This window comes from Vicia villosa, linkage group LG7, assembly GCF_029867415.1.
Source record: "Vicia villosa cultivar HV-30 ecotype Madison, WI linkage group LG7, Vvil1.0, whole genome shotgun sequence".
Taxonomy (NCBI): Eukaryota; Viridiplantae; Streptophyta; class Magnoliopsida; order Fabales; family Fabaceae; genus Vicia; species Vicia villosa.
This window is the reverse complement of record NC_081186.1, coordinates 101,701,214-101,773,302: the sequence shown is the minus strand read 5'-3', so window position 1 is coordinate 101,773,302 and position 72,089 is coordinate 101,701,214. Positions and strand designations below refer to the sequence as shown.

Sequence of the window (72,089 nt, the reverse complement as noted above, 5' to 3'; positions counted from 1 at the left end):
TACTATAAATAGAATGAGAAGAAATTGTGAGAATGCATAAGAGAGTGACACTTGGCAAATTTGCCAAAGAACTCATCTTGCTTTTTTATATTGTATGATAGACCAAAACAGTGATAACAGATAACAAAAGTGTAATAGCCGGAAGTAATGGAATAGATGCATATTGAAGATTGTGACTAACTTCTTACAATGAAAAATAGTACTAAGATGGAATGAAGACTAGCTCCTTACAAATTGGTAAATGAAGATACTAATATTCTCATAATAACAATGACTCTGACTGCTCAGCCACCAAACTGCTTCTTGAATGCCTCACACCATACGTCAGGTCTCCCTTTATTCTCTTCTGTGTGTGTTCACTGATTTCTTCAATCCCTTCCTCCACTCTCTTACTGCCCCCTGAGTAATTAGTTATTTTCCCTCCCAATTCCACCCCCACTTCATCATTCCTCCTTTCAATCCTTACCCCTTCCTCCCTATTTCCCTTTTTACCCCTCCACTCATACACATGCGTTAAAGGCGTATCACAAATTTTGTCCCAAGTTTCACCCGTTTGTTTCTGGCATTCTTCAACTACGAGGGGACATCCAATGATTTCTAGGGTCTGTAAGTTGGTTAGACTGGACATTCTATTGGGCAGTGATGCTAAATTGATGCAATCATGCATCTTCAGATGCTGAAGCGATGAGAGGTTGCAGATCCAATCAGGCAATACCTCTACCTCTTCACAATTATGAAAGCCAATTATTTGTAGAGAAGGAAGACACTCGGAGTTGTTCTCAAACCAAGTTTCTGTATCCCGGAATGTTTGAGATGAAAACCAATTAATATGAAGAAACTGGAGAGAAGTGAGATTTTTCATCCAATCACTCGGGATACTTTTCACATCCAGGCTCACTCCGTCAATATGCAAGGATTTGAGCATGGAAAGAGCAGGGAAGCCATTCAATGCTTCCTTGTTCAGTGTTGTTACCAATGTTTCCACACTACTATCATACAATTCCAATCCGATTTCAAGATTTGGAAAGGCAGGTATGCAAGTCAACTTCAAACATCCTATGATTGATAATTGAGACAAACGAGGAAAGGCAGGCAAGAAGAGATTTTGTGAAGAGTTAGTATTATTGAAATCATCTCCCATCTTCCTCCATCCCCTCAACTTGTAACAAAACTGCAAAGAGAGGCTCTTTAGAGATGGAAAGAACACGGAAGAAAAATCTTGTTCATAATATATGTACTCCAGTTCTTCAAGGAAACCTATATGAAGTGACTTAAGGAACGGGAGACGCTCCAATGGTGGGAGAAACTGGAGACTTCCACACAAAAAGAAAGATATTTCAACAATATTTGTCAGTGGAGAAAGCCACCTTGAAAAATTCATCCTCTTATGCTGCCAAATGCTCAGTTTTACAAATCCAAATGGTGTCTTATCTCTGGAGGCTTCCCAATCAGAGATGTGAAGGTGTCTCAAATTGATCAATTTTGATACAACCTTTGTAGAAAGCTCCACTTTTTCATTAGGTGTCAATGTTAGTGTTTGTAACAAAACAAGACTGCTCAAGGATTTGTAAAGACTTCCCAGTCCTCTACAATTTGACAAGTTAAGATATCTTAAATGTTTCATTTTTCCAATTGATCTAGAAGACTTGCTTAAAGAACAATTCGACAGCTTCAAGACACGCAACTGTTCGAATTTTGAAATGACTGACAATTCATCCTCATTCAATTCCTCCTCATCGGAAGACAGCAAAATCAAAGTTCGCAACCTGCTTCCATCAAATGAGTCTAACAAATGAACTGCATTGGCTTCCAGCGATACATGCATGGCTCTTCGTACACGGCTTTTTATTACACTGTCCAAGTGACAACAGTCACTGCCAGCTGCTTGCATTGCAAGATCATGCATTAAATCATGCATTTTGAAACTAACTATATCACCATCTTCACCCACTTTTGCATCTTGGAAAAATGACCTCATCAAGAAAATCTTCACAAATTCTTCACCAGTGTCTTCCATGAGTTCCTTTTCATTTGAGCATTGAAGATAACCCTGTGCCATCCAAAGTTGAATCAATAGATCCTTCTCGATTTCCCAATCCTTAGGAAATAAAGAGCAATAAGAAAAACATTGTCTTAACCGAGGTGATAAACTTTGGTAACTCATTTTCAAGATTGGTAGTATGATGCTTTCTCTGTGTTCGGCTAATTCCGAAAACACTCCTTGTAAGACATCCATGCATTCCGTTTCTTCACTTTTACACTGTAATAGGCCGCCCAGTGTTCTAACTGCTAGTGGAAGTCCCATGCACTTTTCTGCTATTTGTTTACCAATTGATTCAAGTTTTTGATCCACTCCATTGGTTTCATTCCTAAATATCATTTTCTTTAAAATACTCCAAGATACATCTAGAGTCAAACCACTCAAAAAATAGAGGTCGCTTGCTTCCAGTCTCTCTGCCAGACTGCTATCACGAGTTGTCATTAAAACCTTACTATCTTCAGCACCGCACATCAAATAAGTTCTCAATTGAGTCCAGTTTTCATGACTAGAATACCAAATGCCATCCAAGACTAACAAATACCTTTCACCAGCTAAATTTTCATGAAGTTTATGTTGTATGTATTCAATGGATAACTTATCATCAATTTTGCAATCGATTAATGACTCCAACATTTTCTTCACAATAGTCTTGACATCAAAGTTACGAGATACACATACCCACATTTTTTTTTCAAAATGATTTTGCACTTCCACATCATTATATACGAACTGAGCAAGAGCTGTCTTGCCTATACCTCCCATACCAACAATAGCAATGGATGATATATTTCCACGTGGTTGCCTCAAGAGATTTATAATTTCCTTTTTATCATCTTCTCTTCCAACGATATCTGATTCTAACAAAAACAAAATAGATTTGTTCCTTAAGCTGTCAGTTTGCTTAATCACCGCAGCTTTTGGGCTTAAATTCAACTTAGCTATTTCTGCCGCCACATCATCAAACATTTTTTTTATTTTTTCAAATTTAGGAACCATTGTTCGGCGAAGATAAGTATGGTTCAAAGATAATGAACGAAATACCCGTGACATCTTTTTCTTATCACCTGCATTCACTTTGTATCTCATACCTTCAATAACAAACTCATCTAGTAAGTCATCTGCAAGATGAAGCACATCTTCGAGCCTTCTTTGCACAACATAATATTGTTCCTGTTTCTCCTGTGCATCAAGGAGCTCAAATCTTAAGCATTCAACAGAGCTCTTAAGTTTTTCCAACTCATCCATAACACCATAAATCTGTCCATGTTCATGAGAGGCTGCAGCTGCAGAAGCCAACCTATTAAAACAAAAAAAGATTAGTACATTTTGACCCTTCTCTTCTTTTCTCTTTTTTATACGAATGATAAAAATATTTCTATATGCTATACATGATAGGTATCATATTTATTTAAAAAAAGAAAATTTAGTCACATGTTAAAGAGGCTTTCAGCAATAGCATATAGCAAGGCTTAATGACTTTTAGTTATAACCTATATTTGAGTTTTTTGTTTTTACATGCAATTTTTCATATTTGCAGAAAGGGTCTTAGTGAAATAGAACTTTAAATAAAACATACCAAAAAATAAAGGCCAGATGAGATGAATTTTATTATTAAAAATGAAATGTTTTGATTCAAACAACCATTTCTCCTAAATCAATTTTAAAATAATACAATCAAATGCAAAACAATTTTTCTACCTTTTGTTGCCGTAAACATCATTCCCCAAAACCTCTATCTCATCAGCTTTCTCTGATTGATTCAGAATTTCCTGGTATCTTTTACTTGTTTCATCCTTTTTATAATCACAACTCCACAAACCAAACATAGGAACAACATCATTCATCGAACCGTCTTTCTCATCAGCAGAAACTTCCATAGTAATTGACCGGTCATATAATAGATAGACAGCTGCCTTCTTAACAATCAACCCATGCCCAAAAGCTACAAATATCTCCACATTGTCGCCAGGTCCTAGATTTGATGCTACGTTCTTCCAATCTTCATCGTTAGAGGACATTATTGTATCTCGCTTGTATGTATGAACGGTGAATTTAGTGTAGTTAATTATAATAACACTGGCGAGACATTCAGCAGCCATGTTTTCAGATGTTGATGAATAAACAACACATAAAGTTATTCCCTTCATGCAGAAATCACTATCCTCAGGCACTTGAAAATGTACGGAAGATCCTTCACTTGTATAGGCTAACCAAGAAGGATAATTGTCCCCCGGAAGGAAATATTCACCAGAATCATTGGTTGTTAATCCCTGTATCAAGAGCATATGCTAACTTAATTAAGTGCTTATACTATTCAAATGGACTTTTTGTAAATGTCAATCCCAATTCCAAAAGGCTAATATGTTTAAGAATATAAATGAGTACTGCATAAAGAAAACTATAAACTAGGAAGCTAGTCGAAAGAACTAATATGCCCTCGGGGATATCCTTTTTCCCATTAAAAAAATAAATATCCTTCAACTTGTAATGAGTATTTTATAATATAAAATAATATCACATATTAGAATATATTTAATATCATAGAATATCTTTGATATTACTATGTAGGGCATATTAGTTAATATTCTAGGATCAGTTTGTAATCTTAGAAACTATTTATAATTTATTAAAACAGAGTCGCAAATCCTATCATCGCCACTTCATCAATTTAGTGTCAACGTATTCCAAATTTTGTCATGTCAAAAAAAGATATAGGTGGCACCTTTCAAAACACACCTAACAATCTTTCTTCTCTATTGAACTTATTGAGTAACTCTCACCCATACAATCATGTTCTCATTTTTCTTCCAATATTTCTCAGTTACAAAATTAATAGATCTTATCAAAATAAGCGGTTTGTTAATTGACAGATTAATTGTTTCCCCGTTGAGGTATCATTTTCTCAAAAACCTACATATTTTATTATATTTACAGCTTGGTATACTTCATAGATTTCTCATGTCTTTCCTGCTCAAAAATCATAGTTTAACAATAACAAATGTCATAGTATATCTTTGTACACAATTCCTCCTACAGATCTATGATCTTACTGCTCTATGTGAATGAAGTTTTATTTTATGAACAGTTGCAAACCAACAGGTAAATCAGAAACTTAGAGAATCCTACTATTTACTTATTTATTTTCTGCTATGTTTTCTCTTTAAGACATCAGAAGCTGTACAGTTGTCAGTAATGTAAAATACCTTGTTAGCTATGCTTTACTCCACATAATCAGTTCTAGCAAGTAAATCAATTCTTCCTAAACAGAAAATAGTAATGGTGTAGTAACATTCACTGTGGGTGGGTTCCTACTAATATTGAGAGTAAAGGAACAAGTGCACAGCAGACATTAACAGTTTCTGATCTAGTTACTGTGAGATAGTAGTTACATACAATAACACTAAAAAAAAGTTTTATAAGGGTGACAGCTAATCTAAATTATTGAGAATACAAAACTGCTTAGAAGTAAAGCATTGAGGTATATATGCTACATTATGTGGCGCTTTAGATTTAACATGTTATAATAGATAAAGGTTAGAAAAAGCCAAGAGGATAGGAAAGGAACCTGTGATATGCTCTTGCTAAGAGTATCGATAACCATGTGGAAACTTCCCATTCCAATCAAAAGTGATCTCAGGGAAAGATTTGAGATTTGTGGTGCATGTGATGTTTCCACTTCGGTAAATCTAACATCATATTGATCATCAAGAATTCTTCGTAACTCTTGAGTAAGTTGAATCTTTGAGCGGAATCGTACCCCTATTATTCTCAGTTGTAAAAGGTTGCTAACCGTTGGTGATAGAAAGCCCAAGTTATTTTTCTGTTCATTGATAGAAGCTAGATAATATGTAATGTTCCTAAATGGGGAAATATAGGGAAGAGACCTCATGGTTGGTGACATCCAAGACCAAATGAGAGAAGGAAGAACATCGCGTGAGAGTCCTTCATATCCACTTAGGGATATATAATCGATGTTCGATCTTGCTACTGAAAAGGGCACTTCTTTAACAGCTGTATTGTCTGCAATCAGCGTCACCAAGGATTCCATTTGCATTATGTCTTCTTCCAACTTGTCAAGCTTTGAACAACCCGAAAGGATGAGAGTTTCCAAAGATTTCAGTTGATACATCTTCTTTGGAAGATGGCTAAGGCTTGTACAGTCCTTCAAATTTATCAGAAGAATATTGTTGAGATCTCCAATGGATGGGTGTATTTTGGACAAAGATGGACAATCCTTCATTATGAGCTTTTCAAGATTTGGTATTTTTGAAAAGTCTGGGCCTCTTTTCAAGTATCTCGAATGACTAAGATTGAGAATTTTTAGATTCACTAGCACCTGATAGAAGATAAATGTTTAAAATAAAAATTAGAGAAAAATGGAAAATAAAATGGTGGCAACAATTATAATTAATTATAAACAACTTCTAGTTTCAAAATAAAATGTTAATACTACACCTGGGTTTTATTCCAAACTTTTTTAATATTGCTGTATTTTAAGTCGATAACAACTAGATTTCCTTGATAAAATTCATCAGGTATATAGTCCAAGGTAAATCCTCGCCAATGAAGCCATCTCAGTTTTTTAGAAAGGTTCCCATAATTTCCATTGAGGTCAACACCATCAAGTTGTAGAAGTCTGAGCTTCCTCATCTTCTTGAAAGAATTAGTATTGAAGCGAACTCTCACAGCACTTTCCAACTTCAAAACCAGTCCCTCTACAACTTTTGTTCCCTACATGTGAGGAAAACATTAAAATAAAAGGAACCCTTTTTTTTTTTGCTAGAAGCAAAGTGATGTATGAAACTATAGAATTGCAGCCTAAGCACACTTGTAAGGAACATAACAAGGCAAAACAGTTCAGAAACAAATAAAGAGTCATCTGATCTTGATAAAGGTGATTAAAGTTCTTACAGAATTTGTGGTCAAAATCTGATGTACATCCTCGTGAAACCACAATCGACTACGCTTCCCAGGCTCTATAGCTGACTGTTCGCGAACAATTTCTCTTCCCATGTCTCTTATCAAATCATGCATTCCAAGCTTGTTATTCTTCTCAATTTTTACAAGGCTCCGCTCTACAAGGACGGCTATCCCAATATCAGCCAGAAATCCGCAGCCATTTAGTATTTCCGTAACATAGGATATGTCCTTACCTATAAAGAAACAACATATATCTAGAAACATATCCTTTTCCATATCATGCATTAAACCATCATAACTTAGTCTCATTATCTTTTGCATATCACGATTAGGAATTCTGCTAAATCCAAAGAGCACATTTTTCCAATCTTCTTTTGACCGCCCATATAAGTTAGAACCAAGGACTTCAAGAGCCAATGGTAATCCTCCGCAATAAGCAACTACTTTCCTCGAGAGTTCACTGAATTGTTTCTTTGGAATAGGCTGTCTAAAAGCATGCCAGCTGAAAAGCTCAAGGGACTCATCTACCTCCATTTCCTTCATTGTGCAGACATAGTCCGCGTTAACGAGCTTAAGCAGGCCTGCATCTCTAGTAGTAACAATGAATACACTTCCTGGACCAAACAATCTAAAATTTGCACATAGCGCTTTTAGCTGTTCAAATGTGGTCACATCATCGAGTACAACGAGTACTTTAGTGTCCTGAAGATCATTGATCATCATTTCCCCTGATTCTACGCTATCTATCATCACTTTTTTTTTCTTGATATTTGAAAGTAATTGTTGTTGTAACTGAATAATCCCGTTATTTTGCTCACAAACTTCTCTAACATTTGCAATGAAACTTCTATTCATAAAACCCCAATGAATTTGATTATAGATGGATTTGGCTACGGTTGTTTTACCGGATCCACCCATTCCGCAGATCCCTATCAAGCAAACTTGGCCAGAATGATTTTCTATAATGTCAGTCACTTCTTCCACATAGGACTCCAGTCCAACTGGAAATGAGGCAATAAACAAAGATTCTCTTTGCAGCTTTCTCAAAACAGCCTCAACAATTTGCTGCACTAGTTCATCTTGATACCTTGGATTGTAATAATAACTATACAAGGTCAAAAATATGCTCCGGAAACAAACAAAAAAACCCTAAGAAACTAAAAAAATGCTGATTTACCTGTAATTAGGGACATGCCAACCAGACAAATTAGCAGCTTCGAAGAGTGCAGAGCTCCAATTTGACAACACATTTTCCATTTTTTCTTCTCCTTCCGAACGAAAGTGTACTTCTTTTGCAGTATCGCTCAAAACTTGTCCAAAATCACCCCTCTGGTGACGAACATCGGAAGGGTTAACATCATAAAATACAGGGACAACAAATTGGCCAAGAATTTTGCGGCATTCCATAATTTTTTCCAGCTCGTTAAGACACCAACTAGATTCTGCATAATTTTTGGAGAAGACAATGATAGATATACGAGCATCTTCTATTGCTCCCAGTAGTTCAGAATCCAGATCGGTTTCCTTGTGGAGGTGATAATCGATGTATGATTCGACCCCGGCTTTGGAGAGAGCAACATCGAGATCAGAAACGAAAGTTTTGCTAGTGTCTTCTCGTCTAAAATTGATGAACACGTCGTGCATGAATCGGGAATTGGAGGATAAAGAAGAAGGAGAAGGAGAGGAAGGAGGAGAAGAAAAAGAAGGAGAATCCATCAATTCGTTGGACTGAAGTCAACGCCTGAGAAGAAAATGTACAGTAAAGAGTAACAGGTTTTTTGGGATTACAACACTCTTGAATGAATTTATATATTATGGCATCTACTTTGGGTAAGTAGTTTAAGTTACTAAATGTCTTCATTCAAATAATATTCAAATAATGGATTAAGTTTTTTATTTTTTTTAAAAAAATATATATATACTCTCATCAATCAATGGATAGTCTTGATTGTTTTGGGTGGGTCAAACACTTAATAAAACCTGTCTTATATCAAATAATCTCGTATCGAAAATGTTAATCTTGTAGGTATGATGTTGTTTCATCGCATTGAAATTTGGAGACCTACACCATCATATTAGAAGAGTTATATATCTACGTGTCATCAATTTTCTAATTTTGCACTAGAATAATGGTGTCGTCTATGAGAATTGTCTTTTGATTCTCATGAAATCCTTTTTGTTGCTTGTTCAATCTAATCTCAATAAACTATTTCCTATAGTAATGGCATCTTCCAAGTCTGTTTAGATAGTTGCACATTGCAATGTCAGCGTTATGGCGGTAGCTCTCGCATTAGTCATCTCTCCCGCACAAGAGGTTTCGCATCCCCTCGCATGAGAAGCCGATCCAATCTCAGTAACTTCTCCAAATGTCTATTCTACTCAGGCTTTGTGTTCTCTACCTGTTGGATGAAGCACTTCCATAACTTGTCGTCTTTCCAACCTTTTTTAGCAATTGTTTCAAGGTAAATCCTCTAAGAAACCTCTACTACAAGCACAAGTTTCTAAACCGAAAATGTTATAGAGCATTCAACAACTTCATACCAACTTTGAAACGCAAAAAGATAATGAGTTGATCACTACCATTTACAGTTGGGTACAACAACATAATGCACATCTTATGGCTGAAAGATCCCTACGAATGGAAGAAAATCGACAAATAGCCGGATCCCAAGGTCACACACAATGAGAGGTAACACTGTGCAACAATCTTAAAGCCAGACCTCAGGTGGTTGTCAGCAACACCGCCTCAAAACATCGGGAAAATCCTAGATCACCAAAGTGTCACAATCCTCGAGCTCACCAATCTCCCTTTCATGATTTCGAAGGCGAATAAGGCATCTATACGCCCTCAAGCTCATGCCCCCTCTGACCACATGAGGAACTCGTTCTCTAAACATATTCTTGATAGTAGGATCACCAAGTTACTTAAAAAATTGTTAATATTAGATATTTACTATGGGATTGAGGATCCGAACAATCATAGTAACATGTGAACATCATGTTCGACTATCACCACACTACAAGCACGATGAAATGTAAAATGTTTGTCTTGACCTTTAAGGGAGCGATTATGATGTAGTTTAAAACCATACTTGATGGCTCTATCAACTCTTGAAAGAAACTATGTGATATATTTATGACTCAATTCACAGCTCAAAAGTGGCAGACGAAGATAATAGTCGTCTTTAATAGGATCCAATAGAAGAAGAAAGATACCTTATGGGAATATATTGAAAAATTCAAAAAAAAAATGGCGATAGAGGTAGGTGGATTAAATGAGGGGCTAAAGTGCTTGATGTTTGAAAAGGGATTAAGGACGGGGTCGTTGAACGTTTGAAGAAACTCAATGAGAAGCAAGAAGACCAAGTATGAAAAAGACAATAATAAAGGATAGCATGTTTGATTCAGACGAGCAAGAGGACGACAAAGAAAGACTGGTACAAAGAAGAATAAGTTGTACCCCACTCCAGGTAATTTTTGTATTTCGCTCTATTTTAAGTTATTTACGATTTTTATTTCGGTATTTACTTAATAGGGCCTCATAAAAAAATTTAAACATAAAAAAAAATTATATTATATATGACTTTTATGAATTTTAATTATAATATTTTAGTTAGTATGTATCGCTCCTCTGATATTTTGAATAAGATCCGCCGGTGCACATAAGTTGTCATAATCACCAAACCACTAAGTTATATATTACTTTACAATTACTTAAATTATAAAGTCAAATACTTTAAAGATCAAACAGATACGATTTACTGATAGTGTAAAATATATTTATTTTAAAAATATATATTATATTGAATTTTTATAATTATATATTAATAATAAAATATTAATATTTATTTCTTAACAACTGTTTTTTATCAATATTTTCTTATTATTAAATGGGTGCACCCTGGTCAATGGTTCAACTTTTAAGAGCAACATTTTTTATATATAATTTATTAATGTAAACAAGTTTTTGATACTTATAAATAATCAACATTTTTATTAAAAAAATTATTTAAAATTTTAAATTGTGTCCTACTTTTTTAATAAAATATAACACATTTATTCACTCAAATGAATAAAAATACATCAATCAAGAATAATATAAATTCTTTTAAAAGTACAAAAAAAATAAAAACAAACAAACTCACAGCACTTATATTAACAGTATTAAATTACAAATTATTTGCATGTATAACAAAGTCTATAATAAATATGATAAAATTAGAATTGTGTCATATCTGGATTTTTTTTTTTAAATTATGTATATCGTGGCCAGCTAATTTCATACTAGTATTTTACCATAGGTTTGGTGGCACCACTAAAATACAAATGTTTTTTTCATCATTCATCAATTATTCCTCAATCTATCTTATTTATATGAATTATTTTATTTATTTTTCTCATCTCCGATCAACAACTATGGCTGGTGGTCTATAGTCTTTTTTTACTCATAAATAAAGAAAAACACTGTAATTTTTTTTTTGTCTTTTGTTATAACTTTTCCATGAACAATCACGTTAAATTATTTAATACAAAATAAAAAATTAACAATTTTAGTCTATTATAAGATTTATATTATTAGTATTGTTATTGATAGGGAGTAATAATAGAACTTATATTATTAGTATTGTTATTGGGCTTGTATATTTGGACTTTTAATTGAAAATTCATTATAGAAATTATATATGTAATATCCTTGACACAATTAAGGGTATGAATGAAATCAAAAGTTATTTTTATCATTGTTTCTTTTAAATAGTTTTATTTTCTATAGTTTTGTTAGAGTTTAGCTTTTGCATCTTAACAGCTACCTATATCTTTTGTAAATTAAAGTCATTATAATTATATAATTTTTTTTGTCAAGTAATCTTGGTAGAAGAATCTTATAATGGTATTTTGGTTAATTATTGCACGTTAAAGGCCAAGCTGGAAGAGTAGACCTTTTAAGTTTTATCTATGAATCATAGGGGAAGGGATTCTTTTGGGGAGTTATTTTCTCATGTTTTTTTTTCAAGTGTAAAATCTTTACTCTACCTTTTTCTTTTAATTCAAAATTTCTCATTTCTTTTGACTATTGAGAAAAACAACCTATTATTTAGCGATAAATATATAACAACCTATTATTTAACGATTAATATATAACAAGACATTCATCATTTTATAAATTAGTTTTATAGAATTGAATTAGTGTTCCAGATCAATGGTCATGTGACTATGTACATAAGAAAAAATATAAATTATAGAGGTTTTAAAAAGTTGGTTAAAAATAAAATCTTTTGCAAAATCAAAGTTTAAAAAATATTTTAAAAACAAATGAGTAAATGGACAATAGAAAATTAAAGAAAAGACAATAAAATAAAAAAAATAAGGAATAAAAAGATACATCGACGATTTGTACAAATTCGTTCTAAATTGACGTACTCATGTTCTCAAGAGTTATTTTTGAGAGTATCTAATAAATTTGAGAGCTTTTATAATAATATGTCCACAAACCGTTGTGGAGATTTTAGTGATTGGTCTTCACGGACCAAAAGAGAGTTTCTCTTCTTGGAGAAATTCACGAACCAAACGGAGACATCCTAAAACAAGTCTCCAACCCAAACAAGAGATTTTAACTGGCTTTTCTTGCAAACCAGACAACTTCTTACAAAAAAATTATTTACTAAAGAGATAATACACTTTTGGTAAATTATAATTAAGCATTCTGTTAGAACTTGGAACCACAAAGTCGGTGAAAATAATTGAGTAATTGAGTGTGGAGAGGGGGAGTGAAAGAGAGGTGGAACCTTCCTTCACTAACAACTTCTCACAATTAGTGAAACCTCGTCTCAATATGCTTGCCCCTCTCATGTGAAATCGAGTTTTTAGCAAGGTTTACAGCGGAAACATTATCAACAATGACCATTACAGCGTCACCCTATTCGCTGCAAGCTACTTCAACAAATTCATCAACCACACGGCTTGACACTCATACATCGAAGCGACAATGTACTCGACCTCACAAGAAAAGAATGCTATTACTGGTTCCTTCTTCAAACACCAAGAGGTTGGTGTTTCACCAAATATAAAGATGTATCCAGCCGTTGACTTTATATAGTATTTTATCTTCGCACCAATTGATTTGGTAAAATTGAGCAAATTACATTTTTTACCCTTGTCCATTGCAGGATAAAGAATCCGCAACCAATATATCCTTTGACGTAACTTAGAATCCTCTTGACTGCTGCCAAGTGAGACACCTTCAATCTCTCCATGGACCTTAAAATTTTAGAAAGACCACTCTTTGAAAAAATATTTTGAGGGACTAAAAATGAAAATTGAAATATTTAGGAGGACTAAAAATAAAATTCAAATAATTAAGAATACATAAATTAAAAGATAAAATGCAAAAATTAAATAATACAATATACTTAATTAAACAACAAAAAACAAATTCGAATTGAATTATGACAAACATACGATGGAGTGTCATTGAAAGAAAAACTATAAGGGAATGACAAAATTTAGAAATTTGTATGTTTATAATAAAAACACTTTTTTTTTGTGATTGGAAAATGTACGTTAAGTTTTTGATATTTACATATTAAATTTTTTTTGAAAAAAAAAACAATTTTATGCATTTTTTGAACCGGACGATTTTACAAAACCGGCTCCGGTTCTATGGTTTGAATGGTTTTGAACGGTTAAATCCAATTTTTTTTATTCTATTCCTATTTTGACCCACTAACAATTTTGAAAGGTTGACCCAAACGGATTCTTCTCCGATTCATGGTCCAACCAATCAAACCGACCGGTTCAGTCTGATTTTTAAAACATTGATTTAAACTTATAAAAGTTTAGGATAATATAAAATAAAGTGTGGAATGGAGTTTAAAAATATAGTTTTATATATAGGGTGATGTTAACTTGTGTCTAAGTAATGCTAACTATAAATGATTATCAATTATTTGAATAATAAATTGGCCATTTTCCACCATAGAAAAATTAGGCCAAATGTAACCATAAATAATAAATAATGCTTATACAAATCCATTCAACTTAGTATGGAGGTGTTGAATAATTTTTTCAATAGTTGAATGCTTGCAATGAGATGTTGAATTGAGTGTTGAAAGTGAGGTGGATTAATTGGTGTTGAAAACATTTAACATGTTGAATAAGGAGGGAGTGAGACCACATAAAATATTTTGCAAATTCTTATTGGTTTTTGTGAATATTTAGATTTTTAGTGTGTTGTGAATGGTGGTGGAGTTGGGTGTTGAATTTTATTAAACAAAACCAATGTAGTGAGTAAAAATTGAACATGTGTTGAATTATTAGGTGGAAGAAAGAGAAGATGATGTGGAATATAAAAAGTGAAAAAGAAGGGTGTTGAATTTATAAACCATTGTTCATAGTCTTATGAAAAGTAGTTAGTTGAAGATTGTTCTAAGTCACTGCAACAGAAAAAAATAAAACGAACCTGTTGCTCTTTGTTGACTTCAATTCTTGTGATCTATGGATTCTTCTTCATGGTCTTCCAATCCTCGATGGCTACGCGACATTTTCATCAATTTCAGACAACAAGACACTAGCAACACTTTCGTTTCTCATCTAATTCACGCCTTCACAAAAGCAGGATTCAGCACCAACATCGACGATCAGCTTCGCGTAAGAACCACCGAATTGGAGCCAGAATTACTGCAAGCAATCGAAAAATCTCGTTTATCTATCCTTGTTTTCTCAAAAAAACTACACTGAATCTAGTTGGTGTCTTAAGGAACTGCAAAAAATCATTGAATGCCGCAGAACTCTTGGTCAACGGGTTGTTTCTGTATTTTATGATGTTTATCCATCCGTTATTCGCATCCAGAATGGTAGTTTTGGAAAAAAACTGAAAGCTACTACAAAAAGAATATGTTTTGGTTCAAGAAGAAGAAAGAGAGAGATGGTGGCTAGTTGGAAGAGTGCACTCAAAGAAGCTGCTAATTTTCCTTGTTGGCATGTCCCCAATTACAGGTAGCTTTGTGTGTGTGCTAATCAATAAAGCACTGACACGATACCGACACTAACAAATGAATAAATTGAGCTTAATCACGCGTGTCAGTGTTGGATCCTACATGTGTCACACACCAAACATCATACATGTCTTTGTTCGGGAGTGTTAATGACAGTGATGTTAACTCTCAGTCTTAGGTTCCTTGAGAATTAGGTCTTGGTAATCTGGAAATTGTTTATCCATAATTTGAATTCGGGTTTTCCTGAACGATTTGTCGTTGAATGTAGCTTATTCACCATTTGATCCGAATCACTTGCTTACATGTAGCTAAATTTTTATTTTTCATTTTGTTGAATATTTTTTGACCTTGTAGTATATGATATGCTCACTGTGTGTTTTGTACATACAATTATTATCATTTAAAGGATGAAGATGAACTAATTCCACAAATTGTTGAGGAAGTTTTGGGAAAGCTAAACATCAAATTGTTGTCTATTACCGAATTTCCTGTTGGATTGAATACCTATGTGCAACAAGTGATTGAATTTATTAAAAACCAAACAAGGAAAGTTTGCTTGATAGGGATATGGGGAATGGGCGGATCGGGTAAAACAACAGTAGCCAAAGATATTTACAATCAAATTCATCGCAAATTTGTGGAACACAGTTTCATTGAAAATATTCTTAAAATGTCAAGGAAGCTGTGTTGGAATTCTTTTGTACCTGCGAAATGCATATGGCGGTGAATCGCTCTCTTGTAACGTTAATCCCCAAATCTCAAGAAGCGTCTACGATCAAGGACTTGTGCCCTATTGCTTGTTGTACAACAGTGTATAAAATTATTTCTAAGATCCTCACTGCTAGATTGGGTGAAATGATTAATTCTGTAGTTCATGAAAATCAATCTGCTTTTGTTTTGGGTCGAATTATCCATGACAACATCATGATGGCACAAGAGCTAACAAGGGGCTACAATAGAAAGCATATCTCTCCTTGTTGTATGATTCAAATGGACATTCAGAAAGCTTATGATACAGTGGAATGGTCAGCCCTCCGCCATATTATGATTGAATTGGGTTTTCCGCAAAGATATACCAATTGGATTATGGTGTGTGTGACAACAGTTTCTTATAGATTCCCCGTTAATGGTGTCCCGTCATAAATCCTCAAAGCAAACGTACTCTCAGACAAGGGGACCCTATCTCTCCCCTCTTGTTTGTCCTTATTATGGAATACCTTCATCGGGTACTTTAGAGTCTAAATCTCAATCCTAATTTTAATTTTCATCCAAAGTGTGAGAAATTGAAGATTATTAATATATGCTTTACTGATGATATTTTACTCTTTGCGAGAGGTGATAGACTGATAGTGAATCGATAAGGTTGGTCATGAACAAGGTTAGAGGCTTCTCAGCTTCTACGGGCTTGAAAATTAGCATCCCAAAAAGTAAAATCTATCTGGGGGTGTAGACACCATTACTACCAACCTCATTCAGCAGGAAACTGGTTTTGCTATCGCGTCGTTACCGTTCAAATATCTTGGAGTCTCATTGGCTAGTAGAAAACTGGCTGTCTCTCAATGTCAACCGTTAATTGAAAAAATGTTTGTTCGATTAAACCATTGGAGCACTAGACTTGTTTCTTATGCGGGCAGAATCCAACTTCTGAAAAGTGTTATATTCTTCATTGCTAATTACTGGATGCAAATTTTCCCTCTGCCTAAAAAAGTTATTTTTCACATTAATAGTATTTGCAGGAGTTTTCTTTGGACTGACAAAGAAAACATTAGCAAAAACACTCCAATGGCATGGGATCGGATTAGTGACCCTTTGTTGAAGCAGGCATAGCGGCAAGCAACAAAAGATTTGCAAATATTTATCCAGGATTTATCATGTCCACAGAGATGGTGGAATGTCATTCAACAGTTTATATAGTTTCGAGCTTGGGTTTGAATGTTCAAAAGTGTAAAAAGATATAGAAAGGAAAAAATAAACACATTCTTAGAAGAGAAATAACTTATCAGGCATGCAAATATACTCACTCATCACAAACTTTAACTTATCGATCAGTTGCACTCAACCTACGATACTCGTCATTACCATCACGTGCCTCTCACGTCAGTGTCCATATATGGAGAACCTACGAGACAACTCACAACCAAGGTTATCTCTAACGCAAAGCTGCGAGAACATTCGTATTCTCGCATCGGCGATCTCTTGCGCGCCACTCGAACACGAAAGCATTAAGCTTCAACACAGAAGTGATTGTCTGCTCTAAATCTTTCTCTATAGTTTAGAAACTAACAAAAATCTATCCCTAATCAGAATCTGTGAAGTTTACGTCTAAAGCAACACAAATCCCAAACATAATTCAAAAAGATTAAGGAATATAACAATAATGATTCGTAAAGAAAATTTTATACAATGCCATGAGCAACAAATATACATAAGATTCGAGTAAATATACAAACAAAACCCAACACAAAAGAAATACACAAAGAAGAGAAGAGATAAACCAAACATCTCGCGGGTTTTCAGTTCCGATTAATGAGAAATCCACCTCCGATCATCCAATTGCATGACCCAATATTGTTTTCTAAGCTAATCCTAATCTAAGAATGAAGGTGGTGGAGTTTGGGACAAAACCCCCCTAAAACCCCATAAACTAAAATGTCTCAAATGAAGAGAATATAAACAAAATTCTGCACATGCTCGCTCAGCGAGGTGCACTTATTACACAAAATATCTAGTATAGTAAAAGTAATCTCGCTTAGCGAGCTCTGAAAACTCTGCATCTTTGTTTTTAGTCCATGGAAGCGCGCTTGGAGTCCGCTTAGAGAGCTTCTGCAGAATTTCCATTTTATTGCTCCAAAACTGCAAAATCGAAGTCGTGCCTTTGACACTTTATTCCTCGAGGCTCCGATATGCATAAATACCTATAAAACAAAGGAAAAACTATCAAACGGTACACAAAACAAATGAAAACTTAAGTATACTAATATATACACAAAAGTTGGGGTTTTATTACAAAAATGATAAGAATAGAATCGATAAGTGCCACAATTATATACTCAAAATAACTGAAGGTGGAGAAAAACACAAGAAAGGGGGGATTGAATTGTGTTCTTTATCAATTTAAAATCCCTTTCTTTTCATTAACGTCTTTTTTTCTTTTGTTTTACTCATCTATTGGATTATCATTTGATGTTGCGGAAGCATGATGAATACATAACCAATAATATGTTCATTTTAACTTCTAAAGGATATCAGAACTTCTGACTTGCTCAGTACAGTTCTGCAGATTAAGGCTTGGAAGTTCTAAGTTAAAATAACATGAGCAGAAAGTAAAAGACACATTCATTTTTATCCTGGTTCACCTTCTAACTAAGGCTACCTCCAGTCCACCTTCTTCAAGTGATTTTCCTCTCAACAGAGGTCTTAATCCACTATAACCAAATCATGATTACACCTGCACGATCCTCCGTCGCAACTGACAACCTGCACAGCCAACTGTTGTGACTAAGCATCTGGACAATGACCCGTTCAGTGATCTTCACAAGATATATCGTCCATTGACTCAGGAACCCTGCACAAGCTACCCGCGAGTGACTAACCCCTAGTTGACTGAACCGTTCAGTGATCCCAGCAGGATATAACGTTCATCACACTAGTAACCTGCACAACAACCCGTTGTGACTAACTCCCTACACAGCTGCCTGCTGTGACTGACTACAGATGATGAACCGTTCAGTGATCTTAGCAAGATATAACGTTCATCTATCTTCCAGAGATTATAGGTGTGCTTCTTAATTAAGCAGATGGTCTCCTATTTTCAAATACATTTGTTTACGACACACTGACTTGAAGTCACTTTTGGTGCCTAAACATCCTATCAGAAGTTTCTAAGATATAACACACTGCGAGCAACAACTCTATATGTTTTAAATTGTATTACAAGTTGTAACAGAACTTGTAGTCTTCTTCTTTTATCTTCTGATTGAGATCTTCTCCTTCTTCTCATAAGCAGATTAAAAGACTTGGCTCTTATGTAGGATGCTTCTTGCCTGATCTCTTGAATCTTCTGAAAGCTGATTAAGGGACACACCCTTTTCTAAGAATGCTTCTTCAGAATGATTATTATCTTCTTCTTCGACAAGCTGATAAAGAGCAATAGCTCTTAATTGAATTGCTTCTTATGCTTCTTCTTCCATAAGTAAATTCAGAACAACAGTTATGTTTTATATGCTTCTTCATATTGGACTTCAGCTCCTTCTTTAACAATAATGATCTTAAAGCATATTACAGCTGATGACATATTGATTAACTTTAGTAAACATGAAACACTCTGCCAGCAACAACTCAGTGTCTTCAGTTTGCTTTGTCTTTCAATATGATCAATTTACCACTTGATCAAGTATTCTTGAATATCTCCTAGCTTTATTTGAGGATATTGCTTAATAGCAGGTTTTCTTCTTCTCTATCTTCTGAAATTCTTCTTGTAGGCATGTGATGTGTATTTCAACATTTGATTCCTCATACACTTCGTGTAAGCTGCCTCTTGTGTAACTTCTGATGCATGACTTCTTATTTCATCAATCAAGTGTTCATGCCCAGCTTCTTCATCTACAAATGCACCAATGCGTTATGCAGATTCTTTCTTCTTCTTTTGTACGGAATATTTCTTTGGTTGCACACTTTCTTCTTGTCTCCATGGATGATCCTCACTGGATATTTTCTTTTTCTCTTCGGATCCATTCAAGGGATGGATGATCACTCACTCTTCATTATGGATAAATTGATTTATTTTCTCTGAATAAGATGGATGGATTCCATATGCTATGGTCACTCCATACACTTCAAAATCGAAGATTTGTTCTATTTATAGCTTGGTGAGTGTTACCATTAAAATCTAGCCGTTGAGTTTTGTTTGGATGTTGCTTTGAAAGCTTCGTCTAGATTGAGCCTTTTGTGACAAGTGTTGTTCTTTGGCATAACCTTATCCATAACATGATGATTACAGTTGATGGCGTGCTTCTTTTGGTTAAGCTTGTCTTTCCAATGTACTGCATGTGGGTTGCTTCTTCTTTTCACCTTGGGAGTTATTCTTTTTAAATCGTTGCAACTGTTTTGCATGTGATAATGTTTCTAACGACTTTCCCTTAGATTCTAAGCTCTTTTTAATTTAATCTGTATGCTGAGCTGTAGATTCTTCATTTGCGTGACCTCTCAGAACCTGTGGCTTCAGAACTTCTGATCTTCATACTTGCGTGATCTTCTGATGTTTGCAAAGCTTCTTACAGTTGATCTTTCTTGTTTATTTTCTTACAGCTTCTGATGTACTTTTTGATTTAGACTGTTGTATGTAGACTTTGATATTGCTTATTCTTCTGAGTAGTCTTGTCTCTGATTGTTGCTTCTCTTGCTTCTGACCTGCGATGTTTGGCTTGTTTAACATTTTCTTAATCAGAACATCTGATAATGATATTTAGCTTTGACAGTCTTCTGGATATAGTTGTTGTACTCTTTTTCTAATGAATCATGTATAAGATTTATAACATAACGTCCGCACACTAAATGAAACCATTAGTAATAAAATTGTTACTTCACAAATATATGTTCGTTATCATCAAAACCAGATTCTGAACATAGATTCTCAATCTTGTTCTAACAATAACGACATTTTGCCACTTATCACCCTTTCTCTGCATGAGGTTTGAGCTTGATCTCTCTCTTGGAATGGTATAAAGCGACAATTGGGAAACTCCTTTGGAATTTGTGTGAAAAGAAATATAAGTTGTGGATTAACTGGATACACTCATACTATTTAAAAAATTTGGATCCCGCGAGCTTCTGTCCAGGTATGAGTTGCTCCTGGACTCTTAAGGCAATGTTCAAGCAGCGAGACATCCTTATGCAATCTGAGGAATGGAAGGGATTTCAAAACACAGGAAGGTATGTAACTAGAAAGGCTTATCACTTGTTTAGAGGGGATAAGCTCAAAGTGGAATGGAGAAAACTCTTTTATGGCAATCTTGCTAGACCGAGAGCTAAATTTATTCTTTGGTTGACTTGCCTAGATAGACTTCCCACCAAAGACCGACTGCATCGCTTTGGTGTCTTTACTGATAGAAAGTGTGCTTTTTGTGGATTACATGAAAGTTGCAACAATCTCTTCTTTGATTGTACTTACACACATACAATTTGGTCCGATATACTCAAGTGGATAAACGTGAGTCATAGTCCGGGGGGCTGAAATTCTGAGCTGAGTTGGGCGTGCCAGAAGGTTAGAGGAATAGGTATCAAAAACAACATCATAAAAATTGCTATAGCTGAAACTGTATATGCAATTTGGACAACTCGAAACAAGATCAATTTTCAAAAAAAGAATGTTGACTATCTCCATAGTAGTGGTGTGATTGATATATATATATATATATATATATATATATATATATATATATATATATATATATATATATATATATATATATATATATATATATATATATATATATATATATATATATATATATATATATATATATATATATATATATATATATAATGTTAGGCGAGAGTTGTATGCGAAGAACCATTAAATAGTGTGTGTAAGGTAACATCAATCTAATCACAAAGAGTAACAAGTTCAAAACTTTGCTACCTAAAATTCCGATTAGATTTTGTGTTGTCTTTACTAATCTTAAGTTCAAATCGAAAGATACTTAACTGTATTTGCATTCTTTGTTTCCTTTTCTAAAATTGGTTTTGTCATTACTAGAACAAGTGAGAGATTGTTGTAATTTTTAATTACTGAAGATATTAATTAAATATAAAATAAACAACCATTATTGTGTTCCAATAATAACATGACACCTTGCAAGTGAGTAAAGAGTAACAATACTTAGTAACGAGTTGCAACACTTGGTGAAAAAGTGTGTTTTATCAAGGATCGCAATACTTAGTAAAGAGTTGCAACACTTTGTGATAAAGTGTGTTTTATCAAGAGTCACAATACTTAGTAAAGAGTTACAACACTTGGTGGAAGAGTAAGTTTTATCAAGGATCGCAACCTTGTAAAACAACATCATTTAGTCTATAAATAGACTGTTTCGGATTAAAAAAAATATCAATTAGAACTTTCCTCTAACTTGTTTAAATTTGAGATTTCTTTCTTCCTTACATTTGAGTTTTTATTTGTCTTGTACAAACTCGAAGGTAGGTGAATTATCTTAGGTATTCCTGCATGTAGACTCTAAGACAAAAAGAGAGTGCTTGTAGACATCCCTATTTGGGAGGTGATTTGGAAAAAATGCATTTAACTTTAATTTAGTGTTTATTTATCAATGATGTATATTTTTTAGTATCTTATTATATAGCTAATAGATTAAAAATTTATCTATTTTTTCTAAGAGTTTAATGGTTATATACTAATAGTAAATGGTATTACACGGTCAACCAACAGAAATAAATTATTCAGTCATATTATACCTGTAACTTAAAATTTACAGTTTGATGTGACAGAATACATGATGGTAATCGATAAATAATTTTACATTTTAGTGCATATTTCATTTTCTCATTTTATAATCATTCCTTTTTTATTTCTCTTTTAAATTCTTAAACAAAATTTCAAATTTTTTCTTTAGATATCATAAAATAATGAGAGCGAAATGAAGGGAATTGGGGCGGGTGAATTGTAGCGGAGAAAGAAGATTTCATTGTATCGTCTAGAAATTTTATTATGAAATAAGACAAATTTTTCATCCGGCCTAAATTGAAGGAGAATAAATAAAATGATAAATAAAGAAATGAAATTGAATCCATATCAGTCAATCTAGGCGACTCCTTCGGATTTCAAATAATTTAACCAATGAAATACCACTCAATTCTATCTTATTATGTCCATGGATTCCATATTAATGATTTATGTTTTTGAAACTTGTTGTTACTCTCCAATGCATGACAGTCGACAACACACATGTCTCTGCACACATCACTCAATCTAAGCCGACCTATATTTTCATGTATATTAAAAATAGGCTAAATAGATCGGCCTATATTTACATGTATATTAGAAAAAAGGCTTAATAGGTAAGTCTATATATGCATATATATTAGAACAAAGGTTAAATACGCAGACTTTTATATATATATATATATATATATATATATATATATATATATATATATATATATATATATATATATATATATATATATATATATATATATGAGGAGGGTTATATTTACTCCAGGAGTAAGTTATTATAACTTACTCCAAATCTAGACCATTGATTCTTTTCAATCTAGTGGTTAAAAATAATAAGTAATTAAATGTGGAAAGAGAAAACTATTACTTACTCCCTCCGTCCCACAATGAGTGACCCAAATAGAATAAAATGATGTCCCAAAATGAATGAACCATTTCAATTTCCAATACACTTTTTCCAATTTTACCCTCTAATTAATAAAAAGTTCACAATTCCCAATACATAATAAGGGTACTATAGTAAAAATGATACTCTCTCTCTTACTTTTTTACACTTTTCTTAATTCGTGTGAAATGGTGTGCTGGGTCACTCATTATGGGATGGAGGGAGTATTATTTTTAACCATTAGATTGAGAAGAATCAATGGTCTAGATTTGGAGTAAGTTATAATAACTTACTCCTGGAGTAAATATAACCCTCCTCTCTCTCTCTATATATATATATAGAGAGAGAGAGAGAGAGAGAGGAGGGTTATATTTACTCCAGGAGTAAGTTATTATAACTTACTCCAAATCTAGACCATTGATTCTTCTCAATCTAATGGTTAAAAATAATACTCCCTCCATCCCATAATGAGTGACCCAGCACACCATTTCACACGAATTAAGAAAAGTGTAAAAAAGTAAGAGAGAGAGTATCATTTTTACTATAGTACCCTTATTATGTATTGGGAATTGTGAACTTTTTATTAATTAGAGGGTAAAATTGGAAAAAGTGTATTGGAAATTGAAATGGTTCATTCATTTTGGGACATCATTTTATTCTATTTGGGTCACTCATTGTGGGACGGAGGGAGTAAGTAATAGTTTTCTCTTTCCACATTTAATTACTTATTATTTTTAACCACTAGATTGAAAAGAATCAATGGTCTAGATTTGGAGTAAGTTATAATAACTTACTCCTGGAGTAAATATAACCCTCCTCATATATATATATAAGACGACTTATAAGATTTCTTAAATAATATGGATTAATTGAAAATCATAATAAAAAATCGGTTTTTAAATAGGCTTTCAGGTCAGACCGGATTTTTAAAAAGGTCAGATCAGACCAAAAAACAGAGCCTATTATAGGCCACAGACCAGACTCAGGCCTTTCAAGTTTATCATAGGCCAGTCCCAGACCTTATAATATCTAGCCTAGCCTAACCTATTTCTACCCCTAATTGAATGGAATACAGTGTGTTTACAAATGAATATGAAAGGGTTATTGGTATATGAAATTGTGTCTGCACGCCTAATAAAGTTGGGTTTAGAATAATTAATATATTTTCATTAAAATAGAGATTGAGTGTAATAATTATTAATATATTCAGTATTGAGAATTTTTTTTTAAATAACCATGTATCAAAAAAAAATTACGCAAATAACCACGTTTCGGAAAAAATTACGCAAATAACCAAGTTTCAGAATACGTTAACACCAAGGCGCCATATGAGATGGCGCCACCATTGTACCAGATGAAGGGAGGCGCCATATAAAATGGCTCCTACTAAGGGAGGCGCCATATGAGTTGGCTCCTCTGTGCAGCTTTTCTGCAACAAGCCATCTCATATGGCGCCTAGGTGCTTTTTGTTTTTTTTTTTGTTTCCTTAAATATTTGAAAATAGACACTTGAATAAAGACGACAAAGATTTCCATTAAGATAAAACGATTACATAATATAATAGGAATAGAATTACATAAAATTTAATTATCGTTCGGATTTTGAAAACGACTATTGCGAGATCGCCTAGTTCGTTGTTGCACTCTAGGACCTTCATGTTGTGGTTGGGTTGAGGGCCCCGTGAAATCAATGCGTTCAGGGTCCATGTAATCCGTCAGATCAAAATCTTCCGAAGTCCCGCTTGCAAATAATCGTTGACCCATATTGTCAAAATTTTGTCGCATCGGTGGGGTGTGGGATCAACGCGAACTCGATAACATTGCTCATCCGAAAAAGTTGGGTAAGTTGGAATTGGATTTTGTGGAGTTTGGTACATATAAGTTTGTTGGCTAGTATGGTGTGATGGTTGGCTGTAGGTGGGGTCTGTTGGGGAATATTGTTCATGCATGCCCATGTCTGGGCTAGGGTATGATGAAGGGCCCGCACCGTCGCTTCGAAAGTATTGTCTTTGTTCTTGGTATTGTGGTTGTGTGTGGGGCATGTCGGTGTATTGGGGTTGGGTGCTTGTGGATATACGTCGCCGTTGTGTTTGATGGGAGGTTTGGTGTTGGTATTGTTGTTGGGTGGTGAACGATTGTTGGTATTCTTGTTGGTTTACTTGTTGGGTGGTGTGTGTTGGTTGGTATTGTTGTTGTTGATTTGATGTCGATGCCCAACGTGTGCGTGGGTCAACCAAATACCTAGGCTCAGCCACAAACATCTCAGGGTTAGTAACCATTATGTACCATGACATATATTGACGTGTGTGTTGCATAGGATGCTCATCGGGGAAAATAGGAAACAACAACACATGTCGGGCACGTCTCCTCCACATCCTACAAAATTCCGGTGCAAAATTTTGCCAGTGAACAATATCCCACTGACCGTCGACCCTTTTTTGATGCCAAGGATCCAAACAAGTTGGGTCAGACGGAATATCTTGAAGCATGCCGAACTGCATTTTAACTCGGTCGCTCTGGTGCATCTCCACAACGTTGAACCGTATGATTGCGGTTTTTGCAGTCGTCCAAATTTCCATATCCTCTTGGTTGGGTTGATGCTCCAAACCCAAATATGGTCTCCAAATAAACTGCATATAATGTTAAATTAATTCAAAGATTAAAGATAAATAAAGTAAAATAAGAAAATTGTATACGTAATACATACATCGCCTTCCCCAAGGTGATCCAAAAGATTTCGATACGTGGATAGATGTCGTCGAGGATTCTTCGTGTAATTCATGCCCGTTACGCAAAACCTAAAACAAAGAGTTTTATTAAGTTATTTACAAATATTTATCATCAGTTAGTATGAAATAGATAGCGATGTGGACTTACTTTGTTGCGTAGGGGAAGCTGAATATCATGTCGTTTATGGGGTTAAGAGAGTCTAATCTCCACCAACCCCATACTTGTAGCAAGAGGGCGCATCCATAGAAAGTACAAGCGTTTTTTCTTGCACACTTACATAATGAAGCGTATAGAAAGGCTAAAATCCAGATGCAGGTACTTGGATTGATAATATTCACGCGAGAAATTAAAGACAGGGCCCTTCGAAAATTGGTTATGAACGCAGGGTATGCATTAACTCAACCATCTTTCAAACATTATCGTAGAGAGATCAGACTGTCAAATCCAGATGCAGGTACTTGGATTGATAATATTCCAGTGGAGAAGTGGACAAGGTCATACGACAATGGACATCGATGGGGACACATGACAACAAATCTTGTTGAATCAATGAACGGTGTCTTCAAAGGCATACGACACCTCCCTGTAACCGCTTTGGTAAAATCAACATATTTTAGGATGGCTTCATTGTTTGCACAAAGGGGTGAAAGGTGGGACGCTGTGTTACGAGCTGGACAATTGTGGAGTGAATGTTGCACAAGATTTATCAAGGCAGAAGGTGCAAAGGCCAACACACATACGGTTACAAGGTTTGACCGACATAACCATAATTTCATGGTCAGAGAGACAATCGACCACGGCGAAGGGCTACCAAGACAAGAGTATAGGGTTCTACTAGAAGAACGTTGGTGCGATTGCGGCAAGTTTCAGGCATTTCGTATGCCTTGCTCCCATGTCATTGCAGCATGTGCCCATTCTCACTTAGATGCATTAGCACTCCTGTCTCCCATTGACAAGTCTGAGACCTTGCTCCACGTATACAACAATGGCTTTGAAGTGCTAGCAAAAGAGGATTATTGGCCTGCGTACGAGGGGGAAATTGTTTGGCACAACGACCAAATGCGGAGAAATAAAAAGGGTCGTCCCAAAAGCAAGCGTATCACGACTGAAATGGACGAGCTCGATAAGCTAGAAAGAAAGTGTGGTTTATGTCGCCAAGTCGGACACAATAAAAAAAATTGTCCTAATCGTGCAAGTGGTCCTTAGAATTGAATTTTGTATGCACACTTCTTTTAAGATCTAAACATGTCTTCTTTTCATTAAGAACATTTGTTACAACACGATCATTGTTAGAAATTAAATGACATAATGACTTAAAAACAACACATACAACGGATACAAAAAGACGCCAACAACACGACAAGTTATCTAAGATATAACAAGCACCAAAACAATGTCATCAGAACCGTGCATCATCATCATTACGTCTCTGTCTCTTTCAACTTCCTCTAACCAAGTACGAGACGTTCCAGTCGCAAGTGATATGGCAGTTCTTCTTCTCTGGATTCTTCTAATTTCTTCGCCTGTTGGGATGTCGTCATCTAACCAGCGTTTCAACTCTCTCTTTAGACGCTCCATGGAATGGATGTTCAAAAGTTTCATTTTAATCGGCGGTTTAACGACCGAGAAAAATACATGCCCATCTCTTGTGAAAATCTCAGAAGCCATAATGATAAAATTTGGGAGAAATGAGAAGATTTAGTGAGAAAGTGTGAAGAATGGTGGAGAAATGAGGTATTATTTATAGATGAGACAGATACAAGGAGGAGCCATATGAGATGGCTCATCCTCCTAAAAGATGAATGGAGGCGCCATATGACATGGCTTGTTGTACTTAGTGTGCCATGTCAAATGGCGCCTAGGTGTAAAAAAAAGGGGTCACGCCATTTGAGATGGCGCCTTCATGTATACATTTTCTGAAACCTGGTTATTTCCGTAATTTTTCCCGAAACGTGGTTATTTGCGTAATTTTTTTTAATACATGGTTATTTAAAAAAAAATTCCAGTATTGATATCAGAGATTAGCGGACATAACAATAATGATGATTAAAGTAAGGGTCTTGTTAACGAGTGTCCTCAGGGCGCTCTTTAAGCATACTAAATAAAGAAAATATTCTTTATAAAAGTCATGATTTCAATTTCCAATTCATTTTCAATGCATTGAATGCACGCATTTTTAAAAAAACTTACCACTTTAATCACTTAAAAAACACCCTAAGGACACTGGTTAGCATTTCCCTTAAAGTAATTATTAATAAATTCAAAGCATTAGAAATCAGTAATTTAATGATGTGATAATTACATGTTTATCCTTGAAATTAGTTCTCTTAAACGTTTTTAGTTGGTTAATAATGTAATAATGATGATAATTATTTTTTATATATTAAAGTAAATATATTAAAGTAGTTAAAGTAGATTTCTCTGACTCAAATTATAAGATTTTTAGCAATTTTACACGAATTAAAAAATTAAATTATTTATTTTATAAAAATGTTCTTCTGTAATACAGAAAATAAAAAATAAAAAACTTGAAAAAAAAAAATATAAAATATATAGTGACTTATAATTTAGAATTTTTTTTTTAATAAAATGACTTATCATTTAGGACATAGCCAATCATTTTGATAACTAGTAACTAACCCGTGCGTGTGCACGGGTTCTGGTATGTGACGCGCATTTGTTTCAGATATATATTTGTTAATAGAAAAATGTCGGGTACCCGTTAAAAAATAATAATTGAATGTATAGAAAAATGTATGGTACACGTAAAAAAATAATAATTGAATGTACAGAAAAATGTCTGGTACCCGTGAAAAAATAATAATTGAATATATAGAAAAATATTTGGTACCTATGAAAAAATAATAATTGAATATATAGAAAAATGTCTGGTACCCTGCAAATAATAGAGTTTTTTCCGTTAATATTCAATATTTTGATCAGTATTTCCATGTCTCGTTAATATTCAATATTTTGATAAGTAACTTCATTTTTCTATTAATATTAAATATTTTGATCAATAACTTCATACTCCCGTTAAAATTAAATATTCTGATCAATAACATCATGTTTTCGTTGAAATTAAATATTTTGATCAGTAACTTATGTTCTCGTTAAAATTCATAATATTGGTAAGTAATTTTATGTTTTTGTTAATATTCAATATTTTGATCAGTAACTCCATATCCCATTAATATTCATTATTATTTTGATAAGTAACATCATATAAAAGAAGCAAAGACAAACATATTATACTCCTAATTAAGTTGAATCACTTTTATTTTAGAAATCCAAACATATTATACTCCTAATTAAGTTGAATCACTTTTGTCTATATGAGTAATGAGTAAGGCAGGTGTTTCAATAATTAAAATTAGTCACGATTTTGTCTTTGAAAAAAATCAATTTGATGGGATCTATATTGGAAGAAGGCAATAATAAACTAATTTATTAGATATAAAATATTTTGTTTAGAAAAAACAGAATATTTGATTTGTATGGAAATAGAAAGATGTTATAAAATATTAATAAAAAAAATTAAAGGAATGAAATATAAAAAGACGGATGAGTATAATAATAAAAAATAATGTTTGTCTATTTTCAATAAAAAATTCATAGCATCACGTGAAATCTCATTTTTTGTTTAACTACACTCAATCATCGTAACTTCTCTTTTCAGTCTCTTTGACTCAATAAACCAACTCATAAATGTCACAAATAAATAAAAGGAGTTAAATATGTTTTTAGTCCCTATGAAATTAACCAAAATGGTTTTTAATTCCTATAAAAAAATATTAACTTTTAGTCCCTATAAAATTACTTTTGCACTCAGTTTTAGTCCCTGTAGAGGAACAAAAAATGAGTGAAAAAATAATTTTATAGGGACTAAAAGTCAATATATTTTTTATAGGGACTAAAAGCCAAAATTGAAATATTTATAGAGACCAAACACATATTTAACACTAAATAAAAGTATCCAAATCTATATTATGATGTGCATGAACAAAAGTAAAACCACTTTTTGAATTGAAAAGAAATACTGAAAAAAGATACAATTTTATATTGTAAATTAAAGGCTCTCATATTTGTCCTTTTCTCTCTTCCTCTTAAAAAATTTCTCATTTTCTTTCTCTCTCTATTATTTATTTTTATTATATTTAATAATTATATTTCTTAGCTACAGTAATTATTTTAAAATATAATATATTAATTGCAATAAACAATATTATATAATAAGATATAATTAATGAAATTAAATTTTAATATTTATGATAAAATATTAATATTATTTTATACTATTTATACCGTTACAGTGAAATTGCCATTGAAAACTATCATAATTTGATTGGATTTTTGCTTATTTATGAAAAGATCTTTCATTTTGGTAGACACTTTTTCAAAATAAGGAGGGTCATACTTCCACAAATATCCATCAACTGTTGACATAATGGTCTTGGTGACATAATGGCTTTGGTGAAAGTGTAGAAACGGAGCAGACTAAATTCAAATCAATCAAATACTTAGGTAGAATAAATTATAATAAACATTATAGGAAGAGTTGTAATATGTGTCACTTTGTGTTGTAGACATATAACAGTAATAATTAACACCATCTATTAGCAATATTTTAGATAATCAAAAAGTTGTATCGGGTAAAGTGACAAATCTTTTCATATATCACTTTTCAGTGAGAGATAAAAAAAGGTAGTTGATAATTGGAAAATAATGGTTAAAATCAGTTAATAACTAATAAAGAAATATTTTATAATGTAGAATATAATTTTGAAATATGTACTAACTAATTAATTAGTATAAGTTATCATAACATTTTTTAACTTATTTTAAAAAAAATAGGAGGATGTTATTTTTAGTAAGAATCCTACATATAAATAACTTGATATATATTTTTTAATATATAATAAAAATAGAAATTGTTAAGTGGTTTTAATTAAAAAATGATTTTGATAATATCATCAATTTTGAATAATTAATATTACCTACTGTTACAAAGAAAATTTATTCTTTTGTAAGTGGACTTTTAAAATCAATTTTATATAACTTGTGATAAAATTAAATACAATAAGTATTTTTAATGATTAAAAAACTAAATCAATAAAAAATATAATTAGAAGTTCGATATTTGTAAACGTCAAAATCATCTGAGGAGTTATAATTATGGAAACAAATGCATTGTCACTATAATTTGAAAAATCATTTTAAAAACACATTCATTATTTTTATAATCAATATTCATTGTCTTTATAATCTTTCTATTTCCATCAACTAATAATTGTATTCAAACAAAAAAGTATAAGCATTGCTATAGATCATAAAAGAATGGTGATACCTATTAAGCCTTTGTTGCCATGAAAAACAACTACTAATGCGTCAAACAACATACATATTCCCAAACTAAAAAAATACTACCAATTTTTAAAACAAAATATGTAACTTCAATTTGAGTCAAACCCTTGTTCTCATTTTAAAAATATCAAAAGTAAAAGTTTTCTCATATATATATATATATATATATATATATATATATATATATATATATATATATATATATATATATATATATATATTAATTAACTGAAATGTGAAAGAGTAATAAATATCATGGAGTATGATTATTATTATTAATAATAAGATGACAAAATTTTTTTTCTCGATTTATAATGTTTGAATAATAAAATCACAATAAATTTAAAAAGAGAATTGGGCAAAAATTATTTAAAATCGAAAATAAAACAAAAATATTTGATCAATACTACAATTCTCTATATATCTCATCTATTTATCTCTTTTCATCTTCTTTCTTATCTCTTTCCCTCTTTTCAACTTCTTCTTAATGCAAAACTTAATGCAAAAGAGACTTTAAATGTTAGGGATTTGACCCCTTAGAAGGTGAGGACACTCCACTACAGACCTGCATACAAAAATTATTAAAAAATTATGATTTGAAAAGTTAGTAAAATTGTGATAAGAATAATTATATGAGAAGTATTTATGTGGCCTGAAATAATTTTTATTCATGATCATTTACCTAAGAATTACATTACAGTTGTTAACAAACACCAAGGCTTTTATCACAGGATAGTTTTCACCTTATCTAACATGATTTTATGTGAAATCTAACATGATTTTATGTGAAATTCAGTAATTGGAAACATCACTGCTCATAAGTTCAAGTAATTACACAGAGCATGTTTAAGAAGAACTATTAGTCACATTTAGAAATTAATGGTTCGGAGTTTTGAATTCGTAACCATCATTGCATAAATAATTATCCAAAACAAATCAAACAATCTAGTATAAAAGAACAGAACCCCAACTGTGGAATGAAAAGATTATCTTCACTGTCATATGAATCAAAAAATCCAAAAATCAAGTGCTAATAACCAAAAAAATCAGAAAATCCTTATAAGCTCTCCTTTACTTTGTAAAAATTTCACACTAAAATTTAAATAATTAATTATTAAAAAAATATATATATAAACTTTCCACCTTAACTTCTAAAACCAGAAAATCAAAAGGTCTAACATAAAACAACCAATAAAAATTAAAAAAAGTTTGTTAGGTGAATGAACAATAAAAAATAAAACCGTTTGAAGAAGTTAGAAATCATGGATAGTATAAATCATGGAAAAAGAGTTAAATAGAGAAAAATAGAAAGCATAACTCACAAATCGCCGCAGAAACTTGTTGTCGTCACCACAAATTTACCACCGCAAAACAGCACACTATCGGAAACCCACAAATCTACAGTAAAAGATACATTAATAGATTGAGATAAGTTTGAAAATAAAACAAAAATTTTAATTTTATGTTGCAGACAACAACAATCGATAGAAAAATAAACAAACCATTTAGATTAAAAAACTAACAACAATCTAACAAAAAAACATAAACATGCAAATATCATATGATATAAAACTGAAGCAAAAAGTAGTATCTCATTTTAGATCTGGAAACAAAAGTAGTATTTACATGGTCTAATTTCAGATCTGGAAATTTATGTTCCACCTCATTATAGATCTGCAAAAATTACAAAATAAATATTAATGAAAAAAAATAATAAAAATAATCTTCAAAATAGGAATATAATAAAGTTTGCATCTTAAAAGACAATATTTTTCATAAAATGTTTGGAATGCTGCAAAAGAGAGAACAAAAAAAAATACAAGAAATGGATAGTGAAGAGAGAACACAGAAAAACACAAGTGATAGTGATGAGAGAGAAACACAAATGACAGAGTAAATGAATCTTTGAAGAGAGGTGTAATATATTATTTTCTTGGCAATTTGAAAAAAGTTGTAGGTAAGTGTATTAAATGATATAGATCTCAAAAGATGTTTCTGACAAAAAAATAGTGTGAATTGATAGCTCGGTTAATTTTCAACAACTAAAGAAAGAGAGAAAATTTTCAAAAAAATAAAAGAAAGCTTCTAAGTCTGTCCACGTAGAAGCATATATGAACAACAGGGTAATTTGGTCTTTTCCAGACCATTTAATTTTCTTATATTGTAGATTGATAAATAAATGAAAAATTGTTTGGATGCTTCATTATAGTCCAAGTCTTCTCTCATGATAAATCTTAAACAAATCTGTGGTTAAAGCAAATGTGTGGACAATTATTTTACTAAGTTTTAACACAAATCTATTGTTAATCTATCTTTCTTCTGCATTTTTACTTTTTTTTTTGTTGACTTATCTTCTTACAGTCGACTTTAATTCCTGGACTCGATTCAATGGATTCTTTTTCATCATCTTCGAATCGACAATGGATAAACGACGTGTTCATTAATTTTAGAGGAGAAGATACTCGTAAGAGTTTCGTTTCTCATCTCCATGCTGCACTCTCTAATGCCGGAATCAACACTTACATAGACAATCAACTTCACAAGGGACAGGAGTTAGGACCAGAACTGTCCCGGGCAATAGAATGGTCTCATATATCCATTGTTGTCTTCTCCAAAAGATATACTGAATCATATTGGTGTCTTAACGAACTGAAAAAGGTTATGGAATGCCATAGAAACCACGGCCAGCTGGTTCTGCCTATATTTTACGATGTTGATCCATCCGTTGTGCGTCGTCAGAGTGGTGATTTTGGAGAAGCTTTGCTATCTACAGCAGAAAAAAGTTACTCCTCAGGAGAGGAGAGGATGGAATATGTGCTGTCCAAGTGGAGGAGTGCACTCACCCAAGCTGCTAATTTGTCTGGCTGGGATGTCAACAATTGCAGGTAAATGTAAATCAGTACTTGAATTTGTGGTGTTTTATGATTTATGCCCACTTTGTGTTTGATACTTTTTATCATCCAAGGAGTGAAGCTGAACTAATGCAGCAAATTGTTGAGAACGTTTTGGAAAAACTAAATACCGGATTCTTGCCTATTACCGATTTTCCTGTTGGATTGGAATCCCGTGTGCATGAAGTGGTTGAATTTATTGTAACTCAGCCAAACAGACTCTGTATGATAGGAATATGGGGAATGGGTGGATCGGGTAAAACAACCACAGCTAAAGCCATCTACAATCAAATTCATCGCAAATTTGTGGATAAATGTTTCATTGAAAATATTAGAGAAATTTGTGAAAAAGATAATAGAGGGATTATTCATGTACAACAGCAACTACTTTCAGATATCTTGAATTCAAAGGAGATGATACCTAACATTGCATTGGGAACAACTATTATAGAGAGAAGGCTTCAGGGGAAAAGGGTGCTCGTTGTGCTTGATGATGTGACCACATTTAAACAGTTAAAAGCACTCTTTCGAAATCTAACATTTTTTGGCTCAGGAAGTGTTTTCATAGTTACGACCAGGGATGCACGTATACTTAAGTTACTTGAAGTTAGCCATGTTTGTACAATGAAGGAAATGGACGAAAAAGAGTCCCTTGAGCTTTTCTGTTGGCACGCTTTTAGACAACCTATTCCGATGATAGAATTCAGTGAACTCTCAAGAAGCGTAGCTGCTTATTGCGGAGGATTACCATTGGCTCTTGAAGTCATCGGTTCTTCCTTATATGAAAGGACAAAAGAAGAATGGGAAAGTGTACTCTCAAAATTAGAGAGAATTCCTAATGATCAAGTGCAAGAGAAACTGAGAACAAGCTATGATGGTTTAAAGGATGATATGGAAAAGGATATATTTCTTGACATATGTTGTTTCTTTATCGGAAAGGACAGATCCTATGTTACAAAGATACTAAATGGCTGTAAACTTCATGCTGATATTGGAATAACCATCCTCATAGAACGGTGCCTTGTAAAAATTGAAAGGAATAACAAACTTGGGATGCATGATTTAACAAGAGACATGGGAAGAGAAATTGTTCGTAAAAGTTCAGCAAAAGAGCCTGGGAAGCGTAGTCGGTTATGGTTTCACCAGGATGTACATGATATTTTGACCAAAAATTCTGTAAGAACGATAATTGCATTTCATAATTTTATCAAGATCATAAGACTCTTTGTTTCTGAATTGTTTTTTGTACTTAACTACTGCTTTAAAATTGTAGGATTCAAAATCAGAGTATTTATTTGCCTTGTCATGCCTAAGTGCCTAACAAGTATGCTTAGGCTACACTGATGTAGCTTGATATAAATCACTTTGCATCTAGAAAACAAAAAGAAAAGGTTTCCCTTACTTTTCTCTGGTTTTCTTTTCTTACGCAGGGAACGGAAACTGTTGAGGGTTTGGTTTTAAAGTTGCAAAGAACCAGTAGAGTAAGCTTCAATGCTAATTCTTTCAAGGAGATGAAGAATATGAGACTTCTACAACTTGATTGTGTTGACCTTGCTGGAGATTATGGGTGTCTTTCTAAAGAGCTTAGATGGGTATGTTGGCAAGAATTTACCATGAACTATATACCTGATGACTTTTATCTGGGAAATTTAGTTGTTATCGACTTAAAACACAGCAATATCAAACAAGTTTGGAATGAAACCAAGGTAAAATATAAACAGTTTCTTTTGAAATTAAAAGTTGATGACAGTAGTAATGATTGCCATCATTTCATTTTCTGTTTTTTCTTAAATTTTTATTTAAACATTGTAGTTGTTGGGGAACCTAAAAATTCTCAATCTCAGTCATTCCAAGTACTTGAAAAGCACTCCTGACTTTTCAAAATCGCCAAATCTGGAAAAACTCATCATGAAGAATTGTCCAAACTTGTCTGAGGTGCACCAGTCCATTGGAGATCTGAGAAGTCTTCTTCTGATAAATTTGAAGGACTGTAAAAGTCTTAACAATCTTCCAGAGAATATATATCAATTGAAATCTTTGAAAACTCTCATCCTTTCTGGTTGTACAAAGATTGACAAGTTGGAAGAAGACATAGTGCAGATGGAATCCTTAACAACACTGATTGCAAAAGATACGGCTATAAAAGAGGTGCCCTATTCAATAGTAAGATCGAGAAACATTGAATATATATCCCTATGCGGATATGAAGGATTAACACGTGATGTTTTTCCTTCTCTCATTTGGTCTTGGATGTCACCAACAATGAATTCTCTACCCCAAATTTCTCCAATTGGAAACATGGCTCTGTCTTTAACTTCCATTAATGCACAGAATAATAACATGGGCTTTCTATCACCAATGATTAGGAGCCTTTCACAGCTCAGAACTGTTTGGCTACAATGTCGCTCAAAGACTCAACTAACACAAGAGTTACGAAGAATTCTTGATGATAAATATGATGTAAATTTTACCAAATGGGAAACATCATCTTCATCTCATATCACAAATCTTTTCTTGAGATCGCTTTTGATTGGAATGGGAAGTTGTCACATAGTCATTGATGCTCTTGGAAAAAGCATATCACAGGTTCCTTTTCCATCCTCTTTGCTTTGCTACTGTTTATTTTATTATAGAATGTTCTTTTGGATTGAGATGATCAAACTTTTTTATAATTGAATAATACCAATTACCATATGAAAGATGAGTGGCCCAACATGAGAAAATGCCCATTGCAAGTGGAAAGACTTGTATGGCATATCAGTTCTGCAACTTGTTTTCTTCGTCAGTATTTCACAGCTATTATTGAAGCATAAATCTTATCTAACTTTCTGCCGTTGTGTTACAAAACTATTGACTGTTTTCTCTCTATTAGCTTTCTAGTTTATATTTTCTATAAGCAGTACACTGTTATTTTCTTTAACACGTTCCCCTTTTGGAATTTCAATGGACACTCACTTAAAGCCCAGTTGAATAACCGATAACATAATTAACTAAGCTTATGCTTATGATACAGGGATTAACTGCCAATGATTCCAGTGGTTTTTTCCTTCCATGTGGAAACTATCCTTCTTGTTTAGGCTATACAGGGGAAGGACCTTCAGCACTATTTCAAGTTCCTAAGGATATTGATCATCAATTGAAGGGAATAATATTATGTGTTGTTTATTCATCAACATCTGAAAACATGGGAGCTGAATGTCTTACTAGTGTCTTAATCGTTAATTACACGAAGTGCACCATCCAGATATACAAGCGAGACACAGTAATGTCCTTTAATGGTGAGGATTGGAAGAATGTATCATCGAATCTAGGACCGGGTGATGATGTGGAGATTTTTGTAGCTTTTGGACATGGATTGATCGTTAAGGAGACAGCTGTTTATCTAATATATGGCCAGTCAATTACTATGGAAATTGAGTCTTCAACGAACATGGAAATGGAGCTATCAGCTAACGTCAAAGTGGAGGCATCAATTACTACGGAAATTGAACAATCAATTACTATGGAAGTTGAGTTACCAACTAACACGGAAATGGAGCCATTAGCCAAAATGGACGTGCAGCCGTCACCTGAAGGGAACATGCAACCATCACCTAATGTGACAGTCGAGGCATCAACTAATGTTAAAACCAATCAGTCGCCAGAAGTGAAGGTGCGCTCATCAGGTATCATAAAAACGAATCCATCACCAGCTCCAAAAAAAAGTATATTTACAAGACTTGCAAAAAGAATAGGTAGATGTTTATGCTGTAACTAGCTAGGAGATAAAAGTTCGAACAATTCAAGGACTAAGTATTGAAAATCTTCATTATTATGTTATAAAAATTCAGCACGCAATCTAATGGTAAACCATATTTCATAGCAGTGAATTTGCAGTCCCAACAAATGGGTTATTTGATGATATAAGTTTACAAGTTCTCAAGTTCTACTGATTTTACAGGAGAAATTTTTGTTAAAAAAGAAACACAATCATCCCAAACTTTCTCACTTCTTCGCCAAACTAACATTTTGGTGAACTTGTACTCTGGTAATGCCAAATTATATCTTGTCATGTCTTCATGGCATTGTTTTCCCACAGAATAAACAAGGCAATAACAACATCCATCACTAATTGTTTGATTACCAACAAATATACTATAATATATATCTTTACCACATGCTGGGTACAAATGTGATGAACAATCTCTTAGATGACTTTCATAAGATGTTAATGGTCTTTGTGCATAATCATTTGTAGCATGAGAATCACTTGTTTCTTGAAGAATAGTTGAAAGTCCAGATTTGACTAACAAAAGAAAACAAGCAACTGCAATTGGTGATATTCTCAAGGGGACAAATGAAGCCATGGTTCAATTTTTTTTTTGGAGATATATGATTAAGAATAACTCCAATAAGTTTTTGATGGATTGTTAAGGATGAAATAAGGTATATATAGTTTAAAATTTGTTGATATTTGCTTTGTTTGGTTTTTGAAAATTCTAACAAACCAAAATTAATTGTAAGGATGTTAGCAAGTTTTCCAAAACCTTCATCATTCAATTCACCTTTTGGTTCATTAATTAAAAACATCAGTTTCATTGTATGAAAAAAAAAGTTAGTAAGTTCATATAAAAAAAAACTATTTTACAAAGTTTTATATAAATTAAATGCTAAAACAATCTGATAAAAATAAATACGAAATACACACTTCAAATTTTAATAAAATCTTATCTAAATTAGTTTCAATCAAGTGGTTAGATGAGTTATTGAGTTTCGATTATGTACAAATTATTTGAAAGAATTTGAATTCTAACAAAATATGGATCATACTAGATAATGAATGTTTGTTTTTCTTGAAAGTCAGATGATTAAGACAAAAAATAATAATATTATTTCGACATTTTTTTTCTGAGAAATTAATTGACTTAAAAAAAAAATATTAAACATATTTAATTATAATAATTTAATAAATAACTTTAAAATTCCTATTTAAAAAGGCAAAAATTTAATAATTTTAGTAACATACTTGTATACTTGGATCTACTCTATTCAAAGAAGGATTGACTACCATTAGTCTTGTAAGATTATAATATCAGGTGATTATTTATGGTATATGTTTTAAAAATTGACTATGCCATCGAACGAACTTGCAATATCACGAAGTCAAGGAGTTGATGCTCAAACCAAAAAGTTATTAGAAGAATCATATGGGAGAAGTCAAGGAGTTGATGCTCAAACCAAAAAGTTACTAGAATCATATGGGAAATGTTAAGCACTTTAAGATCTTTGGGCGAAAGTGTTAAAAGCTAGAGTCCTTGATTGCTAGGCAATGGTACCTCAATAAAGTTTTGGAAAGATGCTTAGTCAGGTGAGTATTTGTGAATAATTGGAAAATGGAACACATACTCCAATATCAAATGTCTTTACTCTCATTTGTTAACTAGATTGTATTGGCAAGATTCACTTAAATATTCTAGTAACTATTTTTATTGATTAGAATATTTAAGTTAAAAAGATTAGTTCAGCATGAAAAACATTGAATAATTTTCTCAATGGATTTCCCTATAAGTTGATGTTTTTAGGGTTCTCAATATATTTTTATGTTATGATGAACATTGATTCTTTGTTGCTTGCAGAATATGTTATATCATAAAGTAATCTAGGATCGTTTGCTTTGGGTATTCATAGCATTGGAGTTCCTGAAATCATATTTGGAGAAATTTTCACATGTAAAACTCTGTAGTTTCTACTGTCAAAGACAAAATCTCTAGTTTCTTGACAATTATCACACATTTGTAGGAACTAGTAACCGATGCTTGTAAAAAGGAATTCTCTACACAGCAAAACAATAATCGTGTTTTTTCATCAACATAACATGTCACACTATCTAGGGTCTCTATCAAATTCCCCTTGATAAAAGTCCTGGTAAAGTTGCTACAATATTACATTGTTGAGTTTTGTAACAACCATATAACACATTTGCTTGCAGTCGAGTGATATGTTATATAGTACCAGTTACATTACACACAACGCATGCATAGCCATGATTTACGAGAATTGAACGAAACTTTATTCAAATTTCTTAATCAGTGATAAGTCATTTAACATCTTCTCAATTGCTTCGTCATCCTGAGCCCGTCCTCTTGTCTGCAGGTAAAAAAAATGACATATAATGTAAAAGATGTATTAGTTGTTATTACACAAATGTGGTGTCTAAAATGTATATCTTGTTTAGCAGCTTCACAAAGCTACATAAGTAGCACTTAATAAAATGCTACAATTTTAAACCGCAATATTCAAGCATGCAAGAATATTTTAAATGTCAATCACCCATTCAATTCTTCGAAGGCTTACCATATAGAGGAAAGTTCAATATACAATTGAGCAACACAAATATACAACCAAAAAAATTGTTATTCTATTTGTTAGAAAAATAACTTCTTTTGGATAATAAAAAAACTTTTTGAACCATGACCTGAAATACAATCTGCCAAGAGTAAATGAGAAAAGAACAATTCAACAGAAGGCTTGCGATTAGGTGTAGGATGAATGAAAAAATGGAATAATTGTGAGATACTATTAAGGAGAAGAACAAAAATAAATAGGAACCCAATAAAATCCTTAAGCAAACAAATTTTACTTATGACGAATTTTCATAAATTTAATTTCCCTATTTAAATTTTCTTGTCAAAATAAATTTTTATACAAAAAAAGGAAGTTTCCATGCTAAATAGCTTCATATTTGCTTTAATTAAAGCCTTTAGTTCCCTCCCCTATTTCACTTTTAGCAAGCACAAAGAATGAAAATGATTTCAAATTGACTTAAAAAAAGCCATCCCTGCCCAAAAGGAAAAGTTTCAAAGAGAAGAAGAAACAAACAGTTTCTACCTTAATAGATGGAACCATAGCAATAGCTTCCTCCACAGTTTCTGGGCAAAGATTGCCTAGGACACACAGCTGCAATAAATCCATTCAAACAAATAATCGTATACTGTAAATGTGTGAAATTATAACTCCTTTTCTTTATTCTGAATAAAATGTGAAAATGAACTATCTAAATTAAATTCGTGAAGGGAATAAGCATATTACCTCAAACTCGGCCAACTGATATCTTGCCAGAATTCTTATGTTAGTTAAGATCACAATTTGAAGCAAGGCTTCAAAATTTCAAAGTTTCTTATTACTTGGGTACAATAGTCCTTTAATATATCAAAAGATAGGAGGTGTTAATTAAAATAAAACTCAAAATCTAGAAAGCCAAGAGGTCAATTAAGAATCAAATGAAAATAGGTCAATCATTGTTATGAAAGAACGTGACATGGACTCGAACACAATTTTGATTGGACTTCAATATATAAACCGTGAGAACTAGAAAATAGGTTCATCAAATGTGTTTTGAAGGATACTCTCGAACTTGTCTAACAGCATCAGGATTTTTATAGCGGCTGAAACGCTTTACATACTGCAATGACTTTTCGAATACCCTGGAAACAAGAAAAAGGAAAGAGCATTATTATAAGGAGCTGACAACAACCAGCAATGTTGCTCCTCTTCCATCTAAACATCAGCATCAAATCCTCCACTTGAAAGATATCAATTGGGATAAGGATTCGCAAGTTCAAAAAACATGTGATTTAATTTCAGTATTAATATAGCTTCAGACACCAAAGTATACTCTTACAACAATTGTATCAAAATACAAGATCACGGAGGCATTAAGCATAACAAGTGCATGTCTTATTTCTAGAAAAAAAAGTAATTTCTCTACGAGAACAACCAAGCCTTGTTTCATTAAGTGGAGTGGACTACATGGATCAACTTTCGCCATAATGTTCTATCCAGAACCAGAACCATGCTTCTATCTAAATTGTTATGCATGAACATTATGTCAAATTAACACATGCTTCTATCTAAATTGTTATGCATGAACATTATGTAAAAATAACACATGAACTTTGAGAAAGGATTTGAACTCACTGAGAAACTTGATTGACGGCATCATCAGATGACTGCTGAAGCTGCTCATATTTGTGCTCCAGAATTAATGAAACTTCACAGTTCATCAAACACTTTGCTTTCAAAAACTCTGAAAAATCAATCTACTTATTTAGGGTAAAATCAAAAAGTGAAATCAATTATACCATACTAAAAACATGTTCAACCAATTAAACACAGCAGCAGTATCTATCAAAGAACCGATCAGATTTTGCGGAAAAAAAGGATAATGGGATTACCGTCTCCGATTTTGAGCTCGGCGGCGTTTTCCTCCTCTTCGCCAGACATGGTTTTGAAAATCACGATTGAGTCCCTGTGTGAATTCAGTTAGGTCAAAACAGAATCAGTAAGTAATTTTGGAGATTTGAAAGAAATTAGGAATTGAAAAGCACGAAAACGATTATGAGATTGCGAAGAAGAAACAGTGCAAGGAACTAACCAGAATCAAAACGAAGAGAGATTGAAAGTTTCGAGTCGTTCAGCTGTGAGTAAGAAAAGAATTTGGACAAAGTTTTCTCGCTATTTGTTGAGTGAGGCCCCTTTTTATAAAAAGTAAGACTTAAAAAAATTACTTTTAAGATCGTAAACAAAACGAGCTAAATCTAACGAGATGAACTTGACGAGTTAAATTGAATTGTTATTGAGCTTAGAATGAATTGAATTTGAGTTTTAAAAAATTTGTGTCGAACTCAGAATCAAGATTTGAGCTGAACCAACTATTAACGAGTTGAGCCGAATTGAGGCGAGTTCGACTCCACTATTTCCCGTCCTATATATAACTAAAAACATAACATTACATAATTAAATATAACATTTATTTAATAATAACTTATAATTTTAAAAAAAACTATCGTTTAAGGTTTTTCACACGAATTATGGAACGTAATAATATTGTTCTAAGACATAAATTAACCTTATTAATGTGTTGAAAGTAGAGTTGTCAAATGGGCTTGGCCGGCCCAACCCGCTTCGGTCCGGTGGGCCAAGACGTTTAAATGGGCTAGCTCGACCCAATTGTTTAATGGGCTACAAAAAATGTGCCCGGTCCAGTTTTCAAAAGCCCGTGCAATCCGATGGGTGAGCCTGTCCCGTATTTCAATATCATAGTTTTACTTTTATAAAAGGGATGTAATGGATAAAAGCTACATAACATAAGTAGAAAGTCATCATAAACGTAATTAAGTGATGTTTAAAATATTCATTAAATCAACATTCATATATATATATATATATATATATATATATATATATATATATATATATATATATATATATATATATATATATATATATATATATATATATATATATATATATATATATATATATAGGGGATGTATCAAGTACGAGAAATTTTTAAATAAGAGATAAGAGGATTCAATGCTAATCATTGGATTTAACCCTCCTACTTGATACATTCCTTTTATATATATTATCACCAATACTTATCAAATTTTCTCTTCATCTCACAACAATTTCTTTGAGCACATAATTTTGAAAATATATCTTCATCTTCTTTAACTTTTCTTTATCACTTGAAAACACATTTATGCAATCATATCTTATCTCAATCTTTTCCCCAAAATTTACCATTTTTTTTAATGAGCCAGCCCGAAGCCCGCTTGGCCCGACCTATGAAAAACATAGGCCCGATTGGCATGCCCAAAAGTACAAGATCGTGTTTTTTAAAGGTATTTTACAGCCCGACCCGCACTAAATTACTGGACTTATGGGTCGGCCCAATAGGTCGAGCCCATTTTAACAGCTCTAGTTAAAAGTAGGTTCATGGTAATAATTAAAAGATATAAATGAAAAAAAAATCATTTCCATATTGAAAAGTGAGAATGGGAGTTATTTTAAAATGGAGGGAGTATATGATTTTAACAAAATAATTTTAAATTCAATTGAGGTGTTTATAGGTGTATAAGATCTCACTTTGTATTGTAAGTTATCTCGATCTTAAGGTAAGGGAGTGGAGTTTGATCTGATCTCAAAAAATATGAATAAAATTAGGGAATAAGATGGTAACTCAGTTAACTCGTGTAGAAACATTTTGGTTGATTTCTTCAATATAATGGTAGGTGTGAGAGTATGAATTTTCTCTTTGAATGTCGCTAACAAAGTTAACTTGTAACATATCATTCCAACTTCCAAGTTGACAATACACGTCCTCATGATCGTTAACTCCACATATTTCAACATGCATTGTGTTGCTGCTACATCATTCACATTCATTCTTTCAAATTTTTGAAATATAGTAACAAACTTTGAAGATAAAAGTTTAACATATAAACAACATACCTTTCTCCCATTTTCATTAATTGAGAACACTCATTTGACCATTACCAATGGTTTTGTGCCACTTCCCCAAACTAAATATAAATGTGTCGTTCACATTTTTTGTTTATTAATGTCTCTTCCACAACATTATTCGTAGTAAAACAAGTTTTATATGTCAAAGCATTTTAAAAATGCGAGTTATAAGTCATTTTTTCAAGCAGGGGCATATCCTAAGTATCTTTTGAATCTTTCTCAACTCTCGTAGAAAGACTTATTTTCCTTTTGAACAAAGGTAATGATTATATTCTGCGTGTATGTGATTTTCCTTACACAGGAAGTCCTTAGCTAGATATGGCATGGGCAACTCCTTCCATGTAATGATCAAATTAGCATCCAAAAATGTAGTTATGCTCTTGCTTTATCCCTTATTGAAAAAGAAAAAAGACATAGTTTTATGGCATCCTTTATAGCACAATTTATTTTTAGTATATCACGATGCTTTATAAAGGTAGAGAGAGATGCAAATTTTGATTATTATTTAACAAACAAAAAATATGTTATTTTGTATTATGGTTAACATGTATCGTTTCAACTCGAAGTTATTTTTCTTTACAACATAAGGATTAATGTTATAGTACAATATCATACTCTTGGATGAGGCATAATCCTCGAGTGAGCGATTCACAACCGTTGTTACTTTTTTTTTTGTTTTTTTATAACTTATAAACGATGTTGCCCAATCGACATCCTCACAAAACGAGGGGGCTCGCCCTTAGGACAGATGATGTGTATAGTTTCGTTATCTTCAGTTATGAGTCATACCATGACCCCTTGGAAAGTAGGTGGCCAACAGTCTCCCCTAATCCTAGGGTAGCGGTTACTATCTTTAGGGGTTTCCTAAACCCTTTGTCCAAGAGGACCAATTAGGAGAATCATCCTTTTTTAGAACCAAGAGGATGCTCTTTTTCATCTAGAGGAGGCAAACGAGACCCCAAGGATCGTCCCCTGTTAAGAGAGGTGACACGGGAATGACCATACATGGTAGATAAGATATCGAACCAAAGACCACAAAAACACCTAACATAAGTCTTCATCTTCATTTAGCTAAGAGAGCTAGATCAACCATCCAGATATCTCTAACACCCAACCCCCTCCTTCTTATACTTACAAACATCAGGCCATCTCACACAAGACATCTTGGACTCCCCTTTCGCACCTCTCCAAAGAAACCTCCTATAAATTCTAACTAACTTCTTCCACACTTTCACATACATTTATAAGAAGGAGAGATAGAACACAAGAATAATATTGAGGATATAATTTAGGAGAATAACATTTCCTTCAAGACTGACATTCCTATGATTCCAACAGTGAAGTCTATTCCAAATTAGGTTAACAAGAGGTTCTCAAGTGGACTCCAATTTTGCAGATATCGATGATTGGTGCCTTTTGGCAGCTAAAGATACTTAAAAGGGAGATACTAAATATTGCAATGAAGAAAATATTTTTCTCACATTTGATTTCGCTTATGGACTCCTTGTCTCTATCATCTTCATACTCTTCTCCATGAGCTTTTCTATTGTTAGGGCTTTGTGACTGAAAAATTAGAAATGTGAAACCCAATTTTAACTGAGCCTTTTAATTAGACGTGTACATGACACAACAAATAAACGCGTCTCAACCTAAAAAAATAAAGGATCAAATTGGTATTTTTAAAAGATAATTCTAACCTTTTAATTAGACGTGTACATGACACAACTAATAAACGCGACTTGACCTGAAAAAATAAAAAGATCGAATTTGTATTTTTAAAAGATATAAGAGATTAAAATGGATATTCTTTATTCTTTAATACAAAATCAGCGAGTCAAAAACTCAATTCTCATTTCCAAAACTCGTTGTTACCTTCTCTTCTCGGTACTATCCGTTTCTCCTTCCAAATTTCTCCATTCCCAATTCTCTCTCTCAGTTCATTCACTCACATTACTACAGACTCTATATATACCCAAACTATAGATACACCTATAGATACAGTGACAGAGAGTAAGAGAAATGCCGCCAAACCCTGCGGAGGTGAAACGAGCGGAGCTTTTGAGAAATGATGGGAACAATTACTTCAAGAAAAACCGTTTTGGAGCAGCAATCGATGCTTACACCCAGGTTCTCTTCGATTTTCTTCTTCCATTATCGTTTATCTTTTTTTTAGGTTTTTTTTTTGAAATGTTTCGATTTTGACTAACCTATTTTGTTTTTTTTATCGTAAAGATGAAAACTTTGTTCAGTTCCTTACATGGGTTTTTTCTTTTGTTGTTGTTTTTACAGGCGATAACGTTTTGCCCTAACATTCCGGTTTATTATACCAATCGTGCTCTGTGCCATCTCAAGCGCAAGTATGTGTTTTATTCTTCTTTTGGGTGTTATTTTGTGTTTAGGGTTTTTGATTTTTGTTGTGATTGGGATTGTGGTTTTTTATTAGGGTTTTAAATTTGGCCTGCAATTGGAATTGTGGTTGAAACATTGTGATTCTGGAGGGTTTATTGACTGCAATTGTGTTCACAATAGCTTTTGTGTAGTATGGATTTGCCTGGAATTTTGAAACCCATGTCTTTTGTTGTGTTTGGTTTGGTTGTAGTGAATGGGAGAGGGTTGAAGAAGACTCTAGAAGAGCAATTCAGCTGGACAGCAATTCGGTTAAGGTTATTGTAGTTGATCTGTTTGTTGTTTTGTAATTCCTTTTGTCTCACTCGTTGTTGATTCAATGGCTTCATTCATTGATTAGTCGTATTGAATTTCATTTTGAATGATTTTGTTTGCACATTTAGTTGTGTGCAAGGGATACATTTATTTAAGCGTGGGTATACAAATTTGTTGATGGCAACAGATTCTTGAAATGAAGCTTTTTACCTTATTCTGGAGCCTTTTTTATAGAATGGTTACGTTTATTATAACAACTATTGGATTTGAAGATTTTATCTATGCCCTCCAAAATCTTCCTCCAATACAATTTTTTTAGTTCCTCTATTTGGAGGTGATCTCGTTTTATGAAGAAAAATAAACTCCCGCTTTCAAGTTAATAGACTATTTTTTCTTCTATTTCTCTTTCCTCTGTACCTTTTCACAACACATTCCCTTCCCCTCCTAAACTGCCAAACAGACTATAATTGAATTTCACGAGTTTTCACATAGGATCTGTTCTTTTCAGAATGATTTGGGAAATGTAAATGACTCATTTTATTCAGTGGTTGGTTGCATAAATAATAGCTTGACTTTGTACTTTACAGTCTAGTTATGGGTTTGACAGAGGTGCAAAATTGGTTGTATTGAAGTGCCATTTTAAATCACAAGCAGCACCTTCTTTTCCTTTCACTTTCTTAATGGTCATTGTTATTTTTTTCAACTCTACCAACCCAAACTTATCCATGTTGTCTTAGTTTGATTCTGGTTTTTGACATTCTTAATACTCTGTTTTGGGGTACAACTGTAAAATGTCTTGTGCTTTTGATAACCTATGTAAGATGATGATCTTTGTTGTAAGCCTTTAAGATACTGTTCAGCAGTCTGGAAATTTGTGGAGGAAACCTCAACTTTATTTTTGTATTAGTGACTAAATGATGCTGAGTTTCGTGTCTAAATCAAACATATCTTTGGGGGATCTAGTGCATTAACTACCAATATAAGTATATGTCTTGTTTTGAGTTAATTTTGGAAGGAGATTCTATATCAAATTATCAACTCTAATACATGTGTAAAGTAATTGTTTCTTGAAGCTATATCCAGCGTTTGGTGAAATCACCGGCTGTTTCAAAGTCTTTCTCATTATATCTTATATTTACTGGTAGTTAAATCTGTAAAATGGTTGCATCTTTGTATTTTGTTTTGATTATCTTGTTTCCAGCTGAATCTTGTGTGTATATTTCAGGCGCACTATATGTTGGGACTTGCGTTGCTACAGAAACAAGAGCTTCCGAAAGGAATTAAAGAATTGGAAAAGGTTTGTATCTGTTTTATTCAAATCCCATTAATTTGTTATATCTTCAGTAAGTTATGTGGTGCTTCATGGTATAATTTGTTATAACTTCAATGAACTGGTGATGTTAAACATAATACCAATCGAAGAGTCCTATTACTAGCGTATTAATGCCAGTACAAGTCCTATACTATTAATTTTTACACTTGGCAATCTCTGCTATTTTCTTCCATACAAAGGGTAGTTCTTATCGATTTAAATGCCAAAAGCTCTGCTCTAGGTCGTGGATGATTTTTCAAATTTTAGTTTCTCTAGTTCATTAACTCTCCAGTCGTTTGTGTTTTCTTTTGGTAATATTGTGAGTTGCACTATCATGTTCAGTCTTGTTGATATTTTATGAACATCCATGGATTTTATGTGAGGGATATAATATTCTTATATTCTAACGATTTAAAAGGTATAATGGGAAATCAGAAACAGATTGTCTGAGGATATTATCTTATCATGACCTCAAGGTTCTTCTATCATGTAAATTTTGTTACATCTAATTGAATACAACTTTCCTGCTGATTTTGCTGTGTGATACCTTTTAATGAGATATTAACATTGACTTACCCTTAATTTTTAAATGAATGATGACTCTTTTGCTGTTCGTGGTCATAATTAAGGCTTTGAATCTTGGGAGAGGTGCCAATCCACAAGGTTATATGGTAGAAGAAATATGGCAAGCGCTTGCAAAAGCAAAATACAGAGAGTGGGAACGTGCTTCATCCCAGCGATCTTGGGATTTGCAGAACTTGAAGTATGTTTTTCTGGGATTGTCTCAGTTGCTGATCAGTTGTATTTGTTATTAATATAAATTATTAACTATTGCACAATTTTTTCCTGCCAAGTTTCTACTATTTATTTGTCAGTAAATATTGTGTTATCATGTAAAATGTTACTATCACAATATGTATTTGTGTCTCAGAGAAGCCTGTGTGTCTGCTATAAAGGAAAAACAATATCTCGGAGCTATCTCTGAATCAGAAGGATTTGTAGATGATGATGCTACTTCCTATTTGAAACATTTGGAGGCTATTGAAAGAGTTTTCAATAAAGCTGCAGAAGACGATATACCAGCTGAGGTTTGCACACGACTTTTCTTTTTAGATAATAGATTCAAGGAGTAATTAGTATGTAATTAACCACCTAAATTGGATCGTTGAATCTACAGATTCCAGATCATCTATGCTGTAGAATAACACTTGATATTTTTCATGACCCTGTAATCACTCCGAGTGGGCTTACATATGAGAGGGCAGTGCTTCTTGATCATCTTCAGAAGGTAATGTGTTTTTCATGTCTCGTAATCTGGATGATGTATTTTCAGTTTTCACGAAGTTGAATTGCACTAATTTAACCGGTCGTGTCATAGGTGGGTGGTTTTGATCCAATCACAAGGGAGAAACTTGATCCATCACAACTAGTACCAAACTTGGCCATTAAGGAAGCAGTCCATGAGTTTTTGGACAAACATGGGTGGGCTTACAAGATAGATTAAGTTGTAAATTGACAGTTTGTTGCAGGTTTTGTTTGCTTCAGAGATTTAGATGATTACTGCTATACTGTTGCAAGTGTGGCCAATTCATATGCTAATATTGTTTGTTGCTAGTGTTTTGACTTTGACCAGCTTATTGTGAAGTGTACATATATGATTTTGGCTGTGATGTTGTGTATATAATATAGTTGTCAACTCCATTGTGGATCCAATGGTGTGTTGCTACATTATTCAATGAATTTAACAATTGGGTTTTTATATCACAAGTTGAGTCTGCAAGCAATCACATGTTTAAACTGGGGTATCTGTAGCAAGTAGAATATGCAATTCAACGTGCTTTGATTTACAGCATTAGTTAGTTTACAGCCACTTCTTTTACTATGGCAGCTGTGGTAAATTCGATTGAGGCAATGATAATTTAGTAATAGGAGTTAGAATGTTAAGTAAATTATTTTTCATTTAATTGATGTATGGAAAAATACTCTTCATAAGGTATTTGAGTTTCATATATTAAAGGATATTTTTCATCACTTAACAATTTACTTTTTATTTCTATATTTTTGTTTACTCTTTTAGGTTTGGTTTATGTCTCCCCAAACTCTCCTATAATTTAAATATGTTTTTTTTATATTTATTAAATAACGTTTCAATACATAACTAGATACAAACATAAAATAATTGTATACAACAATGTAAATAAATTAAATTTATTTATTGACAACATTAATAAATATTAATGTAAAGATTTCAATATTTATAAATAAACAAGTGTAATAAATATCTTGAGCAACATTTCAATATTTTTATATGTTTAATTATCGTTTGGTCTCATGTTTCCATTCGTTTACATGTTTGGTTCGTCTATTTTAAAATTTCTCGACTTTGATCGTTTTCATATTTTCTTGACTTAAAAGTAGCAATTTAATATTAAAAAAATGACTTTATATAAGATGATAATGATCTCTATGCATAGTTACTTTTAAAGGAGATGAAATTCCTTTTTCAATATATACGTTACATCCTAAAAAATATATAATCAATTAATGTAATGTATATATATTTCAATCATTATTCAAACATCTATGGTCTCAAAAACAGTTTTATTAGATATCAATTTGCACAAAATATTTAATTAAAGTTAAATACATTAGGACCAACAGAGTTAAAGTTAAATACATTAGGATCAATTGATGCACCTTGAGGGATATTAAGTAAAGAAGTAATACAATTATCCCAAACACTTTGGCTCTTTTTCAAAATTTCACTTCTTGTTTTCTCATATTTTGGTGAAGTCAAAACATATTTAGTCATGTCTTCATTGCATTGTTTTCCCACTCCATTCACAAGGTTAAAGCAACATTCATTACTAGCTGTTTGATTGCCAAAGAATACACTAAAGTATATTTCATCACCACATGAAGGGTATACCTTTGATACACATTCACTCAAATATTTTTCATAAGGTGATAATGGTCTTTGAGTGGGAGAATTTTTGGATAGTTGAACATATGATGAAATTCCAGTTCCAAATAACAAAGCAAAACAAGTTAATACTATTGCTAATAAACTAAAATTGCAAAATGTTGCCATGGCTCTATATTTTTTTGGGTTGAAGGTAACTCAAATAGTTTTTTTTTATGGCATGTTAATATTAAAGTGAGCTATATATATATTGTCTAGAACTAATTAATATCTGAATGAATCCGTCTTTGGAAACTCTTATAATTAATGAATTGTTGTTTGCAAGTTTTAAAAACGTTCACAATTCTATTCAAATGTTACACAAATAGTATGTTAAACTATATAAATATATTTAATTACTTTTTACTTGTTTTATGTACAAGATAAAACAACTTCGTACCTCAACCTTTGAATTTTTTTTCAAATGCTATTGTCATACAAATTTGTTACAAAGCTTAGCCACCTGAAGTAAATTCAAACAAATATTTAGAACATGCCTTTTACCCTTGAAAGTTAACCTAAATCATTAGACATATCTAGTTTAATATCTCCAAGTCGTTTGGTCGGATCAGAGGTGATTGATGTGTTGTGGTGTGGAATTGTCTGCTTCTAACCAAGCGAATGTTTACATGCTCCGCGTGCCTTTCCACTTAGGGTTTGATCTCGGGCCTTTCTCCACTGGTCTTGCAAACGACCAAAAATAGTTGTTCTTAAGACCTTATTCATATGTAGTATAGTGTGGACTTTGTCGCGTCCACTTTTAGGTCGGCTGATATCAAGAGTAAGTGAAAAGTCTTGATGGAACGTCACTAGCATTGGGAACAAATGCCTTAACTGTCTCTTTCTTGATTATTGACATTTTGCAAGAAGGTTAAGACGTGTGTTCTTATGTCTAACACTAATGATACACTCTCTATCTTAGAATACTCGAGTATTCTTGAACATTTTATGAACAGGCGTCGACCGTTGACAGTGCAGTTTGTACTTCTCGATGTGGTAGATCGCATGGCCCATTACGGTGGAGTTGCATATAAGAAGCTCTTGGACCATTACCCTTCTCTTTTTTTGCTGCTTGTGAATTTGAGGAACTTTTATTCTTCTTCTTATTTTGCAGTTTCTTTTGTTGTTTCTAGTTTCTCACACATTTCTTATTCATCAACCAATTCACGCCTCCTTTTTCAGTGTATGTGAGCCCCCAAATTTGCTTCTTTCGAGGTAAAGCCAATATTCCCCTTTATTTCAATCTTGCTTCTTTATTAGGGTTTTTGGAGCAGAGAGCTAGAGGCCCCTGGTTTGTCTGTTTTGCATTTTGGTGAACCAATTACTGTAGATGCACTTTGATAGGGACGTGATATTACCTTTAAATTTTTTCTGGGAAGATGTTTGTATTTATTCCTTTTTATGTGTTGCTATAACCTTTATAATGAAGGGCCTTCAACATGAAATTTGTAAGGCTATATGGGATAATTCACCAGTATGGGTGGATCAAGACACATTAGGTACTGCCTTTGCTTTTGCCATTGAAGGTGGCTTGGACCGTGCCATCAAGTGGTGGGACCCTATAAATAATGTGGGGTGGTTCTCCTGAGGATGACAAAAATTGTTCCCTTCCTTAATGCATATTCTCTCTGATAGGTTTCTACCCTCTTTCAATGATTTTGAGGTCGGCGTTCTTAACCACTTATTAGTTTCCCTTTTGCAATAACATCCAATATGTAGGGCCTACATCAAGGTATTTCATTATTGGTGTAAATACAAGAAGGGTGTGTCAACTACGTTCTTCTTCTTACACCCTTTTAAAGCTCAACGTAACTTTGTTGATTCAGCTCAAGGTCAAGGCCAGATATCTCTTAAGCAATGCACAAATATGTTCAAAGTATATTTGGAGAGTGTAAAACACTTCAAATATCAATACTTCTTGTTTACTTCCCTCAACGAGATGGCCTATGCTAACATATGTACAATAAATCTTGGGCTTCCTTACCAATGTTTTGACAAGTTTTCTAAGTTTTGGTATCAAACTCATTTTATTGCAGATCCTAGATCATATGTTTACAAAATGGATGGCATGTTCATTATTGGCCTTTGGTTTTCCACCATCTAACCCTTCCATTATTGGCTTGCTGACAAAATGAAATGTTATAAAATAATGCATAAGATGAAAAAGACTCCTCAAGTTATACCTCCGATGGTAGGTGCGATAAATGCTTCTGCCACCAGGGGTTGAGACTGCAGCCCCTTATTAGACTGGTTACCATTTTCTCACCTACCCCAGCCTATGCAGAGGTCCAACATTATCTCAACCAGATCATAATTGAAAATTCCTCTTGTTCGTAATCAGTCTTGAGTTCAAGGTGTGAGTGCACTATCTCATTAGAGATGTTTTGCATCAAAACTAGGAAAAATTTAGCATTTCTATATTTTGGACGGTATATTTGGTATCTCTGAGTCTTAACGTGCATCTTAGTATTAGGAAGCTTATAATGCATTTAGAAAATGTTTTATGCATTAAAAACATGTTTTTATATGAAAACATGTCTATGTGTCGACACATACGATCTATGAGTTGACACATGTGCATGCATTTTAAAGTCTGTAGGCTCTGTAATGCATGTGACAACATATAAGTTTTTCAGGTCGACACATAGAAGAAAATTTTCTTCTATAAGTCAACACATACCTCGTATGAGTTGACACATGTACTTGCTTTTTAAAGCACGTAGCTTCTGTTTGCCTGAGTCGACTTATAAGGCACTTCAGGTCGACACATAGTAGAAAAATTTTCGCTATGAGTCGACTAATGACTTGCATGCGTGAACACATGTGTCAAAATGAGTCAGCACATGATTTACATGTGTTAACACATGTGTAACTTTTTTTGAAATTTTGTATTCTTTTCTAAACCTCTAGTTTTCTTTTTGCCTCCAACTTGCACACATATAAATACCTCATACATGCATCATTTCAAACTTGATGAAACCATAAACATACAAAGAGCTATCTTCATATTCAATTTCTCACATATATGCACACATAACAATTACACATAATCATTTTTGTTGGGTGCCATCTAGATTTAGATTGATAACATCCAAATTAGGTTGTTAAATTGTAAATTGGGTTGAGAATCTTTGGGGGTTTCATTGGGAAAAACCAGTTAGGGTTTGTATTTCAAGATCAAGGTATTGATTTGGGGGTTTTGCACAGAATTTCGCAAATCAGATTCAGCCGAGTGAAAGCTTCGAAGATGGTGGTTCTGTTGATGAAGTAACAATAACCGTAGGATTGTTTAGAAATCTCGAGTTAGAATAATTTTGTAATTGGATTCAACCAAGTGAAAGCTTCGAAAAAGGTGGTTTTGTCGAAGGAGTAGCAGTAACTAGAAGATTAATTGGTATTATCGGGTAACTTGATCGAGCTCAAGATCAAGAGAAGAGTAGGAGTTAGAATCAAAATCAAGCATAGGGTTTGTAGGGTTAGATTGCTACTATTCTCTTGTAAATAATTTTTGCAAAGTAAGATTGACTATCTCAATTCCGTTTGGAATTAGGGGCAGACTTAGCCATAACGAGGATGATTGGTGAACTGCATAAACAAATCCTTGTGTCCTCTCTCTCTCTCTAACTCTCTTATTTAGTTTCAATTGTGAATTGTTGAATTTTTTGATTGTGCAATCGACACGATTTGATAAAATTTTTATCATTTAATTTTTTTTTTGTTGAGTTGATTACAACCCATAAGATTGTAATTGAATTTTAAATCAACAAAACCATAAGAAAAATCATATCAACATTGATTGTACCTCAAGTGTTTGACCATTTGCTTTATTGTGTTTGTTGTTTATATTTGATTGGAAACACATTGTTATTGCAATCACATTCAAACGTGTTGTTTGTGAAAATATATTGTCTCAATTGTTTATCATTATCATTGCATATAACGTTGGTTTAACGCATATAACGTTGGTTTAAAAAAATTTCATAACAGAATTTTCACTAGTTCATTTTTAATTGGGGATCTATTCACCCCTAAGAATAAGTTGCCTTCGTCTAACATGAGGTGCCTCAAGAGGAAAAGTTGTTTGTCTACTTGGGTCGGACGCTTGATCAAGACTTAGGGAGATCTGACTCTATAAGAGGGAATACATCGGCTTCAGTGGCCTTCCCCCCCCCCCCCCCCCCCCCCCCCCCCCCCCTCGCTTCTTTCTCGCCCCAATCTAATAATTGTCAGGGAAATCTGAGCTTCTCTTTCAAAAGCTACACATAAATTTCAGGAAAGACGAAGTTATTCGTCATAAATAGCTGGTATATATGATATGCAATACCCGTTAAGCATCAATCTTTTTAGATTTTGGCACTGCTAGGAGGGGAAAGGTCTTCTTACTCCATCGTCTTCAACGAGAAAAGGAAGTGTTTAAAGAACATGTCAAGGCCCTTGCAATCGAGGGAAACCAGTACTTGGAGATTATGCATAACCTCTAGAGTACCTTGGTACTTTGATCAAGAAGGTATAATCACTTTTACAGGTGGTGAAGGGGAAAACCAAAGCTCTATCTCTTTCCTAGATAGCACAGACCAAGTGTGAAACTTCTCTTCCTGAGCCAAGCAAAGGAATGAACTATACTCGTAAGACGACCGTGGACCTAAAGGAATCCTTGAGAAAGGCTCGAGAAGGTCGAAAGATGACTAAAGACGACCTTCGGGAAATACTTATTGAAAATATTTCTCTAGATAAGGAACATGCAAAAGAAGTGAAGGACGATTATTATGCCATGCATGTATCCTTTGAGAATGCATTGTATCAGGTGGAGCATTTTTATCCCATAGTGCATATTTCTTGAGAGCTAGTCTTACTTGACCAAGAGATAGTGAATGTGGAGTTGGTCTTTGTTATGGACGATTCAGATACATAATCGTTCTCCTTTTTTATGTGGTGTGTTTGTACCTGATATATCTACAATGAATAAGTAAACTTTATTGTTCTTGTTTTGCAGTGTGCATTTCAATTGGAAAATTCTTTACCCACCTCCCAACCTTCTAGGTCACCTCTGGTGAAAAACCACTTATACCCCCCTCACTTCGGAAATGCAAGAAAAAGGTGTTTTCGGAGATGCATCTCCGAAAGCGCTTTTTTTTTTTTAAATTTGACTTATTTCGGAAATACATTTCCGAAAACACCATTTCGGAAGTTCATTTCCGAAATATTGCGCGTTTTGCAGATTTAGCAAAACAGCCTCCTCCCCCAATTCATTTACCCTAAATCAACTTCAAACTCAACCCCAAAGAGATTTTTCTGCAAACCACTTCCAAGGCTACATTATATTCCACATCAAGTTGCTCTACTACATTCAAAAGCCCTCCAATCTATTGAATCGGTAAGCGTTTTGATTTTAAGATCTATGATTAAAATTTATATTAGGGTGTTTACAAATAGCAAAAAATGTATTAGGTTAGGTTTGTATTGATATTTAGGATGTTTAGAATGTGTAAACATAGGTTTGAAGTTTGTTTTTTGGGTCTGCCATGGAAGTTGCAGAAAACTTCCTTGCAGGGGTGTTTCGGAAGTTCATTTCCGAAAACACCTCCATTCCCAGTTTCGGAAATGAACTTCCGAATTGTATCAGAAGTGCAATTTTTTTTAGTTTTTTCTGTTGTCTCACATATTAATCGATTTCAATTGTTTTCAGGAACATGTCAGGCAACCAAGCACGCATCAGACAGGGTATAGAGACCCAGACTGCATCGGCTAGACGCGAGCAGGCGGCGGCGCAGCTGGCGTCGACACAGGGATGGGGGCAGGGCCGGGGACAACGTGTGCGAGTTCCCGTGGAGATGGACGAGGGTACCTCTACATCTGGATCGAGGAGTCGTCTGGCTCGGGTATCTTCTTCCCGCCAGCGAGAGGAGGAGAAGGAGGAGGTGGCAGTGTCATACCACGATGCGGAGGAGGTACCGGATGTTGACCCTCCACTCGGGGAAGAGGATGAGCAGGAGGAGGGCTACCCGGGAGGGCCCAGTGACACTTCCGTGCTGCTTACCTACCGCGAGCACGTCGCTCGGCGTATCTGGGAGGGAGAGGTATTTTTTGTAATTTGCCCGACTACATTATTTAACCGTTTATAATTTAGACGATTATTCAATATTTTCTTAACGGTCTATTTAACATACTTTGTATTTGTTTTTTTTTTGTAACAGGAGAGAGAGCCGTTGAAAATGGTGAACCACGCCCGGAAGGTTTTCAGTCTGTTTAAACTGACTGTTGAGTGGTTTAACGACGCTGTGAGAGGTTCAGGGCTTAGTGCGCTCTGCATGACGGGGTATTCCACCATCAGCCACGGCATGTAGGGGGCTTTGTGGAGTGGTGGCACAAGGAGACGTCTTCTTTCCACTTGCCGGTTGGGTAGATGATGATCACCTTGCATGATGTGCAGTGTCTTCTCCACCTGCCGATCAGGGGGCGCTATTGACCCATTCCCAGATCCAGAGGGTCGAAGTCAGTGAGTGGATGGCACTCTATTTGGGTATGGAGCCCGAAGCTGCTGACTACGAGTGCATCACGACATCTGGGCCTCATATCCGGTTCACCACACTGAGCCGCTATTTCGAGCACCACCTGGACGCGGCGGCCGATGCCGAGGATGCGGGTGATGACCTATTTACACATTATCACCGTGGCTGCGCTCTCCGGTGCTGGTACATGCATGTGGTAGGCGCTGCGATCTTTGTGGACAAGAGTGCGAGGTACGTCGACGTGACCTACCTCCGCTACTTCATGGACTTGACCATCGTTCACCAGTGGAACTAGGGGGCAGCTACTCTGGCATACCTATACCAGAAGCTGAATGAGGCCTCCAACTGGAGGACGAGGCAGTTGACCGGATCCTGCACACTACTCACGGTACGTTTCATTTTAATTGTTTCGTATTTATTTATGTTTCGTATTTGTGTTTCGTATTTATTTATGTTTCGTATTTATTTACGGTACGTTACATTATCATGTTTGTGTTTCAGAGCTGGATCATCTCTTACTTCTCCCGCATCCATGGCTTTCACATTGATCCTGAGTACGTTGACGCCATGCCCAGGGCCGCCAGATACGTTCTCTAGAGGGGGAACAATGCGGTGGGACCATACCGTGGGTACCTCGACCGCATGATGCACGATGACGTCACTTGGAGGCCATTCGGCGACTACACTCAGGTTGTCCCCTTTGACGGCATTGCTTTATATTCTGGCTGGTTGGCATGCGGGACCAGCATCATGGTCCGGTATCTCCCTGAGCGGTGCATGCGTCAGTTCGGATTTGTGCAAATGATACCCAGGTCACCGTTTGAGGCTGCTCCCGACACAGTGACCCGAGTGCAGCTCACTGCCATATTTGCGGATTGGGAGCATCATGTGGTACCGGAGGAGTATCGTCGCATTCGGGTCACCCAGGACTGACACAGTGTGGAGGGATATGTCACATGGTTCTATCGGGTGTCACATCCTCTGCTGACACCCGACGCTCCCGGCACTCCTAGGCCAGCACACGAGGAGATCCTGGAGAACCAGCAGGCCGAGGATGACCACGCCATTGATCTCCTGTCGATCTGCCAGCAGATAGAGATGCTTGGGCGGGACGCGTTGGATCGAGGTGTCGTTCATCAGGGCGGTCCAGAGGCAGTCGCCGTGATTGAGATGATCGTCACTTATGCGGGCCATGCGGCGGCATACAGGCGGCAGGGGAGGTCCCAGGGAGAGAGGGTTAGGCATACCCAGTAGTGGTCGGGTTTATTTTTTTTTTGTTTTCGGATTGTATCTTTCGCACACTATTATTATTTGGATTTGGATCGGCTTGTATATATTACTATTTTTATCATATTAGTATTTTTTGTTTATATGTCGCTTATTTTATTTGCCGTCTTCCTTTAATTAAAAATATGAGACTGTTTCCAAAAACATAAAAAAAAAAAACACAGTTTCTCCATAATTCGGAAGTTCATTTCTGAAACCCCCCAAAATCTGAAAAAAGGTGTTTTCGGAAGTGCATCTCCGAAAACACCCCCCATGAGGTGTTTTCGGAGATGCACTTCCGAAGTCTGAAAAATTAAAAAAAAAAACTTCGGAAATGCATTTCCGAAGCAGGGGTAAAGTGGAGTTTTCGCTGGGGGTGACCCCCATAGGGAGGTGGGTAAAGAAATTTTCTTTCAATTTCTATTAATTACCATTATTTTTACATGTTTTTACGACATATCTATAGTTCACGAATTCGTTTCTCATGGAGATAGCTTGTTCTCCGAGACCGTGCTTAAATTTTTGTTGGATGTATATGAGGATAGTTGTCGACCAATGGTCGAAACCCTTTCCACGTCCCAAGTGAGAATTTGATTCGAGGTCGATGTAATGAGGACTCACATATCCTGATGGAGTGGATAGCTACCATGCATGAGGGAGGGGTGGGCCCTTAGTTGCTACTTTGTGGTTTGTTGTCCTTATATGTGCATTGACATTGTGAGGGCATTGATTATTTTAGTCGTACGTTAGTGACATTTATGACAATTCCCCTGAATTGTTTATGATGGGGTTTTAATTTCTTTCACCGCACACTGATGGTGTTTGTGAAAACACCCTTAAACCATTGCTCCCTTTTATGATCACAATTAAAAGAGAGTTTGGTGGTAGAGATAACCATGATATGTAGGTAAAAAATGATTTTTCAAAGTTGAAATTGGAATAACCACCGAGATTTAGATCTACAATTTTTTTTGAGAAAAAAAGATTGTAAGATTTGTGTTTAAGGTTCTTCCTGTCAGATCTCTGCTTCAATATTATTAGCAGTTTTAAAGATATAGTAAACAAATTCTTCTTCTGGTGGTTCTTTTGAATGTCTTTTTAATGTATATTTATGCAATTTTTTTAGTGAATAATAAATTTCTTGAGATCTATTATTGAAAGAAAGACTAGAGACTTGGCAATTACTCTTCAAAATCTCTTTTATCATTGGTATATTTTTCAGAAATTTGGAATAATTGATGATTAAATTTTTAAAAGTAATTGGTGCTCTATCATTATTCTCTCATACCAATTAATTAGATCATATTATAGTGCACAATATTTACTATTTAGAGTCTATTACCATTTTATTAGATATCAAGTTGAGCAACTATGAATTTGCATAACATACTTAATTAAAGTTGAATACATTAGGACCTACTGAATTAAAATTAAATACATTAGGATCTATTGAATCTTCAGGCATATTTAGTAAAGAAGAAATACAATTATCCCAAACACTTTGGCTCCTTTTGGTAATAATATCTCTTGTTTTCTCATAACTTGGTGAAGTCAAAATATATTTAGTCATGTCTTCATTGCATTGTTTTCCCACCACATTCACAAGATTAAAGCAACATTCATTACTAGCTGTTTGATTACCAAAAAATATGGTTAAGAATATTTCATCACCACATGAAGGGTATACCTTTGATGAACATTCACTCAAATAATTGTCATACAATGATGCTTCTACATGACTACTTTCAATGGGAGAAATATTTGATAGTTCATAAGTACTTTCAGTGGGAGAAATATTTGATAGTTGAACATATGATGAAATTCCAATTTCAACTAACAAAGCAAAACAAATAGTTAATATTGATAATAATAAACTAAGGTTGCAAAATTTAGCCATGAGTTTATTGGTGAATTTTTAGTCTAGAGTATTATATTTATTAGTTTAAAAATAAATAATATTTGTATGAATCAGTTTTTGAAGTTTATAATATATTTATTACTATAATTAATTGAATTGATGTTAATAATTTTAAAAGCGTTTATAATTGAATTCATATGTTTGTTTCACTTTTGATGTTATAATTATGTGTTTTGTTGTAGTAAAATGGTTATGAGTTTTAGTTTCATTAATGTTATATGTTTTCAATTGTAAATGTAGATTCATGTTTTTTTTCTAAATTAGTAAGAAACACATCATAGAGGTGGGAAGGAACTTTTTATTTATTTATGGATTTTTCTAACCTATGCAACATTGCATAGGATAAGGGCAATTAATAAACTATTTATTTTCATATAAATTATCATATTAATTATCATATTAATCTTTTATATTTTCTCTCTACTAACCAATTAATGAGTGAACATAAATAAATATAAAAATGGTAATTTATTTTTAAAAAAGTGGTGTATTAATAGTCTCTTATCCTATGCAAGGTTGCATAGGTTAGAAAAACTCTTTTTTTTATAAAATATATATTGAATTAATCCATAAAGAACATTAAAAAAAAATTAGTAGTTAGCATATTCTATGAATAAACAAATATGCTAATATAATATATATTTTTCGTCACAAATTAGATGTATTTTTGAGTTTTATGCTTTTTAAAATAATGAATTTAATAATAAAATAAGTTTCATATATAAATATATTTTTATTAATATTAGTTAGTAGAATAGTTAGATGATTTAAAATATAATAATTTAAAGTAAATAAATGGAAAAAATCAAAACATATGTAATAATATTTAAAAAGATAGATAATTTGAGAAAAAAAAGTGACAAATAAGATGCTTAATTTGAGATAGAGAAAAAATGTGTTTTTTTTAAAGACCAACCTAACATGGATAGAGACCTAAATTAATTTTTATAAGGATAAGTAAAACTTTGGTCCCTTATTTTAATTTTAATTTTAATTTTGATTCTTCCATTTTAAAATATGTTTTATTGATTATTTCATTAGAGTTTTTTTTTTTAATGATTTTAGCCCTATTTCATTTGAGTTTCATTTTTTTATGTGACAACTGAGGAAATGATATGAGAGGTTAGAAATTTCGATAAAAATAAATGGATTTAGGCCTGGATCGTGAATATAGTCATTTTTTTAAAAGTATTTCAAACACTCTCTTTGAAGTTTTAGAGTTGGAATGCAAGAATACCCAGGATAATTCAGCCTTATAATTGAGTCTGCACAAGACTGGTTAAGAACTCGAATGCAGGGAAGAGAGTCTGAAATAATGAAGAGGATGTATATTTGATTGTGTATTTTCAAATTTTAAATAATGTATTTATAGGTCATGCATGTGTTGTTTCACAAGTTTGCAACTCTTGATAAAACAACACATTTTCAGCATAAGTTTGCAACGGTTTGCCTATAGTTATCTTATGCACCACTTCATGAAGCATCGCATATTTTGAATTCAAAATTCAAACTATCATCAACGATAAAAAATAAGAGCAATGATTAAAATCAAGTCGCAACATGTCAGTCGAATTCTAGAGCGCCGCAGGCGCCACTTCTTTGACATCGCAAATAGATCAATTGCTTTGATGCGCCGTACCTAAGTGCTCAAGTGCCGCCTACAAGCCTTCACTAGCACCTCTACGCCCACACCCTCGTACCCGGTCTCAGAGCCGGTGTTGCTGGTGGCGACACCAGCGAGGGTTTGTATAAATGAGACAAGTGACATAATGCTTGGGACCACTATACTAGTCTATGTGGCACTTTATCCTCTTTTGTCCTTTTGTTGAGTTAATGTTCTTAACGCTTTATAAGGACTTTTAATGTGAGTAAAACTTTCTAGGCGAGACTATTTCCTTTGCATTTTTTAGCATTTACTACATTCTACTTTCTTGTCATTTTTGGAACACTCCTATGGATATTAATTGTTCATAAATGTATAACAATCCCCACTAGTTCTAATAATGACATGACTAATTCTAGAAAAAGAAACAAAGAATGTTAGTAATAATGACATGACTAATTCTAGAAAAAGAAACAAAAAATGTAATAAATTAAAGTAAATTAAATGGGAAAAAATCAAAACATATGCATTAATATCCTAAAAGGATAAATAATTTGAGAAAAAAATGACAAATAAGATGCTTAATTTGTGAGAGAGAGAGAGAGAAATGTGTTTTTTTTTTTTAAAGACCAACCTAACATGGATAGATACCTAAACTAATTTTTATCACGATAAGTAAATTTTTGGTCCTAAACTAATTTTTTTATGATTTTAGCCCCCATTTTATTTGAGTTTCATTTTTTTTTTAAATGACAACTAAGTAAATGATATGAGATGTTAGAAATTTCGGTAAAAATAAATGGATTCAGGCCTGAATCGTGAATATAATCATTTTTCTTAAAAGTATTTTAACACTCTTTAAAGTTTTAGAGTTGGAAAGCAAGAATATCAAAGATAATTTAACCTTATAATCGAGTCTGCACAAGACTGATTAAAAACTCAAGTGCATGGAAGAGGGTATGAAATAATGAAGAGGATGTGTGTGTTTGATTGTGTGATATTCGAAGTTTGAAAAATGTATTTATAGGCCATGCATGTGTTGTTTCATAAGTTTGCAACTCTTGATGAAACAACACATTTTCAGCATAACTTTGCAATGATTCGCCTATATTTACCTTATTCACCACTTCATGAAGTGTTGCATATTTTGAATTCGAAATTCAAACTATCAACAACGACAAAAAAAATCAAGAGCAATGATAATAATCAAGCCACAAAATGTCGGTTGAATGCTAGAGCGCCGCAGACGCCACTTCTTTAATGTCGCAAATAGCTCAATTGCTTCGATGCGGCGTGCCTAAGTGCTCAAGTGCTGCCACTAGCGCCTCTACGCCCACGCCCTCGGACCCGATCTCGGAGTCGGTGTCACTGGTGGCGACACTAGTGAGGATTTATATGAATGAGACAAGTGGAATAATGCTTTGGACCACTACACTAGTCCATGTGGCTCTTTATTCTCTTTTGTCCTTTTGTTGAGTTGATGTTTTTAACTCTGTATAAGGACTTTTAATGTGAATAAAATTTTCTATGCGAAACTATTTCCCTTGCATTTCGTATGCAACGATTTCGTCTTGTTTGAACCTATGGGTACCTTCATGTTCGTCTTCACCAAATTTACCCATCGATTTCGTTTATCTTTCAAACTCTTTTAATCTATTATTGTTTAGGTTTCAATAGGTTGTCTCATAATATTTTGACTTGTTAATGTTTATGATTTTGCTTGTTTTGACTTTTTTATGTTTATGTTTATGATTCTACAGGTTTTGACTTGTTTATGTTTATCTTTATGATTCTGCTTGTTTTGAATTGCTAGTATGAATGGGTGAATGATAAAAATTAACGATGATGAATGTAAAGTGAATACAACAAACTTGTGTTAGCGCTCTAAACTTATCGATTAACACATGTTTGATGCTCCGACTTCAGCTTCATCCTCTTTTCCTTTCATTTGTTGATTCCATTATGGGACAAATACATTTCTGGCACATTTTATGAGTTAATATTGTTTTTGTTACATATAAGTTATATGTTGTTTAAGGGTTGTTGTTGATGAATGTTTTGTTAATATTTGTTTTAGATAAGTTTATTATATCTTATGTGGTTTGAGTGTTTTTTCAACACCTTACCGAATATCTAGCTTTTTGGATTGCATTAAAAAATTATAATATGATGGATAAAGTTATATTCAGTCCATTATCTTCATTTCGCTATTTAACCAATAGAACATGGTTTAGCGCTTCTTATTTTTCAACATTATCTTCATTCACCTCTAATTTAGTTTGCAATATAAATAATATGTTGCAAAATGAAATAGAGGTGAGGGAAGGGGGTTGAATAACTTAAAACAAGTTCTAATAATTAAAAATGCATATAAGAAACTTAAGAATTTTTGTTTAGCATTGAACGTGTATTTTGTTCTTCTAATATAACTTGATTTGTCATATTATAATATTCTAAATCAGACTGAAATTTAATATGTTTAGTGATCATTGACGACATTGTTAGAACATACACAAACTATGTTGGTGAATCAATGGGAAAAAGTGATAATTGGAGAAGATGAAATGAGAGAATAATAGAGCGATAGTAATTGATATGAGAATTGAATTTAGCATTAACCAAAAAATGTTACACTTGAGGGTACTTATACAAGCAAAGCAAAAAACATAATGGAATACAACACAACTTAAAAAATAAGCTAAAAAGCCCAAACTCGGGCTCGTAACCGGTTACGCCAAAGGCCATATCCAATTACGCCTACACAAACAAAAATCAAAAACTGAAAATAGCCTCCTATAACCGGTTACGCCTTTTCACGTAACCGATTAGGACCTCAAAAAATCAGTTCCTGCAGTTCCAAAAATGCTTATTTTTTAAACTTGTCACACCAGATTGCTCCCAAAAACTTATACAATGCATTTGAATTATTATGTACTTCTGATAGAAATAAGCATTCCATATAATTTATGATAAATTCAATGTATATCACAACGGTTGTTTAGAAGAATCGTTGTTAAAAGTTTTTCTTTAAAGTATATCACAACGGTTGTATGAAGTAATCGTTGTGATAATTAGCGCGCTTTCAAATATATAGTCACGGACGCACGACCGTGGTGGAAAGCGTCATACATACAATCACACCTTACCTCACAATGGTTGGCCAACCGTTGTGGTATCCCTTTTCTAACCATTGTGGTATGTATTTTTTGTAGTAGTGAAAGTTTACAAGACATGAGGATGATGAGAGCACACTGTTGATTGAAATCACTAAAGCACAAAGCAGCATGGGATGCAGCAGTAACGGATTACACTCTGCTAGTAATTAGTAACCAGATGTAGCAGAAGGCGGTTGTTACCGGTTACAAGCCCATGATAATCGTTTACCACCAATTGAAAATGTGATGGTGGATGCGAGAGAAGATGCAAAATGCCGCAATTAATGGTACCTCGACTCTGAATGTTCAATTCACATGACAAGAATCGTCTACACATACCTCCTTAAGATTTTGGATAAATATATTATGTCTTTCATTTGATGCGTTGTCATAAAAAAAGGTCCGAATATAAAAATATTCTCTCATGTTGATCTCAAAAAATTGAAGACACAATGATGCAACCACACCTGTCAAATTTTATTTAAAAATTCAAAGTTCAAAAAACAATTATCTTAACAAAAGAAGGCAACTGTGTTAACCTAGTGGTTTCACTTAATCATTTTGTACTTCGCCCTCATGGAGAAGAAAAGAACATTCATATGTTCATTCAACAGAAATAGTTAGGTTTGTTCATGTTCAACAGGTACTATTGATTCACTTCTTGATTACCTTTTTTATGAGGATACTCTCTTATACACGCAACTGTAAAGAAAATTAAAGTGTTAACTATTCTTTTCTACTTTCAAATTTATCTATTCATTTTTGGTAAGAGTCACATGTATGTAATATATAATTAATTGACGGTGCATACTTTTTTCTGTGTCTGAATCAATTTTTAATTTTGTCAAAGATTTCACACATGATTTTCACGAAGATGTCCACTAAGGAAAGTTGTCAAAGACAATAATAGTAGTGTCTATGAGCTCATCATATACGTGAAACTATGAAATATTAATAGAAAAAAACTGTTGTCTAACTTTTATTTTATAATAAACTGTTGTCTGACTTTTTTAAATGAATTGTTGTCTAACTTAAGAACAAAGTTTAAGACAATTTTTCTTCATACAAAAATGGTAAAAAGGAAGAAAATGTATAAAATAATACATTGGCCTCAGCAAGCATATTCAATATTATGTGAAATTCTGTGGTATGTAAACCAATGACATGATCAAGAGCAAGTTAATTATTCAATTCAAATTAATTAAATTAATTTTTTTCCTTTCAAAATTTGATTTTAAACTGAACCAAACCAATCCTAACCTATCTCAATTGATTTTGACATTAATTTTATGTCATTAAAAATGGATTATCTGAAAACAAAAACAAACAATAATAATTTCATTTATTTTATATTATTTTAGTTGTATTATCTTAAAAAAAAAATTATTATTTGATGTATGAGAGTTTTAATTTTATGAAACTTATATATATTTAAACTGTACAGAAAAACAAAAGCTGAACTGTCGGTAAAATTCTGCCGCGGCCCACCGCCGACAACTTGACCGCGGAAAATTATTGATGCTGATTCCAATTTCTAAAACATAACAGTATTGAATTGCTTGTTTCAAAATTGAAATGATATTTTTAAAATTATTATTTTTGAAAATATTATTCTAATTTATGTGTTTTTTTAGAAAATATAATAGTAAATCTGAATGGTAACAGAAAATTTATAGTTGGTTGAAATTTTTTAGTAGGAAATTGAAGTCTTGCAACAAAAGTAAAAAAATCATATATAAATAAAATTCATAAAAATAAAAAATATGTTAGAATAGTAATTTTCAAACTTGAATAAAACATAACCACATTTCAAAAAATATTTTTTAAACTTTAAAATAAACATACCCTTAAACAATATCTATTTTATCTCAAAGAAAACTTTATAATATTTTATAAATTTAATATATTATTTACAATTCAACGAGAAACGACACTTATTTTATCAATTTTTTTTACTTTGGATCATACCTGACCAAATTGTGTATTCGCTTATCTATATTTGTAAGTGAGTACGAATCTTTATAGCGCACACTGAGTTAAGATTCGTACAATCAACGCACATTTCCACTTTTACGAAACCTTTTTGACAGACACGACACTGGGGAGCCAATCAATATGTTTACTTTAGGAGATAAAGTTATCATCGAGCAAGCGATGGATAATTGTCATAGTTGTTTCAACTTTTTTCGGTGGATATCGCCTCCTTTGATGGAATACATATTATAGATCCAACATCTCCATCTCTTCGATGGGATTGACCTCTTATTGGCATTGTCTAATATTTTGGACATCGTCTTCAAATGTTCAATTGTGGCGTCGTAATTTATCTATGGCGGCTCACATCTCTACCATGACCTTGACGACTCCTGTATATCTGGTACCCTCAGAAGTAGGGGATGATTATTGGGAAAAAGTGTGACTCATGTTAGTTTTACCAGTCTTCACGGTGGGCGCCACTATACTGTTCAAGAAAGAACAGGTGTGTGTGTGAGTGTTATCTCTGCAAAGGCAGGGAGATTTAGTGGTCCTAGTATGTATATTACACGTTTGGGGTGAATGTTAGTTCACGACGGCGAGTAGCTTTGTACGGTGGTTTTTGAGGTTGTTTTAGAGACCAACTCACGTGAGGTAAGAGATCTTGTTGCTGGTCGACGCAGCTAGGTCGCATGCAGAAGACTTGAGTAATGTTGACATGGTTACTCAGAGTTGAGTGCTCTCTAAATTGTGTTTGAATGTGTGTGAGTAAGTGTTACTCGAGAGCTCTCTTCTATCCCTTTGAGAGATAATGTATTTATAGGAGTTCTCTTAGGACTAGGATCTATGACCTATTAGACTTGGTCTTATTCGCTCCATTTATTAAGGAAATAACAGTCTGACTATATTTCTGATGTCAATAAAGATTCGCTCTTGCTTAACTTTCACATCAAACAAATTATATGGACGACTTCATTAGACTCCGTCCTAGCGACCTATTTTGTTGGACGATGGACGCCCGTAATCTCGGGCTTTTACCATATAGGACACTACAAATCTGTTTCTTTTCTTCAATTTGTATCCTTATTATTTGATAAAAACCCATTATTACCTTTTATATTTTACTATAATTTAAAATAAAATAAAATAAATGTGGAAATAAAAAATTCAAATATTATTTCAAAAAAAATTAGGATGCAACTGTTCCCCATTTTTTTCCGGTGGTTTTCTCACCATCTTCCTCCATTCACATCCTTTGTTGTTCCCACATTTATTCTCAATTGAAATTCACTTCTACTTTGTCACATGTAGTCTGCCGCAAAATCATAGTTATGTATCCCTTATTTTTATTTACACATGTATATTCATTTCTTTCATTTTATTATTATTATTTTAAAATCACAATGTTACTATTTTATGTATATTGTTAAATTTCGTTACAAATAATATAATTAATTTATCAAACACTAAACTGACTTTTTAACTATTAAATATTAATTTCTTGTTAGTACTTATCATCTATTACTATAATAACCACTACCTTAACAACTATTAGCTTATTTTGCCAAATATAGCCTAATTCTATTGTGCATGAATAAAAAACTATAGTACCGTATACAAGTTTCTTTTTCAGCATCTCTATTGGATCATTATTTTATTTCCATCTCATTTCACCTTAACAACACCCATATATAATTTGTTCACCATTAAATTAACATTGAACGTAAATCAGATTTTATTTATTCAATTCATCCTGGTACACTATAAGTAAATTTCATATTGTACCACTAGGTACTTCTGTTCATGTATTAATATGTTAATTTATAGACTGGTTGTGTTTCTCCCTAGCTATCATCATGTATATTATCGTGCTTCCACTAATCTAAATATCTTTTGAATAAAAAAACAAAACATTAGGAGTCTTTTTTCACCTTCTATGTTAGTATTATTATATACCCCACCCCACCTTGACTTTGATTTTGAAACATTCCATGCTCCTAGCCCAAATGGAACGGATTCTAGAAAATCCCACACGCGCAATTTTCAACCCACCATTTGCTGTCTATTAAGGTATCACGTTCTCACACTTTCTTCTTTCTAACTCCCAACGCTATTTCTTCATCACTCACAACTTTATATATTCATCACGCTCTATTCTTACCACGTGTCACAATTACACACGGCTCAAACTATCTATATATTCAATTCACTCGCATGATGAAACATTGAATTCTTGTCCAACAAGAAAGGAAACAACAACAACGTACCAAACACGCTTCAACCTTTATAAAACTTCTAAAACTAAAATCACCATAACAAACAAAACTACACTTCAAAGTTAAAAAAATAAACTTACCCGGTTTTTCCCGGTACCCGGTCAGCTGCACAATGAGCAGCAGCAAAAACAACCAAACCGAAACAGCACACTCCCTAGATTTCAAAAAACTAAAAATCATATCCGCGGTAGGACGCGGCGCCAAAGGCGTCGTGTTTCTGGCGCGAACCGGTAACCGGTCATCAGACGAGTGCCTTGCTCTGAAAGTAACATCCAAAGCTCTCTTAGATCAAAAGAACGCAAAGAACAATTCAAAAGGCTCTGGAGAATACAAGAGAGCGTCGTTTGAAGAAGAAGTGCTACGTCGTTTCGATCATCCTCTTCTACCACGGTTGCGAGGTGTTTTCGAAACCGAGAGAATCGTTGGATTCGCCATTGATTATTGCCATGGCGGTAACCTCCATTCTCTCAGAAAGAAACAAACTGAGAAAATGTTCTCCGATGATGCCATTAGGTAAATTTTCTTACATGATTCAATCAATAATCAATATGAATATCTTTAATTATATACAAATTTTTTACTAGATTCTGATTTTTTTTCTTCTTGTTTTGGTGAAGGTTTTACGCTGCTGAATTGGTTCTTGCATTGGAGTATCTTCATGAGCAAGGAATAGTGTATAGAGATTTGAAACCAGAGAACGTGATGATTCAAGAAAACGGTCACATAATGCTCGTAGATTTCGATCTATCTACGAAGCTGAAATCAAAATCGCCGCCACCTAAATCACTGAGTAATGACTCGTCGGATAGATCTAAGTCTAACTTATCAAAAGAGAAACATGCAAAGAAGCGGTTGATCTCGCGATTCTCCCGATGTAACTCGGGGATCTCACCGTGTGACTCGGATTTTGACTCGCAACCAGGTGTGAACTCAGTGAATAGAAACGAGTCGGAATCGGTTGAATCAGTTGAAAAATCGAACTCGTTCGTTGGAACGGAGGATTACGTGGCACCTGAAATCGTACTTGGAAAAGGTCACGGTTTTGAAGTTGATTGGTGGTCGTTAGGTGTCGTTTTACACGAGATGCTGTATGGAACGACGCCGTTTAACGGGACCAATAGGAAAGAAACGTTTTACAGGATTTTGTCAAAGGAGCCTGAGTTAACGGGTGAGAAGACGGCGTTAAGGGACTTGATACGCAGATTGTTGGAAAAGGATCCTGACCGTAGGATCAAGGTGGATGAGATCAAGGGTCATGATTTCTTTAAAGGAGTTATGTGGGACAGAGTGGTTGAATTGGCAAGACCACCTTATATTCCTTGTTATGAAGTTGAGAATGAAAATACTAAAGGGTATAGTAAAAAATATGTGGAGGTTTTTGTTCATGAAGTGTTTTTTCCTGAGGGTGATGATAATAATGAAGAGAAAAAGAATAAAATGGAAGATAAAACAGGGTGGGTTGATAAATTGAGTAATAGTCTCAATGAGGATGAGGATTTTTTTATTTTTTGATAGTTATTTTTAAAACATTTATTTGTACATTAAATATAGTATTATTAGGGTTTTTTTGTTACAGTATTATTAGGCATCTAACAGTTGAATAATTATTTCAACAAAATATGTTTTTTTTTTTAAAAGAAAGCACAAAAGCTTATTAGAAAAAGAAATAAAATGTTACTCAAATTAGAAGGTTTCTAATTATTAGAAAAAGTATTTTTAATTAGGACTTGAGTGAAATATAAGCATATGTGCAATTTTTAATTTGCTGTTTGTTTTGAAAAATAACATTTAATGCATAATCTTGAATATATGAAGGTTGTATTGGCAATAGAAAAATAAATTGGTGTGCAATATTAAAAACTCGTTTTGTGAATTT

The 72,089-nt window shown here is 33.5% G+C and overlaps 5 protein-coding genes and 1 long non-coding RNA gene across 6 annotated transcripts; 3 read left to right on the top strand and 3 right to left on the bottom strand.

The window, feature by feature from the left end:
- Positions 1 to 24: 24 nt before the first annotated feature.
- On the bottom strand, positions 25 to 8,773 carry LOC131616211 (uncharacterized). Its single transcript, XM_058887480.1, has 6 exons — positions 8,139 to 8,773; positions 6,953 to 8,048; positions 6,497 to 6,772; positions 5,607 to 6,377; positions 3,740 to 4,311; positions 25 to 3,338 (listed from the first exon to the last, which is right to left on the bottom strand). Exons 1-6 carry the CDS (start codon positions 8,675 to 8,677, stop codon positions 260 to 262), a joined length of 6,333 nt encoding a protein of 2,110 aa, XP_058743463.1. The 5' UTR covers positions 8,678 to 8,773; the 3' UTR covers positions 25 to 259.
- A 22,943-nt stretch (positions 8,774 to 31,716) lies between these two features.
- Positions 31,717 to 33,470, bottom strand: LOC131616226 (uncharacterized). Its single transcript, XR_009288070.1, has 3 exons — positions 33,026 to 33,470; positions 32,722 to 32,797; positions 31,717 to 31,964 (listed from the first exon to the last, which is right to left on the bottom strand). It is a non-coding gene; the product is annotated as an uncharacterized LOC131616226 (long non-coding RNA).
- A 179-nt stretch (positions 33,471 to 33,649) lies between these two features.
- LOC131616212 (disease resistance protein RUN1-like) lies at positions 33,650 to 38,139 on the top strand. The gene is made up of 5 exons (XM_058887481.1): positions 33,650 to 34,284; positions 34,365 to 35,466; positions 35,721 to 35,996; positions 36,103 to 36,876; positions 37,304 to 38,139. The coding sequence occupies exons 1-5, from the start codon at positions 33,788 to 33,790 to the stop codon at positions 38,045 to 38,047; spliced, it is 3,393 nt and encodes a 1,130-aa protein (XP_058743464.1). The 5' UTR covers positions 33,650 to 33,787; the 3' UTR covers positions 38,048 to 38,139.
- A 1,946-nt stretch (positions 38,140 to 40,085) lies between these two features.
- LOC131616223 (DNA-directed RNA polymerase II subunit 4) lies at positions 40,086 to 42,796 on the bottom strand. Its single transcript, XM_058887496.1, has 7 exons — positions 42,704 to 42,796; positions 42,504 to 42,577; positions 42,247 to 42,355; positions 41,676 to 41,753; positions 41,359 to 41,392; positions 41,158 to 41,226; positions 40,086 to 40,416 (listed from the first exon to the last, which is right to left on the bottom strand). Exons 2-7 carry the CDS (start codon positions 42,550 to 42,552, stop codon positions 40,339 to 40,341), a joined length of 417 nt encoding a protein of 138 aa, XP_058743479.1. The 5' UTR covers positions 42,553 to 42,577; positions 42,704 to 42,796; the 3' UTR covers positions 40,086 to 40,338.
- A 3,621-nt stretch (positions 42,797 to 46,417) lies between these two features.
- LOC131616220 (E3 ubiquitin-protein ligase CHIP-like) lies at positions 46,418 to 50,317 on the top strand. The gene is made up of 8 exons (XM_058887493.1): positions 46,418 to 46,704; positions 46,867 to 46,934; positions 47,177 to 47,240; positions 48,464 to 48,535; positions 49,180 to 49,313; positions 49,482 to 49,638; positions 49,728 to 49,838; positions 49,929 to 50,317. The coding sequence occupies exons 1-8, from the start codon at positions 46,597 to 46,599 to the stop codon at positions 50,052 to 50,054; spliced, it is 840 nt and encodes a 279-aa protein (XP_058743476.1). The 5' UTR covers positions 46,418 to 46,596; the 3' UTR covers positions 50,055 to 50,317.
- Positions 50,318 to 69,873: 19,556 nt separating this feature from the next.
- LOC131616219 (serine/threonine-protein kinase OXI1-like) lies at positions 69,874 to 71,786 on the top strand. The gene is made up of 2 exons (XM_058887492.1): positions 69,874 to 70,726; positions 70,831 to 71,786. The coding sequence occupies exons 1-2, from the start codon at positions 70,326 to 70,328 to the stop codon at positions 71,723 to 71,725; spliced, it is 1,296 nt and encodes a 431-aa protein (XP_058743475.1). The 5' UTR covers positions 69,874 to 70,325; the 3' UTR covers positions 71,726 to 71,786.
- The last annotated feature ends 303 nt before the right edge of the window (positions 71,787 to 72,089 follow it).

Excerpts from the sequence above, each read along its gene's own strand:
- LOC131616211 (XM_058887480.1), bottom strand. The coding sequence starts at position 8,677 with ATGGATTCTCCTTCTTTTTCTTCTCCTCCTTCCTCTCCTTCTCCTTCT. Across the intron at positions 8,049-8,138 it reads TGGCATGTCCCTAATTACAG|GTATCAAGATGAACTAGTGC; the intron begins GTAAATCAGCAT and ends TTACAATCCAAG. Across the intron at positions 3,339-3,739 it reads GATGTTTACGGCAACAAAAG|GTTGGCTTCTGCAGCTGCAG; the intron begins GTAGAAAAATTG and ends TTGTTTTAATAG.
- LOC131616212 (XM_058887481.1), top strand. The coding sequence starts at position 33,788 with ATGGATTCTTTTTCATCATCTTCGAATCGACAATGGATAAACGACGTG. Across the intron at positions 35,997-36,102 it reads AAGTTTGGAATGAAACCAAG|TTGTTGGGGAACCTAAAAAT; the intron begins GTAAAATATAAA and ends TAAACATTGTAG. Across the intron at positions 36,877-37,303 it reads TTGGAAAAAGCATATCACAG|GGATTAACTGCCAATGATTC; the intron begins GTTCCTTTTCCA and ends CTTATGATACAG.
- LOC131616223 (XM_058887496.1), bottom strand. The coding sequence starts at position 42,552 with ATGTCTGGCGAAGAGGAGGAAAACGCCGCCGAGCTCAAAATCGGAGAC. Across the intron at positions 41,227-41,358 it reads ATCAGTTGGCCGAGTTTGAG|CTGTGTGTCCTAGGCAATCT; the intron begins GTAATATGCTTA and ends GATTTATTGCAG. Across the intron at positions 40,417-41,157 it reads CTATGGTTCCATCTATTAAG|ACAAGAGGACGGGCTCAGGA; the intron begins GTAGAAACTGTT and ends TTTTACCTGCAG.
- LOC131616220 (XM_058887493.1), top strand. The coding sequence starts at position 46,597 with ATGCCGCCAAACCCTGCGGAGGTGAAACGAGCGGAGCTTTTGAGAAAT. Across the intron at positions 46,705-46,866 it reads CAATCGATGCTTACACCCAG|GCGATAACGTTTTGCCCTAA; the intron begins GTTCTCTTCGAT and ends TTGTTTTTACAG. Across the intron at positions 46,935-47,176 it reads CTGTGCCATCTCAAGCGCAA|TGAATGGGAGAGGGTTGAAG; the intron begins GTATGTGTTTTA and ends GTTTGGTTGTAG.
- LOC131616219 (XM_058887492.1), top strand. The coding sequence starts at position 70,326 with ATGAGCAGCAGCAAAAACAACCAAACCGAAACAGCACACTCCCTAGAT. Across the intron at positions 70,727-70,830 it reads TTCTCCGATGATGCCATTAG|GTTTTACGCTGCTGAATTGG; the intron begins GTAAATTTTCTT and ends GTTTTGGTGAAG.